General features: G+C 38.9%; 1 protein-coding gene across 1 annotated transcript; it reads right to left on the bottom strand.

Annotated features, from left to right (window-relative positions):
• Positions 1-21,057: 21,057 nt before the first annotated feature.
• On the bottom strand, positions 21,058-60,243 carry LRRN1 (leucine rich repeat neuronal 1). Its single transcript, XM_059161552.1, has 2 exons — positions 59,755-60,243; positions 21,058-26,032 (listed from the first exon to the last, which is right to left on the bottom strand). Exon 2 carries the CDS (start codon positions 25,757-25,759, stop codon positions 23,609-23,611), a length of 2,151 nt encoding a protein of 716 aa, XP_059017535.1. The 5' UTR covers positions 25,760-26,032; positions 59,755-60,243; the 3' UTR covers positions 21,058-23,608.
• Positions 60,244-72,089: the final 11,846 nt, after the last annotated feature.

The following is a 72,089-nucleotide window of genomic DNA, read 5'->3' as shown; positions in this document are numbered from 1 at the left end:
TCGTAGTTTTCAGGGGGATGAGTGGGTCAAGATTGCTTTGTTTTGTTGAGAGGAAAGAACTTATAGCAAGGATAATACAGTAGAGAAGGAAATTTTCATAATGCATGAAAGATGGAATAATTACAAGGACTATTATCCAAAAGTAGGCAAGAGGGGATCTCTACTATACGATTAGAGGGAATAAATTTAGGTAGGAGCAAGGAGAATAATTCCAGGAACTAAACGGGAGTAACATGAGGAAAAACAGAGCATATGGACACAGATGCAGATGGGTGTATAGATGTGGTGGTGAGAACATAATGGAGTTTCTCTTCTGATTGGGTCTGATTTCCCTGCAAAATAGGGAGGAAGGGCATTAGCTAAGAGTGAGGGAGTAGAGGAGTGTGGGAATGGGCGAAGAGAGAAAATAAAAAATACAGTAGGATTACAGGTGACCACCAAGATCCTTTTAAGGGCCTGTACTTTGAAAGGAAGGTTTAATATGCAAAACAATTTCCAAAGATCTCTAGGTCCATAAGACTGACAAAAAAGAGAGGAAGGAAACCAAGGAATTAAGATGTTGTATGATTGGAAGGGTTAACACATATGGATATTAAAGTCATCAGGAATTATGATAGGAGTTGTATTGGAGAAAGTGATAAGTGAGTCAGGACTTAAAATCTCCAAGAATAATAGAGAGTGACCTGAGTGTCTGTAGAAGCCAGTAACAAGAAGAAGTGGTAAGTGGTATAGCCAGATGTTGGGGTATTTTATAAAGGCAGGAAGGAAGGAGAATGGTCTTTAAGTAGAATGAAGCATCTACCACATCAGAGCCCTATTATTTTATGAATGCTTGTGTCTTCACCTAGTTCCCATAAATAAGAAGTTCCTTCTAGGTGAAGGAAAAAAGCTAGGTTCTGCTTCCCACCAGACAGAGTTGGCATTGTTCATGATTTTTGTCAGTTGAGAACAATAACTGTGTGTTATACATTCTTGGGTCCCAAGGTTAAATAAACACATGATTGTAGGAGACGTTGGAGGGAACACAGCCCATTGGTGAAAGGTTTCATTTCCAGAACTAGAGAATCTTGTATTCAAATTCCTCTTTCTCTACTTATTAACTATTTGACTTTGGGCAAATCACTTAACCTATTTTTGTCCTCCATGTTCTCATCTGTGTAACAAGAGTTAATAGTAGTATCTGCTTTATCAGATTGTGATGAGGATTAGAGGATCAAGTATTAAATCTAAGTTAAGGGCTTTGAATGTACTTTGTATTGGATGAGTTTTACTATTATTAATATTCAGATTATAATGTTTATTTTTACTCAGCAAGATTTATTTTACAAAATGCATTCCTAAATTGGGAATTGGTTCACTCCTTTCAAAAACTGTACTTGTAATTCAGGTAGGTGCGATCAGAGGAAGTGAGGGCCTATTAGATTTCCCAGATACACCTCCCCAGGCTGGCCTAGCTAATTATATGTCCTCTATTGAAGATTCAAGAATTCACTTCTGACTTTGAGCAAACCATTTAATCTACTGCACTTTAGTTTCTATGTCTGTAAATTGAGGTAATGACACTTCTTTTACCAAATACAGAATTATATGAAGAATCAAATAACAAGTGTTTATTACAAGGTAAACCATATTGTTCATGTAGATATGAGCTTTATACTGTTATTATAACACTAGTCCTTCACTCATTTTTAATGAGTTTTCCCTCAAAAATCTAACAAAACTAATGTTTTTATAACTTGGGTTGATCAAATTTTGCCCTTATCCTCATGTGAAAGCATTATGTAGATCTCAAAGAGACAAAAACTCTGATGGCAACCTTGTAGCTAACAGTTCACTAGAAGACAAGTGCCATGAGGACAGAGACAATGTCTGTCTTGTTCCTCATTTTATTTTTAGTGCTTGGCATAATATCTAACACATAGTAGGGGCTTAATAAATACTTGTTAAATCAGTCAATCAGTCACTAAACTGATCAGTCAGTTGCTCAGTACTTGGAGGAAACCTACCTTTTCAGCTTGCCTCCTTTCGCACTGCTCCCCATCTGGAAATCCATGCTCTTGTCATACCCGGACTATTTGCATTTCTAAGAACATACCATTTACTTTAATCCTTTTGTACTTTGCTTCCATTGCTCTATCAACTGGCATTTTACCCCAGCTTTTCCAAATGGCAAAATTCTACTTTGCTTTAAGGACCAATCATAAAATAACCTTTTTAATGTATTATGTGACTAGATGGATTTATTCAGACACTTTAAGACTTAACAATGACAACAAAAACAAAAGCTAAGTATAGTTTCCATTGTACCCAAGAGCTACAGAGGGAAATGGGGTGTAAAATAATATCTCTATGTGGTTGGCAGTTCCGCCTTTCAGGATTATTGATTGTTCCACTAAGTGGGTAATTAAAATGAAAACCTAAGAGCAGATACAAACAGATGCTTATTTGAAATTTCATAAAACAAAAACATTAAAACACCTATTCTTCAGCATTTCTTTGAAGGAAAAATGGGATTCTGAAACTTGGTACATTCCGCTCGTCAAATTTACAGACAAATACACGCTGCTCCTGGAGAGGAAAGTAACAGGGGCAGGAAGAAAAAAAGACAAATATGATCAGATCAAAATTGTGGGGCCTGATCATTTCTCAGAATTTTTAAGAGATTGGCTTGTTATTTTTGTTGCAACTATCATAGTTAAAGAATTTGTGTTGAAATTGTACAGTCCCTAAGCAATGAAAAAATTAAAGAATTTCCTGATTAACCAATGGGATGGAGGTGGGGACTATGACATTTAGAACAAGAAATGGTAGCCATAGGATTAATCTCCTTTTTGAAATATTCTCCATTGTCTTTATTAAAAGTTGTTCACTCCCTGCTTTCTCTCTCCAAGGTATTCTAAACATGCAGTTATGCTTGTATTAACCATATGTCATATTATAGTGGGGGAGTGAGGGAATAAGCATTTTCATTGTTCTTTATGAGCAAGATGAGTCTCATTATGACTGTATTCTCAGTGGTTAGTCCAGTCTAAAAAATACCTCAAAAGCAGTACACGCCTGAGAAATATTGGCTAGGTATACAGGTTGCAAGTAGGCTCTGTGTGGATTATTTTATATATACTATATTTCACATTTTTACAGTAGTATCCTATGGGGGTAATTACTATTATTATCTTCACTCTTAAAATGAATGAAAAGACGCAAAAAAAGTTAAGTTCTTGTCCAAGGTCTCAGTTAGTAAGTGGCAGAGCCTATATTCGACTCTAGATAGTTTGACTCTGGAGCCTCTACTTCTGAGAACTTTGCAATTAAAATGAACGTTTTAAATACAGCACTCTTGTCTTGAGTGTCTCAAGTTCATGTTTCAACTGCCAACTTTGCAGATCACTTTTGTGAAAAATAGGATTTGCTGAAACTGTGCAGTGCAGAAGTCTGCTGTCTTCTCTTATATGGCACAGTTACTGCTGCCTCTCAACTTTATTTCTATAGGCAAAATTGAGTCACTTCTTTTAATCTCTTCTTGAAAAGTTAATTTTCAACTCCCAGAAGTACTGTGTTTCTGAAGAGTCAGGGGAAAAAGAGCAAAGCATGAAGGAAAAATTAGAAGAATAGGGTAATTAGCATATCATGTAGCTGAGCCTGTTTCTATGTGTACAGTTTAGTATGAAGCAGATTCTAGACGGTCATAGAAGAAACTTGCTTGATGTTTTCTTTGCTGTTTTGAGGAATTTTCCCATCCATTCTCTCTGTCTTTGAATTATGATGTCGGAATCTAGATTACACAATGTAGTGTTTGACTTTGTATTTTCTAGATATTTCTTACCTGTAAAATTTTCTAAAATTCTAAAATTTTCAAGAGGGAGACTATAAGTGACTTGCCTAAGTTCATGTAGCAGGCAAGTGACAGAGCTAGAATTGGAAGACAAGTCTGCTTGTTGTTAGATGAGGAATTGGACCACTAGATCAAACTACCTCTTGCTTCCTCAATTCGATTTTTAAAAACCTCTTAAAATATTTGTTCTTGCATTTAGCTAACATTTATAGAATGTCTCCTATGTGCCATGAGTGCAGTAGATACTGAGGTACAAAGAATAAACAGTGGTGCCCCCTCAAAGAGTTCAGGTGCATCTTCACAGGTGGTGAGCATTAACAGAGATGTATACAGAATTCTCCCAGGGCCTCTGTGTGTGCCCAGACAATGACCTGAGCAGCAGTTTCCCAGACACACTGGGAGGTAAAGAACACTCTGGCAGAGGGATGGGCTGGCAGTGGTGTGCTGCATGAGAGGTTGGTGTGAGGATGTGGTGGGTCATCTAGAGGGGGGCAGCTGCTTGGGGAGTGGTAGACAAAGAGGCTAAAGACTGTGGTCAAGGGTCAGAATGTGAAGGGTGTAATATGGTTTACCTAGAAGGACAGACTTTATCTTTAGTTACTGCAGGGTTTTAAGCAGGAAAATAATATGATCAGATAATGTTCCCTTTATAAAAACATGAAGCTAATTGACTTAAAAACAGAAACTAGATCCAGTGATAAGTTACCAATGATGTATGTATATTTTCTTTCAGGAACTTCTGGAAAATCAGATACTTTATTAAAATTAGCATTGTTTTTAGACAACTACAATGCATTACACATGTGGTATATAAAAGCCACAGACTTGAAAGTAAAGGCATAGTTCACTTATTCTCTCTCATTTTTTTATGTTTTTATTGAGATATAATTCATGTACCATAAAACTGACCCTTTTAAACTGTCTACTTCATTGGTTTTTATTTGGGTATATCCATAAAGCTGTGCCTCCATCACCACTAATTGTAGAATATTTTTATCAACCCAAAAGAAACGCTATACCATGAGCAGTCACACCCTATTCTCTGCTCCCTCTTCTAGCTCCTAACAACCACTAATCTACTTTTTGTAGATTTTTTCCCTAGAAATTAGCCTATTCTGGACCTTCATATAAATAGATTCATACAATATGTAGTCTTGGTGAATGGCTTCTTTCACTTAGGTCCAGCCATGCAGGAGCCTGTGTCAGTACTTCATTCCTTTTTATGGCAGAATATTATTCCATGGTGCATGTGTGTGTATGTTTGTGTATACAGTTGGCCCTTAACACAGGTTTGAACTGTGTGAGTGCACTTATACATGGATTTTTCATAATACAGTACTGTAAGTATAATTTTTCTTAAGTTTTTTTAAAATTAAAAAAAAAATTTTTTAAGTAGGCTCCACATCTAGCATGGAGCCCAATGCAGGGCTTGAACTCATGACCCTGAGATCAAGATCTGAACTGAGATCAAGAGTTGGACTATTAACTGACTGCCCCAAGATCTTCTTAATAACATTTTCTTTTCTCTATCTTACTTTTTTTGGGAAGAATACAGTATGTAATACATGTTACCTACAAAATATGTGTTAATTGCTTATCTTGTTGGTAACACTTCCAGTCAACATTAAGCAATTAATAGTTCAGTTTTGGGGTTGTCAAAAGTTATACATGAATTTCTTTTTGTGTCGGGGGTCAGCACCCTAATGCTGCATTGTTCAAAGGCCATCTGTGTGTGTATGTATGTACACACACACACACACGCCATATTTGTTTTATCCACTCATCAATTAATGGACATTTGGGTTGTTTCTACTTTTTGTCTGTTATGAATAACATCACATCTCTATATAAGTTTTTGTGTGGACTTATGTTTTCAATTTCCTTGAATGTGTGCCTAGGAGAGAACTGCTAGATCATATGCTGACTCTGTGTTTAACTTTCTGAGGAAATGCCCAACAATATTCCCCAACATCTGTATCATCTTACATTTCCACCAGCGACATACAAAACTTTGACTTCATTGTATCCTGGCTAACACTTTTTATTATTTTTCCTTCCTTCATATGCAGTGGTCTCCACATGGCACAAACAACAGAATCTTATTATAATACTGACCTACGTGCATGCACATAGATGAAGTAGAAAAAGACAGCAGGGATTGATTAGTGGAAAATGCTCACAAGGAACTTCAGGGATACATACTGAGCACTTAATAATCAGAGGATGACAGTGGATATTTCAAACTCACCTTGGCCTTCATTTCCCTTTGTGTTATTTCCTTATGTACTGCTTATGCTTATATCCTACATTTCCTTTTATAGATAGTGCCGTAGAGTAATATTCTCCAATTTTTTTAATTCTCCAATTTTTTTAGAATATTTTTCTAGAGTTCTTTTGTGATTATAGTATAAATTAAGATCCTTTATTTTTCTGGGGCTTGTTCTGTAGATGTTTTTCGTCTTATCTGTGATACTTGGATATTAAACATCACAGGGGATGTTCCAAAGCTAGGTTTTATAAACAACATCAATGTATTATAAGCCCCTGTCCTTATCTGGGGCCTTTTGCAGATAACAGATAAGGCCATTTATCTCAAATTGCCAAGAATCCATAGCAAGAAAGTAACAGTCTAAGATGAGGTTCACAGAGAGACATCAAAGTGTGATTTTGCCTCTTCCAATAATAGTCTTCGTTGCTTACTTAATGATTGAATTGCTGTGGCAAAGAAGAGGGTGTTTGCTGCTCTGGGAGGAAATTAGGAAATAAGCTGCAGTTTGGTGATATAATAGAGGCCATTAGTGTTCCTCCTTCTGTGTTGGATGCACACCAGCCTGAGGTATAGATACCTATACCTATATCTCTTTGCCCGAAGGCTTTTCTCACCTTAGTTCACTTACCCGCCACCAGGCCAGAAATACTGGAGAATTAACACTCCAGGAATAGTCCCTAACCAGTGAGTTGGTATTATGTGTTAGTTTCCTCTTCCTGCTATAACCAATTACTACAAACTCAATGGCTTAAAACAATACAGATTTATTATCTTACAGTTTGGGACATCAGAAGTCCAACCGTGGTCCCATGGGGCTTAAGTCAAGGTATCAGCAAGGCAGTGTTTTTTCTAGAGGATCTAAGGGAAAAATCTATGTCCTTACTTTTTCCATCTTCTGGAATTATTTGCCTTGCAGCACCATTTCATTTTGACCTCTGCTCCCATGGCCATATTTTCTTCTCTAACTCTGATCCTCCTGCTTTCTGTTTATCATGACCCTTCTAATTACTTTGGGTCTGCCTGGATAATCCAGGATCATCTTCCTACACCACTATCCTTAACCTAATCCCGTCAGTGAAATCCCATTTGCCTTTTAAGGTATACAGGCTATGGGAATTAGGATGTGGATATCTTTGGGCGTCATCATTTACCTCACTGTATAAACATCCTAGTTTCCTCACTCATTGAGTGCGAGAACTCTAAGCATATGTTCTACACAGTGCCCAGAGTTTCCCAGTGGGATTGAACTCTAGCTATCCACGTTGGTTACTAGTTCAATGATAACCTCTTTTTTAGTTTTCTTCCATTTCGTGTTTCACTGCTCCCCTATTTCCTGGAATATTCTCTCAGATTCAGATACTTGCATTCAAGTCTCCTTCTTGTAGCTCAGTTCTTTAGCTTCTGTAAAACCTTAGGAGAATGAGTATCTTTGAATTCTCCAAGAATGATGGGAACAAATTAAAAGGATACAAGAAGAAGCTTGAAGGAACTCCCACTGATCAAATTGGGGACAAATGGAGCATTAAAATAAATATTGATCATAAAGGATTGCAACCTATTGATAAAATATGAATCCATGAATCCATTGACAAATAAAAGTAACAACAACAAACAAAAAGTGGAAACTCTTCATTATGGTCAAATGTAATAAATGTGAAGGGAGGATAGAATTATAAATCATTATTTGGCAAACGCAGTAATGACTGATTCAAGCAAGATTATTCAATAGATGCTAAAACCAGGGAGTGAAAGTGGGAATAACAGAAGTTAACATAAACTCACAGTATTTTCCTACAAGATCACTATAAAGGGTAAATGAGTAACTATATGGTGAAAGAACCTGTTAGAAATTACCTTAACCAAATGATCTGATTGTTTAAGGCGGTATATTCATAGCATGTGCCTTCTGATATAGTGAGAAGAGCTCAACATCTCTTCTATGGTATTCCAGCCCAAAGTGTGTAGCTTGGATCTAATCATGAAGAGAGGGATGTTTTATAAAACGTTCTATTCAAAATTGTGCGTGTCATGAAATGTAAGGAAAGATTAAAGAACTATTCCAGATTAAAGATGTGAAAAACTAAATGAAGCATGTGATCTTGGATTTTTTGTTTCGCTCTAAATAATATTATTAGGGCAACTGGAAAAATCTGAGTAAGGGCTATAGATTTATAGTATTTTATCAACATTAAATTGTCTTGATTTTGTAAATTGGGCTAAGATCATGTACTAGAATATTCTTATGTTTCTATGTTTAGACTACCTAAAAGAATATTCTGATTTTTAGGACATGCATACTGAATTATGTAAGGATAGAAGGACATCACATCTGAAACTTAGCCACTAAAACGGTTCAGTAAAGGAGGGTTGGGATATAAAACATATATAATAAAATGTTCTCATTTGGAGAATCTGGATAGAAGTATCCGGTAATTCTTTGTATTATTCTTGCAACTTTCATATATGACTTAGTCATGAGAAAATTTTAAGATGGAAAAAAAGTATAAGGGCTTTAAATCATTGAGTCATTGCCCTGCTTACCTGCAGGCTGCTATTTTGTCATTATAAATAAAATGTCCTCAGCATTCCTTTTTTAAAAAAAATATTTTAGTTTAGTTTAGTTTTTAAAGATGTATTTATTTATTTTAGAGAAAAAGAGAAAGAGAGAGTTTGAGCAGGGGGAAGAGCAGAGAGGGAGGGAGAAGAGAAAGTAAATCTCCAGCAGACTCCCCACTGAGCATGGAGCCTAATGCAGGGCAGGCCCCATCCCATGACTTGGAGATTATGATCCTGAGATCATGACCTGAGCTGAAATCAAGAGGTGGATGCTCAGTTGACTGAGCCACCCAGGTACTCCTAAAATGTCCTCAGCATTCTTAAGTCACAATGTTTCTTTCTTCCCTGTGTCCCAAGGATATGTTCACTGTTGAGTAGAGTTTCTGATACCTTTAACAGAGCACTGGATTTAGAATAAAAAACCTGTAATTTGAGTTCTGGCTCAATAGTTGTGAGACCTTAGAAAAGTCATTTTAATTTCCTTGGCTTCAAACCATGTCTGGAATTTTAAAGGTTTGAATTATGTGATTTCTTCTTCATCCCTTCCAGAACACTCTATGAGTCTCTCATGTCCTTTGAATATATAAGTAGCTGAATCTATTCTTCGGGATGTGGTTCATGATGACTCTGCCTTATAATAAATTCCACTCAATGTGGCTACTATGAATTTCCATCACAGGAATTTCCAATGTAAGGTTATTTGTTTGTCTGTTGTTGTAAGGAGGATAAAGCAAACTGAAACATTCAACAAAATTATTCAGTTTGTGATTCCATTTTACTAGATTTCTCACATAGGAAATTTTGTAAGTTTAGGTAAACAAACTTCATATTAATGACTATTGGGAACAATTTTCTTGGTGTAACAGATAAGCCCTTTTGCTGAGTTGGGATTAAGCTGGTTTGCTTCCAGAACCTCCAGGCATGCGTGAGTTGCCAACTTATGCTGAAGGATAGAATGAATATTCTAGCGGAAAAAGCTAGGAACAGGGGCCCTGAGCTCAGCTACAGCATCAGCCCTGGAGCTGCTTTGTTCCTTGATATTTGGCTGGTCATTGCCCTTCCTCTTTCTTAAATAGATGTAATGAGGCTTGAACCTCTCTCTTGCCTCTCAGGAGTGCTGCGGTGATGAATGAGCATGCCATCTGCAAACTGCTGTGAGTCCTTTGCTAGGGAGATATTTAAGTAACAAAGCATCCTCATCAGAGTACAGTTAGCTCTCACTACAAAGCCAACACCAAGGGATTTTTCATATTAGCGTGATCTAGATTGTACTATAGCTAGCCATGCAGGAAGAAAGGAATGGACTGCTCTCTGCTATACCAGTTATTCTTATCTCAGTCTTTTTTTTCTTCATAACACATATCATATGTGTAATTAATTAACATATTCTTTAACTTAGTTATTCAACTCAGCTTTGTTCTTGTGTCCCCAGTGCCCAGCAGGGTGCCTGACAAATAGTAAGTGTTCCATAAAGACTTATTTAGTGGTCAGTGAAAGAATTATGTAATACATGATACAATCTTGCTATTCCTTTACGACAGGATTTGAGCTTTCACATTCCAATAACCAAATAGGCAATTTCCCATTTCTGTGGTTTTAAATATACTAGTTATGAACAAGAAATAGTTGACACATGATACCTAATAAGTGGGCCTCTCATACAGCTGTGGGAACCTCTTGAAGAGCTTTAGCATGTATAGTTGGTAGCAGTAAAATGGATAATACAGATCGTGGGTTCTTTTTGGTTTGGAACGTAATTTGCATTATCTCTATTTTTCGGTGAAGAGGCTCTCAAATTTTATTTTGTTAAGTTGCTATAAAAAGTGCATCAATTTTATGTAAGTTTTGATAAGCTAAAACACTACGGAAGGCAGAAAGGTGGTGAGGAAGCAGTAGGGATACAACTTGGGATTAATCACTTGCCCTGGATAATTCCCAACCAGTACGCTTCTTCTATGGGTGATTGACTTTTGCTTCTATACAGCTTTAAAAGATGAGACAGTCTGTGTGTTTAACCTTTTAACAACCACCTGTGAGGATTTGAGTCATCTGTCCCTATAGCTTTCATTGTTGTGGTGCCCAAAGCCTGATGACCTGAAGCCATGCATGAAATGGGGGTGAGGAAAGATGGGGGACTCTTTTAGTGACTGCATCAATTCCTTAATGGTAGCTGAGACTGGGAAATAGCCGTTGTTCTCGAAAGCTGTACCCTCTGTATAAATTCTAGGGAGATCTTTTTGTATTTATTTTGGACACACGATATATGGTCACAGATCCCTTTGTCTTCCTGAAGAATGATGTTAATTATGACATTTTCATTGTTCAGAACCTTTCACAGCTCTCCCACACTTGCAGAATAAAGTCTCAGGCTTTAACTCTGGCACTCAGTTTTTCTCCTAATCAAATTTTAGGATAGTGCTGTGGTTATGAGCATAGATTCTGGAATTAAATATCTGATTCTGCCTCTTGGGCGACCTTGGGTACATTGCTTAACCTATTATCTCATGAGAAAATAATGGAACCCAGCTCATGGGGTTGTTTTGAAGATTAAATTAAATTATGCATATAGAATGCTCACTATTGTGCCTAGAACACTACAGAGGCTCAATAAAAGCTCATTTTTACCACCTCTCTCTCCTGATCCAGCAACTGAACTAATTACTGTGGCAAGCACTATTGCAAGTACCCCATAATTTACATTTTCTTTAAATGTCTTTGCCTCATGCTTTTCTTTTCTCCTTCCCCATTTTCCCAGTTCAAGTGTTCTTCATTCTCTGATGCCCTGTCACAGTGCTGCCTTCTCTCTAAATGCATCCACGCATGTAATTCCTACTTTTTGCTCTCCACAGTTTTAAGTGATCTCTCCTTTCTCTAAATTCCCTTGACATTTTTTTCTGAGTTTGAAAGTGGGTATCCACTTGAATCAAGGATGCTCTTCTGGATTCTCACTTAAGTAGTTGAAATCTGGAGCAAATTTCTTCCTTTCTCATGCATCTCAAGGGTGAAGTAATGTCAGTCCTTCCTAGCATGCTACTTGACCCTAACTATAAACACACCCTTCCTGTGATCATGTCCAGCATATAGTACATGCTCAATATGTATTCAGGGAAAGGATCTTATGGAATGAAAGGAACTTTTTGTGGCTATTACCTGTACCACTCCAACAGAAGATCTCACTTCAGCCTAAATTGAAATTCCTCAGGAAGTGTGTATAGTGAGATTCTGAGAGCCTTTGAGCTTTGAGCCTGGGAGGATTTGGTGACACGTCAGATACAATTTATGATTCATGAATTTAAGTTGGTTTTGGGGATTCAGTATGAGAGAGCTGAATCTTTTTGGATTAATAGTTCTTTTCTCTGTGACAGCTATCATTTACAGTCATGGCCCGGGTAAAAACCACTGCATGGGAAGCAGAGGGCTTTGGTATGTGAAAAGATTATGATGGATTATTTCTGTCTTGCCATCTTTTTCCTTCCCAAGATGGCAGAACAAAATTAAGTCCCCCTGTATTTTGAATAAATGTCTCTTTTTAAGAAGAATAGAAATGGCCTTAGGGAGGTGCTGCCTATGGTTATGCTTAGCACACTGATTTGCACAAGATGTTGAGGTAAAAACAGAAAGGAACTTTCCACATATAGTATAGGAACCAAAAGTAAGATTTTCATAACAAGGACTATATATCACTGCAGATTATTCATCCTTGACAGACTAAATTAAATAAACCTGAGGCAATTATCCTGATAATGCAAGGTAGGAAGATCTGGGGGCAAATCTTGGTTTTCCTATTTCTGAAATTCAGTTTCAGTTTTTCCACTTACTGGTTGGGAGATCTTGGCCAGGTTGATATCTTTTTCAGTTTCTCCAACTATAAGAGAAGGGTGTTAAAGCTAAATTGTCTCTGTTCCTTGAACATTCATTTCTCACTAAGCCTCCATGAGATGCCATCAGGTCAGAGGCACCCATTTGAAGAAAGAGGAAAGCAAAACTCCCTTTATATGTCATTGGGAAGAAAGAGTTCATAGTGACAGCTGGCTAATTGTATGTACCCATCTAAGCAAGCCTCCCATCCATGCAGGACTGTTGGGAGCTAAATTGTATACCCCCCAAAATCATATAGTGGAACCTAACCCCCCCAGTATACTTCAGAATGAGTCTGGATTTGGAGACGGGGTCTCTAAAGAGGAAATTAAGTTCAAGTGAGGTCCTTTGGGTAAGCCCTAATCAATTCTGACTGCTGTCCATATAAAAAGACAAAATTGGGACACGGACACACAGAGAAAGAAGACCACGTGCCTAAGTGCTCAGTCCTCGACACAGAAGTTGGACATATATTTACTCATTATTTGCTTGGGGAGGAGAGGAGAAAACAGCCATGAAGATGCTGGAGGTTCACTAGTGAGTAAGGGCAATGTGATCGCTCCCCTGTATTTATCTTCTGGTGGTACGTGAGGCCAGCAGCCTTCATGATTGCTGAGAAGGGAAAACAGACCAATGAGAGAAGGCATAGCAGGCTGAACTAATTTATCCCGAGGGTTTGGGGAAGGCTTGTCTAAAGAAGCTGCAAGGAGAGAGGGAAGAATAAGTAAGGAAAGAGGAGGAGGTATTTAAGGCAGGGAGAGGCTATCCTATGTGAAGGTGGGAAGGTTTGACCAAGGATCTGAAAAGCAGTATAGTGTGGCGCAGTGCTGAGAGCAAGAAGCAGGAATGTGAAAGTTGAAGCTAGTGAGTTAGAAAGATCAGCAGCTTAATGCTTTTTATAAGAGGAAGAATCCCAGACTGCGGGCTCTTCTAGACCCTATCATTCATTCTCTAATCTCTGAGAGGAATAGCCAAGGGATGCTCACGCCAACCACGTGCATTTTTATAGAATTCATGGGGAGAACTTTTGCTCTGGATTTTCCTTTTCATATTTCCTGGGGAACTGGCTGGTGCAACTTAAATGAAATGTAAAAATTAGGAAACTTCCTCCACTCTTCCAGGTCTGACTTGAAGTTCTCCCCACTCCCCAGAGTACACTTTGCCTGTGAAGGATGGTATCCAAATGAGAGAAGGGTTAGAAGTAATTGCAGGAGCAGTAGACAGTTTTGTTTTGAGAAAATGAGAAATGGAGAGGGAAAAGATCAGTTTAAAAGGCTCTTCTTTCAGGCAACTTTAAATTGTCCTTTCTCCAGTCCTGCCATGGTTGCATGGTACAGAGTTTTTAGGGAGGGAGGAGGAAGGGAGGTGTCTGTCTGCACTCTGCCTCTACAAAGCTTTCTGTTCCTAGTGTCTATCATTTCTGCAGTGGCTACAGGGTCTTTTCCCCAATTCCTCCCTTAGTATCATTACTCTTCCCAAAACTCCTCCCCAACGGGGTCATTGGCAGTTATGGAATGTGTGAGAGATTGGGTATGAATCCCTGCTAGTCTTTAAAGTGCAAAGTTTTTCTGGGGGAAAACAAAGTGCTGTTGTGAATAAAGCTTTCAGAGTTTGGGGATTGGGAAAGTGTATTTCACTAAATTATAAAAATATGCATTCATCTGCATAGGGAGTATTTGAGGCTACCATACCTACTGAAAAATTGTTAGATGTCCAGAAAATGTGAACTGTTGTGTCGTGTGTTCAGAATAGCACCTTGGGGGCCAAACACAAATCCCAACACAACATTTGTGGATCATCAGGAGTGGCTCAGCCCCACCAGATGTCCTGGGTTACACGATTTCCATAAACTTGGACTGAAGTTAGGGGAAAATTTCCCAGGCCTCAATACAGAAGGAAAAATAAAAAGGAAAGATGCTGTTTCTCAAATCAACCCAATGCCAGCTTGCTCTCTGCAGCAGTCTAAAAATCTATTACTAGACAAAACAAAATCTAACTAGAAAGATGAATCTGCTTCTAGCAAAAACTTGTTATTCACTCCAAAGTCAAAGTTATGAATGACTTCATTCATTCAATAAAGCTCTATTGACTTTTGGATGGTCCAGTGTTTTTCATTGTCTACAAAACGGCTTGTCTCAATTTATGTTCCTAGTGGGAAGCTAACTGTAATTTACATTGTCTGTCTGGGGAAATGGAATAGAATGCAGATATCTGTAGAGTGGTTATTTGAATCTTTGTACAGAGAGAGACCAATACTTCACAGGGTGGACTGATGGATTCTGAAAACAGGCTTGGACAAATCTCCCAAAGGTAAAAATGGCACCAATATATTCTTGTATGTTAAAAGCAGAATTAGGGAAAGAGACTTTTGTACTAGTTTCTTCTTGCTACCATGGATTTCTATTCTCAGGAATTAATCAAATTGAGAATCCAAAAGAAATCCTGTAGGAATAGATTCTACACTGAGAAGCACTTTGTATTAGGTTACACTACCATGTCTTTGACCTATTTTACTTTTGGGGACAAAGAGGGCGCAGTGTGTGAGTTTGGGAGTAGATGCATCAAAGTATGGCTCTTCCTTTATTGCTGTTCCCAATGTAAGATCTTGTTATACTACTAAAAAAGTCAGATTTTTTTTTTCCAAGTAAGTGAACCAGAAATATTTGTATTTAGTAAGCAAGGAGCAAGTGAAACAGAGGATTAATTTGTGCTTTAAAACTTCACATTATCATCAGTTTCCATTTTCTAACCATGCACTTCTTATTTTTTGGACACTACAGATACCAAAGGAAACCTATACTGACTGCAGCCCCCTGCCTGGGGTAGATGTAAGCAATTTGGGCAATCTCTCTTCTGTTTACAACTCAAGTTTTACATATTACCACAGCTGAGATTCCACACAGAGGCCCCAGGGCTTGGGAGGTTTATCAAATGGCTCTCATAAGCTTGCAAGCTTCGTTTTTCTCACCAGGGTGGTACTTCCCCAGAGATTACATTGAAAGGCTAGTAAATAAATAAATAAATAAATAAATAAATAAATACAATTGGGAGCAAAGTGTTCTGGGACCCCTAGCCTCCTTGAATTACTCAGCCTCTCCCTCCTGTCTTTGCACAAAACCATGCTCTATCTTCTCTTCTGTGTCAGCTTCCTATGTAGTTACTCTGTATTTTTGGTAGTCTCTTCCCTGTCACAGGAATGTCTCCAGAGTCTCCAGTTTCTCTGGGAATATTTCTTCCATGTCCTCCAAAGCTCTGTGATCAGGGGTATTTGCCCCCTCTGCTCAAGATGCCTCCCTCTGGATGTTCACTTGGTAAACACTCACTTCATCTTTTAATCCTGAGCTTAAATTGTGAGATTTGAAGTTTGAGTTCTCAGCCTGACCCCATTCTTCTTCCTTGTGGTTTCGTGCCACCATTTCAACCTTTTGGTGATGCTTCACATCCTGGGTGGTCGTTTACGGAGTTGTCTGTCTTCCTCTGTGCTCTGGAGAGCATAAGCACAGTAGGCTCATTTTCATGCCCCTAGTTTTTGACATAGAAAAGGTAAAATGTCCCTGAAAAGAAAGAATTGTTCAATACTGGATATCTACGTAAGTAGATGACATTGTGCTTTCCAAGAATTTTTAATAATATGGAAAAATGGTTATTTTTTGTGCGTGACAGAAAAAAAACCCCACTATATAAAACTATATATATCAGGATTCTAATTCTGTATACATAAATACATCTATTTTTATAACTACATGTATATATACATATATAATAACTATATGCACAGAGAGATAAAAGACTAGAAGAAGATATACCAAAATCTCACTTGTTTTTTTTTGGAATTGTGGAATTATGTGCTATTTTTCTTAATACATATTTTTCTCCAGATTCTCTATAGTAAATATGTATTGCTGTTATAATCAGAAAGAAAAAAATAGCATTTCAAAATGAATGGCAGATAGGAACTGTCTTCTGATGTTGGCGGGGGAGCCACACTTAAACCAGTTAGAATAACATTAGGTGAAATCAAGCATTCTTTTAAGTGTGTAATGTTCTAACAAGAAAGAAAATTATATGGAATCATACACTTTAGTTAAAAGTCATAGTCTCCTTCTTTTCAGTTTCTTCAGTAGAATGGAAGATACTTAAACCAGTTTGCCTCTTAGAAAATAGAGAAGAATATATTTTTTAATTAAGGGCTATTGAGATCACAAAGATGCGAGATTAGGTATAAAACTTTCCGCTTTAACAGTTCTCTGGGGATTGTATCCTCCCTGTACCCCATACTCTGGAATGATTGACAGGAAAATTAAGATTAGATTAGATAAGAAATCAGAACAAATCTTTGCCTTGAATAATGTGGAATAGCTTTAAAATATAGATCAGAGATGTTATTAAAACGTGTGACTAAGGATTACAAAAGAAAAACACCAAGGCAGCATTTTTCCTCTTACTTACGCCTATTGCATTAATTCCATGTTAACAAACGTTTTGTGGAAAGGCCCATGAAAGATCCTAGACAGGTCAGGAAACCTACTCTTTTCCATGCTTCCCACTCTCGGGAAAGAACTAAACGATCAACCAAATGAGAAGGCCAGCCCGGCCCTCTGAGAGCCTCTTCCGCTAAAAGAGTTTAGGGGTTGATTAATCTTGGGTCTTAGAATCCGACAGCCAGGGTTTCATCCGTAATGACCGGTGAACTGAAACTCAGCTTCTCCATGTGAAAAACGAAGATCTACCTGTTGTGCCCAAGGTACAACAGAGAGACCACCCAGGAGCCAAGCACCAATGCAATCACTCTAGGGTTTATTTGACAAGCTTAAGCTTGGGCCCAAGTATACCTGACGCAGCAGAGTTGGGACTTGGACCCTGAACCAGACTACAGTCAGAGCTTTTAAAGGCAGAGTAGGGGTGGGCTCTGCAGTGGGTGAGAACAAAGGGGGATATTCACAAGGACTATCAGGGTAAAGAAGACTGTCAGGATATTGAAGGCCTGGTTACTATCAGGCCAAGGCCGTTTTTCCCTCTAATGAGGCACTAGCATGAAGACAGTTGGGAGTTTCCTGGTGGAATGTCACATTCCTCCTATCAAGCATCCTTGTTAGTGAGATTTAGCACTGGGACAGTTGTAAACGGAGAGAGACTCCTGTCTTGCAGGATTGTGATTTTTTACAAGGTAACTATTTGTTCACATATACTACCGAGAGGAGGGGAGCAGGTGGAGAAGGGGTACAAGGTGCCAGCTTTTGCTTTGTCGAGATGGCTGTACTTATGTCAGGGCTAGACTCAAGGTGGGTACAGCCTTGTTTTTCTTGGCCTCCACACTACCTACTCATAAAGTTATTAAAGTTTACATGAAATAATACAGGTCAAGTGCTTAGGACATCTGGAATATGCCTCGTGTTTCATGTGGAGCAATACATGATCTACTCAGACTCCCTCCCCCCCCCACCCCACCATTTTTAAACAATTTTTTCTTCTGCAGCTTCACTGTCTTCCATTGGTTTGTATGCAGATGTTGTCACAAACTTTGAAAAATTGTCCTCTGTTTTTCCCTCTCTTTGGCTTGCTGTTATTTCCATGTATTAATCTCAGGTTTAGGCCTTACATTAGACCCCTGTAACTCAGATGCCTCACTGCAGGCATCCCTCTCTGTGCTTCTTTTTCTCCCTTCTGTCTCAAGGGACAAACTGACTTTTGGGGTATGTGTTCTACATGCCTGATCCAGATTTTGCCTGCAGACCATTTTATAAGTGAACAACTCTAAATTTTAGTCATGTAGACATCAGGTTAAAATTCTGCCACATACTAGCTGGTTTCAGGTAAGTTACTTCCATCTCTGAGGCTGAGTACCCGTTTTTATCATTCTCTAATGTAGGGACAATAAGATTCACCTCCTGGGGGCAATCAAGAGGATTAAATGTAAATGATCTATGTGAGGCTCCTAGGGGGGAGCTATATACAGTGCTTTTCCCTCCGTATTCCTTCAGAAGTCATTATGGTAAATGGTTTGTTTTCCTTCCCCCATGACTACCCCGTTTTCTGTTTATTATATTAGTGAGACAGGCTAATAAGAAGACTGATGCAATAAAATACCGCTTAATTCAGGACAGCCCCCTTATTAGGAATTCACAACCATTCTGTCAGGGCCCAGGCTAAAATTTACCGTGTCATTTAATCCCATGGACAAAGAGGGAGGCCAAGGAGGGAAGGAGAAAAGTGGCGATGTCTGAGCCACATTGTGCCTGGAGCTACTTCGGTGAGATGCGGGAGACTGGTTTTGCTGCATAAAAAGTAGCATGTAACTGACAATGGGATATGTTGGGGAGGCTATTGCATTTATTAGGAAAGAAAAAAAGACAACTTTTTAATGTCCTATGGCTTCCAGATGGACTTATTGGAGGTAACATTTTCCTGAGTATAAATGTTCCACAAACTCCACAAGCTTGGTGACTGTACCAAAGCCTTTTGTTTCCAGGTATGTCACATACCACCCTTACAACTACCCTATTACATGAACTTCACATTTCCTCACATTAGCTTTTGAGCTAAACACGGAGTTTGTTAGTAGATTTTACATTCGCCTTCTCTGTTTTATTGCTGAGGAAAGAATGAGATTGGAATCTCCTCCACAGAATCTTTAAAACTTCCATTTTCTGAGCAGGTAACAGTAAGGAGAGTATAGAGGGAATTGAAGATTAGAATTAAAGTTTAGCCTGATGTGAACAGTTTTGATGTGTAGCCCACAGATCTCCAGCAAAGAAAGCTTCTTAACAGGGAGGAGAGAAGTGCATTTTAAGACATAAAGAAAGCTTCCAATGTCATCGCCCATTAGCTCTCCTTGGCGTTACTTATTCTGCCTTATCCACATGCCCTGTGACCTCCAGCCTCTGCCCTCACTGTTCCTCTCTCCACTTTAGGAGGATCCTGGACAGAGGAAGAGGAAGCTAAAAGTGAAGGCCCCTTAATGGTCACCCAGTTACAGAGCTTTATGGTGTCAGGCAAATGACTATTCCTAGGGACTTTAGTTATCTTATCTGTAAATTGTAAAGAATAATACCCAGTTCACCAGAATTGTTTTGGGGATCAAATTAAATCCTCAACTTCTCAGGATCTGTAGGATGTAATAGTACTGAGACACACCAATGGTGAATGGCTTTGGGCAATGCTGTTGACTTTATGTGAGTGCCATCAAGTCTCTGAGGAATTCTACAATACAAACAAAACAAAACAAAACAAAACAACCATTTGGTTCTGTTAACATGTGCTGGACAATGCCAAACCAAGTACAGAAACAACGAGTTCCATTGTCATCTCCTTATTTTTATCCTAGGCCCCAAGTTTCTGACTTAAGAGTTCAGAAAGAAGGAGCCGATCTCAGTGCATGTGGGGGCAGGTGGGGAAGGCAGAGAAAGCATGCCCACGGAGTCCTACAGAGGTTTTAGGTCAAGAGAATTCTATAGCTCTAGAGGGTGATTCTAAAACTCCTCTTTTTTCTTTCTTTCTTTTTTTTTTTAAGATTTTATTTATTTGACAGACAGAGATCACAAGTAGGTGGAGAGGCAGGCAGAGAGAGAGGAGGAAGCAGGCTCCCTGCTGAGCAGAGAGCCCAATGCGGCGCTCGATTCCAGGACCCTGGGATCATGACCTGAGCCGAAGGCAGAGGCTTTAACCCACTGAGCCACCCAGGCGCCCCTAAAACTCATCTTTAAAGAAATGTTTTCCCTCCAGTTAACCCCTTATGAATAATAAAGTCTATCTGCAACCAGGTTATGAGTGAAAGGATGGAGGTGAAGAGAGCGCTTCCAGCTGTAGTTAGAATGCATCAGAAGTAGCTAGATTCCCCTTTTCAATGACTCGTGAAGCAGAAAGTATGGTTTTGCTGGCAAAGTGCTAGAGATACAAAGTATTTTTCTTCCCCCATTATAAAAACAGGAATGAAGAAAAGAAAATGCTTGGGAAGATGAAAGCAGAGGTGGAAAGCAAACAACAGGTAGAGTTGCTTGCGGTGTTTTCAGCAAACGAATGAATGAACACATGAATGAATGAGTAGAAAACCACAGGAGAGAAAATAATGGACCTTGGTAGGGTTTGTTTGCTAAAGAATGGAGATGATTCCTTTTTGCTAAACTAAACCCACAGCCAAATTAGAAAAATTGATATTCAAACATTGCATGTTTTTATATTCATGGCATCAGTTCAATTTATCATTAATTAAAGAGGCCAATTTGAGAATGCCCGTTTTAAGTAGTATCTCAAAAAATGACCTTGTAAAATCAGGTTGAGATACATTATATGTCCTGAGGGCAGCAGGAAGCAAAAGGGAAAATATGAAATTAGAAAATGTCCTGTAATTGTCACTTCACTGGTAAAGGTGATATAACCTCCATTATCAGTCAGGAACTACTTTGATGCCTAATTTCACTGACTGTCTGACTTATCAAATTGAATTAAGCACAAATGAAGAAATACTTGTCTAGGGAAAAAAGTACCATGCCATTTTGCTTTCTGTCAACTGAAAACCAACCCAATTAGCACAGACAAGGAAAAATAAGCTCAAAATATTTTATTGGAGGAGTAAAAGTTTAAAGGGATTGTTTCTCCCGAACTGGCCTAGCAAAAGTTCATTGACAAAAACACTGGAGTCTGTATCCAGAATTGAGAAGTGGTTGTGTTCCTTCACTTATTCCAGTAATATTTGAGTGACGATAATGTGCCAGGTCCAGATCATTGCTTTATAGGATAAACAATGCCTCCTCTTTCCTCCCTGCTCTAAGCCTGATGTTTCAGTGTCAATCTCCTTTCATTGTTTGCATAATTACCAAAAGTTTGCTAGATGGTGTCCTACTCTGTAGATATTTGAAGACAAGAATCACCCAACAGGAAACTTCTCCAAGGTTGTATCCAAAGCAACATCAATTCTGTTTCCTACATGTACTTGGTAATAACAATGTAGAAGCTTTTCTGACCCTCCGGTTCTGCCCTGGTGCTGAATTTTGTCCTGAGTAAATGAGAACTTGAAGATACAGAGCGTTTTTGAAGCAAGAGTGCTAGCAGTTGCTGAGGACTGTGAGCGATGAGCTCTGTATGGGAGTCCAGAAGACTCAGGACCCAGAGCTATAGATGGGAGTGCAGAGCTCTCAATGGGCAGGAGAGTCTAACCAGGGCAAGTTACCATTCTTCTCTGGGTACAGGTTTTTCTCAAGAAATGAGGGATGTGGGAAGAGATGCTTCTAGCTCAAATACTTGTTTTTCTGCTGCGGCTCATTTGCTTCAGCATATGAAAAAAAAAATCCCCTTTAGAAATGGGAAAAACTAAATGATTCATGAAACAAGGAATTTTACAAAGAAAGAAATCCTTTCTGCTTGCCTCACCTGCGTGTTCTTTCTGCTCCCTTCTTCCTTTTGCTCAGCTGCCACCTGCTTGTGCAGTCCCTTTTTACAATCTTATCTTTCCTGGTATGCCTGCGTATCCCTGGTGGCAGGTGCCATCTGGAGCAGCTTTTCTTTATTTCTCTGTATTATTAACCTGCATTTTCAAATGCTTCCTTTTTCCTCTAAGTATATCTTCATCTCCCTCCACCTCCCCCAATACACATAACTTTGTGGAACTGACCTTCTACCCAAATCTTTTTTTTCCTGTCCAAAATTTCACACATGCATTTTCCAGTAAGCACTTAGTTCTGCCAAACTGGGTCTCTATATTTTTTGGCTGAAAATGCCAAATGTACAGAAGTTGTCCTGTTTTCTATTAACCATTTACTTGTCTCAGCAGATATCTTCACATGGATATATGGGCTAATAAGAGTCTAAGCAAATAGAATGCCATTTAAAAAGGAATAACATAATATATTGTGGAATACTGCCTAACTGTATGTTTTAGACTTTGATGGAGAGTGGGGATACAATAAAAAAAATCAGAATTTTAAGAAAACCCTTACAGAAAAGGAATGTGACATATCTATCTCTTTATCAATGTGTCTGTTTCAATTTTTTAACCACATTTAGTGATGCTTGGGATACAGTAATAGGCCTTTTTGTTCATAAGGATGTTTCCCTCCATTAGATCTCATCAGTAATATTTAAAATATAGAAATCCTTTTCATTAAAATATGTTCATGAAAATAGATATTTCTTCCCTTAGAAAAGAATTCAAAAGTTTTGGGGGCCTAGTTTTAAAAGCATCAAGCTATACTTGATTTATTTTGGTGGTTGTTTAAGGGATGTGAAATATATCACCACTGCAACTAGCAAGAACTATAAATGATACATTATTGCAAGTGTTCTAAAAAATCAGAACAAAACTAATTTATTATAGTTCTGTCTTCATTATACACCACATGTTGGTGAGTTAAACACAACAAAATTGTCTTTTCTTTTAAAAGTGTCTACTAAAGATAAAAAGAATAAGGTAACAATTAACATGTAGTTTGTTACATTAAAAAATCTGATATACATATTTCTATTGCCTGTTAGCTTATTCTAAGCCTCTTTAACTATTACAAAAAAAGAAATCATTGTTCAAAGGCAAACATTCAATTCAGTTGATACAACATTACAGTACAGTCAACTAACATCATTCAACGAAGGTAACAAGTCTAGCCTTGGCTTCTTGAGTTAAAAGTCTGTAGACCAGATTGCTACAAAAGGTTCAATGCTGCTTCACACTGTGTGTTAGCTTTTTGGAGGACATGGTACTTTCTACTGATGGCTTCAGAAGAAGGGGTCATGCTATTGGTAAAAGCACAGGGGAACCCCAACCTGTCATTAATCATTTTATTGAGCATTGTAGTTAGACAGCATTATTGAGTTTAGCACAACAACTAAAACAAAATAATAATAATAATATTATAATAATAATCATAATCATAATAATGATAAGAATAAAAACCAAACACAAACTGGAAGCCTAGAGGTGCCGCCAGCCGTGTCAAATCCTTGCGATACGCTATACTAAAAAAATTTGAAATATCCACCCGTCCTCTCCACTCTGCCACAAACTAGCAAAGTCAAAATACAAAAGTCTTCAACTTGTTACTTTTGCAGAATAAAGCAAAAACGTCTTTGTGCTCCTTACTACCAGAAGCAAAATGTCCACTGAGTTACCACATGTAATAGCTTCTGGATGTGTCAACCTGGGTTGGCTTGGTGTCTGCAGAACCATCTTTGTCTTTCTCACTGTCACCTTCCCAGAGGTTAATGAGTGGTGGGTACAGCTCATTTAGTGGGATTGAAGAAGTTTTTTGCATATACTTTTTTAATGAATGGTGGTAGTTTTTCCTCTTAAACCTTTTGGCAATGTACACAGCAATGGACGCAAGGCTAATGACGGCAAACATGGACCCCATTACTGCAGCAAGGGCCGTACTGGTTTCTTGGTCAGAAATGTCCAGTGCAAAGGCGGCATTTTTAGTTGTGACATTGACACACGACTTTTGAGTCTGCTGATGAATATTGGACACTGTGAGACATACTTCATAATCTGTGGAAGGCTGCAGATGTGTTAGGTTGTACTCATGAACATCTACTGGGACCCTGGCGGTGTATGTTATGTGAGGATTGTCAATCTTCATGGTGGCAGAAGACCATTTTAAGTTTGATGTCATGACATTAGAATTAACTTTCCAGGACACTAAAATGGAATGAGATTCTGTCTGCTTGACATATATTTTCAGCACCTGGGTACCATCCAGAAGGGTTCCATTAACCTTAATTGTTACCACACGTGTGTCGGCCCCTTCCACATTCTGGGCAACACAAGTGTATCTTCCTGAGTCTTCAATTTGTATGTTAGATATTTCTAACGTACCTTCACTACTTAGCTTGTATTTATCTGAAAGTGTATCCGCAGTTATCTTATTTCCAAGAGGAGTGACCCAGTAAATTTCAGGTTCTGGCTCAGCCATGGCCCGACAGTCTAGGAAAACTGTTGTGCCAATATCCATGTTTAAATGATTTGGGAATGTGTCGTGAGATATCATTGGGAGGCACTGTTCACTTGAATCCTGGATTAAAACTTCCTTTACCTGCTGCCCTCTGTATTCAGGTGGCATGGCACAGAACATGGACAACGGCTCCATGAATCGGATGTTGGTCTTGTTGGAATTAATCCAGTGGATGACACAATCACACCTCAGAGGATTGCTGTGGATACTAATCTCACGAAGATTGGGAAGGGATTCTACTGTCTTTTGGTAAACAGCATTCAAGGCATTGTTGTTCAACATCAAGCTTTCTAGGGCAGGAACACTTCGAAAAGCCAAGCGGTGGATATAAGATAATTTGGGGTTATTGGTAGCTTCTAACTTTGTGAGTTCAGGCAAGTTATCAAGGGCATAGCGATCCACAGAAACAAGTTCCCCCATGTTGTTGATGCCCAGTTCTTTCAGTCGAAGCATATTTTTGAAATCCCCTTCTTGGATTTTGTGAATGGGGTTTTTGTTGAGGTCTAAGAATTTTAAATTTGGAACTTTTTGCAGAGCAAGCTGAGGAACCTTGACCAGTTTGTTATCATAAAAAGACAGGCTTTCAAGGCTATCCAAGCCCACCAAGGCATTTCCAGGAATATCAGTGAGATACATTCCTGCCAAAACCAGGCTTCTCAAATTTGAGAGGGGTTTAAAGTTCATATCTAGAATTCCAATCACGGGGTTTTCCCCAATCATGAGTATTTCCAGGTTGGGTGTTGAATCAAACCAGCGGCTATCGATAACTTTCAATTTATTAGAGTTCAAGTGAAGCCTTAAAAGATTTTTTAAGCCTGAAAAAGCATTAGCAGAAATAGTGCTAATCTGGTTATGGTTGATATAGAGTTCTTGAAGGTTGCTGAGGTCTTGCAGACAGTAATCAGTCATTTCTGTAATCTGATTTTCCTCCAGATGTAGAGTAGTGAGCTGGGTTAGGTTTGTCAGCCCTACCTCCTTAATATTTGTAAAGTTGTTTTGGGAGAAATCTAGCTCAGTCAAGTTGAAAAGCTGCTGGAGCTCATCCACGGTCTTTGCGATGTTATTGCTCTGTAAGAGAAGCACTTGGGTATCACTAGAAAGGTTGCTGGGAATCCTTGTTAAGCGGAGATCATTACAATCAACAGTAGTAGCTTCTCTATATGTTGACTGCGGGGTGAACCAGGGCCTAATTTCACAAACACAAAGTTGTGGACACTCATTATTTTGTAGGGAAGACCCAGTTAATGAAGTCATTAGCAAGCCCAGCACCAACTGGCAAGCTGCTAAAACAAAGCTCATCCTAGCCATGCTGGCTTGCCAAGTAAGCTCCCGACACCCCTATGTTTTAACAAAAGGTGAACACTAGATAGTGTGGTATGTAGGACAGCAAGCAGAAAATGTAAACATTCAAGCAAAGTCCTAGTAGAGATGTGTAAAATTCCAGAGTCCGAAGAGATGATTTTCAGGAGTTTTCAAAAGGCAGGAAGCAATTGGGAGTCTTTTAACTGCTTCTCTCAATTCCAGGCATGCCCACAGCTCTGTGGTATGTTACTTCAGCCAAATCAAAGACTGGAGATGTGCCTGAAAATTAGATTAGGACAGATGTTATGTTTTTTTCATATACTTTCTATATTATAGACTTCCTTTTGTCTACTAAAACGGCATAATCACAAATCTATTAACAGAATGTTCAAAGTAACTACACAAACTTTTAAATTACAGTATATTTTCTATATTCCACTTACTACACTAAAAATAGTTACCACTCTTGCTATTTAATTGGGTAAAATCATCAAATGCACACACATAATAGGGACACTCAGAAAAACAGATGTCATTTCTTTAAAAACAAGGTTGACTTTAAAAAAATGGAAGGCTCCAAGAAGTCAAAAGATCAAAAGCAAAACATGAAACACAGTTTATAAGAGACTCAAAGTTAATTCTTAGTTATTTATATTTTTATTTTTTTTAAAAAAGATATTATTTATTTATTTGAGAGAGAGAGAGAGAGAAAGGGAGAGAGAGCACGAGAGAGCACAAGCAGTGAAAAGGGAGAAGCAGGCTGCCCATGGAGAAGGGAGCCCGAGGCAGGACTCAATCCCAGGCGTCTGGGATCATGATCTGAGCTGAAGGCAGATGCTTAACCAACTGAGCCACACAGGCACCCCTAGTTATTTATATTTAAAGAATAACTTTTTATTTCTTTTCAGCAGTTCTTTTTCCAGATTCCAAAATACAGGATTATATATTCTGTAGACATATTCAGCCAGTGCTTTTCTAGCTCAGTTATTCTTATGCAAAAAATTAGTTTAATACAACTACAGAGAGAAAATATGAGTTTTTCTTATATTCCAACAATCATAGCTAATCTTGACTGAATAAAACAGTCAAAGGATTTTATCCTCCAATTATCACTGATTTTGATTTTAATGAAAAACACAAACATACTTACACATGTTTAATTTCAACAATCTTATGGGAGTCTCAATGGCCACTTAGTAGCTAGAAAGCATGGATATATTGGATATGTTCTTTTTTGGGGATATGTTCTTTTGGGTTCTTTATTATCTTAAAGCTTCAGCTTCTTCAACTATATAAGATAGGGTTGATCCTTAAGAGAATTAAAGGAATCTATATAAGGCTCACAAAAGTTAATTATTTGTATTGTCATCCTCCCCTCCCTCCCCCCAACTCCCGACTGAGGGGCAGAGGGAGAGGGACAGAGAGAAAATCTTAAGCAGGCTCCATGCCCAGTGTGAGAACCTGACGTGAGGCTCATGACCTGAGCTGAAATAAAGAGTCAGACGCTCATTCAACTGACTAAACCACCCAGGCATCTCTATTCTCCTCTTATTATATCTCTCATCCATATTAGTTTTAGCTGAATAGTGGTTATTAGAGAACAAGTAAATGAAGGAAAACTGGGGCATTTATAGTCATTGTCTGTTGGTTTTAATAAGGTCTTTTGAGGTCAAATATGTATTGCTCATCTGTTTATAAAGACAGTATTAGCAGTTAAGGTTCTAGTTCCCTGGATTCCAATCATGTTTAAAAAGGCACTCTTGGGGGCGGCGGGGCGGGGGGGTGGTGCGCAGAGAAGCTACCGTGGATTCATGGTCTATCTTGGTTTCTCAAAACTAGGCCTGTCGCTTGCTAAACTGTGAAAAGTAGAGCTATATGTTTCTTTTCATTTCTCTTTCTGGAATGAACTTTAGCTTTGAGTAATAAAGGATCTTCAGTAACTAGTGTTTTCTTCACCCTCATAAAATTACTGTAAGGGTTCAATAAAACAGAGCATATAATGCACCTGAAATCTAGTATCCAACACATAGCAAGCTTTCAATTCATATTTGCTGCTATTACTTTGTACTATGCAAAACATAGTCATCCTTGTGATTGACCAAGAAGCAAACTAATACAACTAGCCAGACCTAAAAGTTCTATATTTATTATATTTTAGTAGAAAGAAAGAAAAGTCCTACATTTCTGTTGTTGTTATATAAAACATGCAAGCCTGTTTCACTGTTTACTGTTTACTGGACGAACAAGATGGTATTAAAAAAAAAAAAAATCACCCATCTAGATTTGGCAGTTGGAGGAAGAAGGAAATGAATATGTTGCATGCTGATGCTGGATACTTGCTATTCTTTGTGGGGAAGAAACACACTGGCATTCTCCTCCACCTAATCTGGTTACTTTACTGTATATGGTAAATATACCTAATTATAGGTAAAAATACCTAATATATATAATAAATATTAAAATATAAATATATAATAAATATTAAAATATAAGGTAAATATACCTAATCTGGTTACTTTACCATACCATATATGTATGCATAAAACTTTTCAAAATTATAAAACTACTCGACTCTGACTTTTATCAGGAAATTCCATAAAATAAGTACATAATTTTCCAACTATTACTGCCTCCACAAATTTATTCCACTCTTTTTGTTTCCATTTATAATCCTAAAACACATACAATGACCACAGTAAATTTCCCATTAAGAAGATTTCTGCCACATGTTATTGCTTAATTTTAATTAAAAATAAAACACTAAAAAAATAAATCTACTTCTCATAACTCTGAGATGGAATTTCAACTAATATTTATGTTTTGACTGAATTAAGGAAACATAGCAAAAAGTAAGTATGCATTGAAGTTGTGTGAGACTCCTAAAACTAATGCTGTGAGACTCCTAAAACTAATGCTGTTGCCATTGAAAAATATCTTTTGTGGAGCTATACTTCGGATATTTTCATGAGTGATGCTTCCATTTTGGTTTAAAATATATGATGAGGTAATTAGATTGCAATACTCAAATTTCAGTTTGACATACACACTCCTCTTTTAACAAACAAACCACACAAACTGAGAATGTTACTCAGAAGACATTTTCCTTTCCCAAACCTGCATTTGGCTTCTTTGGGAGTGGAGAATGAACCTTTCTTGACACAAAAGGAGATGTTTTAAGATGTTTCTAGTTGTATGCCATTCTGAATTCTCATTAGCATATTTTCCAGCCTACTTTTTGAATATGACATTATACACAGAACAAAGCTTCAGAGTGCTTAAACCATTTTGTATGTTTAAAACATAAGGCATGCCTCTGAAGTTATTCACTAACAGTTTTAAAAGTAAATCCAATGTCCCTTATGAATACTGATGCAAAACTCCTCCACAAAATACTAGCAGATTGAATTCAACAGTTTATTAAAAGGTTTATATACCATGACTAACAATGGATTTATACCTGGAATGCAAGCATGGTTCAATATATGAAAATAATTCAAAGTAGTACACCATATTAATAGAATGAATGAAAAAACCCACATCATCATCTCAGTTGATGAAGAAAATAAACTTGACAAAATTCAACACACTTTCATGATAAAAACACTCAATTGACTAGGCATAAAAGAAACACACACACACACACACACACACACACAAAGCCCACAGCTAAAATCATAATCAGTGATGAAGGAGTAAAAGCTTTTCCCTGATGATCAGGACCAATGTAAGGATCCCCATTCTAGTTACTTCTATTCAACTTAGAACTAGAAGTCCTAGACAGAACAATTAGATAAGAAATAAAGCATCCAAATTGGAAATGAAGAAGCAAAATTCTGTTTGCAGATGGTATGATCTCACATGTAGAAAACCTTAAAATGTCACAAAAAACCCTTAACTGGGATCAAGAAGATGTGGTATATATACACAATGGAATACTATGCAGCCATCAAAAGAAATGAAATCTTGCCATTTGCGACAACATGGATGGAACTAGAGTGTATCATGCATGCTTAGTGAAATAAGTCAAGCAGAGAAAGACAACTATCATATGATCTCCCTGATATGAGGAAGTGGTGATGCAACATGGGGGCTTAAGTGGGTAGGAGAAGAATCAAAGAAACAAGATGGGATTGGGAGGGAGACAAACCATAAGTGACTCTTAATCTCACAAAACAAACTGAGGGTTGCTGGGGGGAGGGGGTTTGGGAGAAGGGGGTGGGATTATGGACATTGGGGAGGGTATGTGCTTTGGTGAGTGCTGTGAAGTGTGTAAACCTGGTGATTCACAGACCTGTACCCCTGGGGATAAAAATATATGTTTATAAAAAATAAAAAATTAAAAAAAAAACCCTTAACTGTTAAAACTAATAAACAATTTTAACAAAATTGTGAGACTCAAAATAAATACATAAAATCAATTGTGTTTTTGTACACTAACAGTGACTAATCCAAAAAGGCAATTAATAATCCCAACTTACAATAGCATCGAAAGACAAAAGTACTTGAGAAATTTAACCAAGCAGGTAAAAGACTTGTGCACTGAAAACTACAAAACACTGCTAAAAGAAATAAAACATACAAATATATAGAAATGTATCCCATGCTCATGAATTGTATTGTTAAAATGCCCATACTATCCAAAGTGATTTACAGATTCATTGCCATCTTTTATCAAAAGCTCAATCACAGTTTTTGCAAAAATAGAAAAAAAAAATCTTGGATGCCTGGGTGGTTCAGTTGGTTAAGTGTCTGCCTTTGGCTCGGGTCATGATCCTAGAGTCTAGGGATGGAGTTCCTCATCAGGCTCCCTGCTCAGAGGGGAGTCTGCTTCTCCCTCTCCCTCTGCTGCTTTCTCTGTCAAATAATAAAAATCTTAAAAAATGTATTGAAATTCATATGGAATCTCAACAGACCCTAAATAGCCAAAACAGTCCTGAAACAGAACAAAGTTGGAGGCCTCACACTTCATGAGTTCAAAACATACAATAAAGCAACAGTAATTAAGATGGTGGGTTACTGGCATAAAGACAGGAATATAGACAAATGGAAGAGAGAACACAGAAATAAACTCTCCCATATATGATGAAGGGATCTTTGATGGAAGTGCCAAGACAAAACGATGAGGAAAGAACAGTCTCTTCAACAAATAGTGTTGGATATCCACATGCAAGGGAATGAAGTTGGACCCTTTACCCTCTAACATATACAAAATTTAACTCAAGAAGAATTAAAGACCTTAAACTGGAAAACTCCTAGGAGAAAACATAGGGGAAAAGCTTCAGAACATTGGATTTGACAATGATTTCTTGGAATATAACACCACAAGCACAGGAATAAAGCAAAAATAGCAAATGTGATTAAAGCACACTTATAAACTTCTGCACATCCAGAATCAACAGGCTGAAAAGACAATCTATAAAATAGGAGAAAATATCTGCAAATCTTTATTATTTGATAAGGGACTAATGTCCAAAATGCATAAGGAACTCCCATAACTCTATATAACAGCTACAACAACAAAAAAACAAAAATAGTATGATTAAAAATTATGCAAAGGATTTAGATAGACAATTCTCCAAAGATATGTGAGAGAACAGTAAGCATATGAAAAGATGCTTCACATCACCAATCACAAGGAAATACAAATCGAAACCAGAATGGAATCTGACCTCACATCCATAAGGATAACTACCATCGAAAGAAAAGAAAGTAACAAGTAGTGGGAATATAAAAATGATGCCTCCGCTCTGGTATAGAGTATGGGAGTTCTGAAACAAATTTAAAAATAGAATTACTGTATGATCCAGCAGTCCCACTTCTGGGTGTACATCCAGAAAAATTCAAAGCACAATCTTGAAGAGATGTTTGCAAACCAGTGTTCAATGTAGCACTATTCACCATAGCCAAGTGGTGGGAACAATCTATATGTGTATAGGTGGATGAATGGAAAAAGAAATCGCGGCATATACACAAAATGGAATATCATGCAACTTTAAAAAAGGGAAAACTTGTTATATCTACAATGTGGATGAACTTCCAGGACATCATCCTAGATGAAATAGGCCTGTCACAAAAGGACAAATACTGTATGATTCCACTTACATGAAGTATCTAAAGTAGTCAAAACTACAGCAACAGAAAGAAGAATGGTGGTTGCCAAGGGTTGTAGGAAGGGGAGAGGGAATTTGTGTTTAATGGGTATTTAAGTTTTACAAGCTGAAAAAACCTGGGAACTCTATTGTACAACACTACTGAATTTTACACTTAAAAATGGGAGCTGGTAAGTTTAATGTTATTTTTTATCATTAAAAAAAACACAAATCCATTATAATTCAGTCCAACTTTTATCACTTACATACCAATTGATTAACTTAAATTCTGCAACTAATAAAAAATGGCTAGCAGATTTTTTTCTGAAAAGTGGAATTGCTTTGTTCTAGGACTTACTTGACTAAGTTGGTCAAATGTGAGAAGAAAATGTCCTAACTATGCGAATGATGTTCCATAAACGGGTCTGGCTGTTTAAAGAAACAATCCCTTAAATAAAAACCCATAGCTTTAAAGGCTCAGGGTTGGCAAGGGATGCATTTGAAAGAGGCCTACAAACAATTATATAATTACATTTGATGCTGCTTCTTCCAATAAGATATGTTTAGGACACTCTGCTCTGAATATGAAATCCCAAAGGAAATAGACTGCATGGTCATCACCATCAGTGAATTTGGCACTGATCCCCATTTTCCCCATAGAATCATAGGAGATGGGATGTTATTTTAACAACATCACAGTATTTAGTATGACTTGGAGTTGGATCCTTCCACATTATAAGTTCTTATGAAGTTGGGCGAAAGAAATAAGCAATCACAATAACAGGATGATTAAGTTAATACTAGTTACATTAAAACCCAGATAGCTCTCAGTTTGTAGAAAGAATTCTGTCTTTCTATGAGGGGAATCAAAGGATCTGTATTCAGATTCTGACTTCTTCACTTATTACCTTATATAAACTATGGAAATTCTGTCTCAGTTTCTGTGTCTAAATTAAGTCTAATTATACATACTTCATATATGAAAATTATGATAACTAAAGAGCCTGGGAAAGAGTCCAGCACAAAGTGAGCCCTCAGATACTTATTTGAATCTCTGGATTAAAATAAGTTTGCTATTAAATTTCATTTTCACCCTGCAGGAGTATTGGGAGGTAATGAATAAGCAAATCTCTTTAAGAGCTTTGGGCATGACATGTGTTTGGAAAAAAATCATGGTTATTTTTTTACCATTTCCATTTTATTTTCAACCGGTACTATTGGAATTAAGTGTTAGAAATCCAGAGACCAAATATGGCACTGTGCTAAATTAAAATCCTATGCAGGCAAGCAAACTATGGAATACAGTTACTAGTTATAGGAATGTAGGAAAACCTCCTAACCTGGAATTAGCATCCTTCCATAAACCTAGTAGTCATAGCAGTGAAGAACTAAATGAAGAAAAATGCCTTCTTAGCACATGTGCTTTTATGCATACTGTCTTTGGTGGCCAAATTCACACTATGTACATGTTTAGGAAACTCCGTTTTTTAGCTTTACTGGTCCCCAGATAGATCCAGAGCTAATGCAGCATTCAAATTTGCTTATCTTCTTTTAGGGGGCTTAGTAATGCGGACAATGGGATTTTTGTTCAGTGAAGCTTTCCTTCTGGTTAAAAAATGCAATGTCTCGGGGCACCTGGGTGGCTCAGTGGGTTAAGCCGCTGCCTTCGGCTCAGGTCATGATCTCAGGGTCCTGGGATCGAGTCCCGCATCGGGCTCTCTGCTCAGCGGGGAGTCTGCTTCCCTCTCTCACTCTCTGCCTGCCTCTCTGCCTACTTGTGTTCTCTCTCTGTCAAATAAATAAATAAAATCTTTAAAAAAAAAAATGCAATGTCTCAATGCTAATTTTCCCTGTAGCTGCTCTGTTGTGGGGGATGGGAGCATGGTGGGGCCAGGCTGCTTTCATTGGATTGACCTCACAGATGGAATTTCCTGGGCTGAAGGCCACCTTGACTTCTGCTGCAGGAACAAGTGGCTGATTGTTAGGCTCAAACGGCTATACATTTCATTGCTATTATTTTTTTTTAATTTTTAAAAAATATTTTACTTATTTATTTGAGAGACAGAGTGAAAGAGAACATTAGTGGGGAGAAGTTCAGAGGGAGAAGCTAGACTGCCATGGAGCTGGGAGCCTGATGCAGGACTCCATCCCAGGTGAACTGAAGGCAGTTGCTTAACCAACTGAGCCACCCAGGCACTCCTTGTTTTGTATTTAAAGATTTAATGTATTTGAGAGAGAGGGAACACAAGAGCAGGGGTGGGGGACAGAAAAGGGCAGAGGGAGACAGAATCTCAAGTAGATTCCCCTCTGAGCACAAAGCCCAAGGCCGGCTTCAGTGCCGGGCTCGATGCAGAGCTTGTTCTCATGGTCTCATGACTCTGAGACCATGAACCTAGCCAAAACTAAGAGTTGGTGAGATTGTGACCTAAGCCAAAAGCAAGAGTCAGTGCTCAACAGACTGATCCACCCAGGCACCTGGCTGTAAGCTTTTGTAAATAGGAGTTTAGCGTGTGATTTCTAGAAAGACAAACCTGGTTTCAAGTTCAGTTCTGTGACCTTGGCCAAGTTACTGAAGCTTTCTTTCTGAGTTTCAGTTAAAAATTTTTTCTTTAAAAAATGGAGATCAGGAGTGCCTGGGTGGTTCAGGGGGTTAAGCCTCTGCCTTCAGTTCAGGTCATGATCTCACCGTCCTGGGATTGAGCCCTGCATCGGCTCTCAGCTCAGCGGGGAGCCTGCTCACTTCTCTTTCTCTCTGCTTGCCTCTCTGCCTATTTGGGAACTCTGTCTGTCAAATAAAGAAAGAAAGAAATCTTAATAAAGAAAGAAAGAAAATGGAGATCATAAAACCTACTTTGCAAAGGTGGTGAGAGAATTAGTTTAAGATGTTAAATGTAAAGGTTTTTACAGAGGGCCTGGCACATAGCAAGTCCCCAGTAGATGTTAGGTATTATTATTTACAAGTTTGTTGTCTCATTGGACCTAGTCTTTTCAATGGGTATTGATTATGAAAGGAAGAAGTAGGAGTTTGAAATCCGCTAGAGGGTACCTTCTGAGGTATTAACAACTATAAATTCTGAAAAAAGCCTGGCCAGAGGCCTTCTAACAATGCAGATGGCTAGTGTAGGTAGAACCAGAAAGAGACAGATCACAGCAAAGTCTTTCTGGAGGGTATATTTTATTTTCCTTGGGAAGGAAGTAAGATCTTGCAAGTACATTGCGAAACTGAATTTGCATGGGCTATTTCTATTTTTTTTTATTATTATTTTTAAAAAATAATCTTCACCCAGCATGCGGCTCAAACTCTTGACCCCGAGATCAAGAGTCACATGCTCTACTGACTGAGCCAGCCAGGCGCCCCTGCAGGGATTATTTTTAAGGACATTAGTTTCTTGGACTTTCGTCTGGTCCCCAGCCCTTTCTGAATCTTAGATTCCTTTCTTCAACCATTTCCCCAAATTATGTTCCTTGTTCACACATTATCTAAAGCAAAACACCCTGTAGTGTGTGTTAGTGATCACAGATGGAGGGTTGGTATGGGAGGAAGAGCTATAATAGTCTCCATAACGCATTAAGGAAACAATAAAGTCTATCCCCTTGCAAGGACATAATAGAGCTTGCCGAGGCTCTTTTGCATAAGGAACTGTTCCTGAGAGCCCACATTATTCATCAGCAAGCCGTGTAGCAGCATGTCTGAGTGGGCTGAGCAACAGAATGAGGACACCAGGGAAGGGATTCTTAATTTTGGCTTCACCAAAAACTTCCTAAGTGACCTTGAGCATGTCTAGTAACTTTGTGTCCTATTTTATCTATCTTATAGTAAGTAGGTTGAGGGGAAATGTAGTCACAGCTTTCCAGGCTAAGAGGAACCTCAGGAAGTCATCTATCAACCCATTCTCCTGGTGTCATGCAAAACTACTTCTTAGCCATTTTCTGAGAGGCAATCCTTCTCTTCTTCCCTTCCTTTTTAAAATAAAATTGCTATGGAGGCAACAAGCTTGATGATGCCAAGATCTCAAATTCCAGGGCTTTCAGGGGCTAGATAGGTGAAGTCAGCTGCATCTAACACAGTCATGTAAAAAGCTGGAATGTGCATGGACTCCAGAAGTGTCCAAAAGTGTTAACTGTGTAGGCCAGACAAAAAACCATATGCTTTCCAAGGCCTTTTATGGCCCGTGGCCAGTTTGCAACCTCTGAATGGTATATAAATATAATAATAATCATGTCATCTATAATGCTGAGTTAATGTTTGATAAGTAGATGATTAAATATCAATTTTAAACTATTATTGGCAAATACTCCATATGTGAAAGCCTATAATTAGAGGCTCAGTATATTACAGTGTGAATCTTTGCTCTGAAGAAAACTTTAGTGGTTTAAAAAGAAGTTTTGCATTTACAAAAAATTCATCTTATACTCTTTTCTTTTGGAAGACCTATTTTTAAAGGCAGGCAGAACCTTATAGATCCCCTAGGTGATCCAAGATGACCCAGTTAATTAGCAGAGAAACAAAATAAAACCCAAATGCCTTGATCCCTAATTCAGCATTTCCTAATCTGATCACTTTAAATGTTTATGGTTTTCCTGGTTCCCAGAGAAAAATGTGTGCATTCTCTAGTTTTATTTTAGTTTCTTCTTGTATTTATTATTATTATTATTAATTAATAAAGTCTCAAAAATCCTCTGGTATACTTGGGTGGTATAAATGCACTACTGTGCAAAGAAAAGGGTAAACACAAGTGATCTTTTGATTCCCCCTCATTTTCCTTCCCCTTTCAGTCCAGGGCAAATCCATCACACTGCAGGTGCAGTGTCGGCCAGCATTTCTGGGAAGAACCCAAAGGTGCAGCTGGTCTCCAAACTGAGCATAGAAGCTGGGGGTCACAATTCATTCAGCTTCTAAGAGGAATGGGGCATGGACAGCACATTAGTTCTTGCAGGAGGGTTGGCCAGGCATGGTAAACGGCAAGACCAGCCCAGATGGACTAAGAATTACAAAAGAAACCATAAAAAAAAAAAAAAAAAAGAAAGAAAGAAAAAGAAAAATGAAGAGCAAAAAAGCCCAGACACAACCAGCTGGCATCAATCCAAATTCAAGAGGTGGCTTGGCATGGTGGGGAAGGGTGCTTATGGAAGAGCCCTTGGGAAGAACTTCTACTTCAGTTTCTCATTTGGCTTCAACGGATCAAAGGCAAAGAAAGCTGATTTCCCTGCGAATTATGAGACACACACAAATTGCTTAAGTTGGAAAAGGCCTCAGAGATCACCTAGCACATCTTAAACAACTTCTCATTTTATAGAGGATACCTCAGAGAGGTGATGTTACATATTTGAAAGCCAAACTTGACTCCATCCTACTCTCCAAACACATGAACCCCACAATGCTTCACTTAGTGTAGGGTTAGTTGAAATTTATATTCTTGATCACTGGGCAGGAACTAAAACTCTTTGAAGAATGTTAGTCTCTAATGCTCTATTAATCAGTTACCTTTATTAGAAGCATAAGAAAACATCATTCAATTTAGGGAGTGAAATGGCTTGTTTAATAACCACCATCTTGACCTTTGATTAGGTTAAGTCAGGGATACGGTAGACAGCTCAACTGATCATCCTGATGGCCAACTTATTCCAAAAAATTAAGTCAGGTGAGCTTAACCATGTTCATTGATTTTTTTTTTTTTTTAATGTGGCAGTGAATTGATCATAGTTGATCTATTCTACATAAGCATGGCCAAATCACAAATTTAATTTTTAGAATGTATAAATTAAACTTCTCTTAATTTGACACTGGATAATGTGTCGCAAACTCTGTGAGGGCATAGAAATTCAAATGTAGGAAATATAAAGTGGATTTGAATAATTAGTAGGAGTTGGGAATAGGCATTCAAGATAGAAGAGGACTTATGAATAATATACTACTAGGAATATAGCTAATTTTAATAACAGCTTTAATTTAATAAAATACTTACTATGTATTAACTGCTATGGTGAATGACTACAAGTGTATGGTGGGTGCAAAGTATAGCATCCCTGTTTTTCACAGAGAAGTTGTCACTTGTTCAAGATCTCAAATAAGATAGCAAGTCAAGAGCATATGGCCCATGCCCTAAAGTGGTCTAACTTAGAATCCCTATCTGCTTTTGAGGTAGTTTGAGAGGTATAGCAGTACAGAGACCGAAGCACTGGACCAACAGTGAGGGGATCCTTACCTCTCTAGTTTTGCCTCCAACTCAGATCTTACAGGCTATCTGCCCTATCTCTAAGTGTTGAGGTTAGGCTAAATCCAGATGATGTCTTAGTGCTTCTCCAGCTCCAGGATTTTAGGCATTTGATTATTCTTTTCTGGGTTTCTACTTTTAAAGGCACCCATGTAAGCAGCAGTTCTTATGGCTGGGAGCAAAACACTTGTTCCTGGCTTTTAAAAAGACTAAAAACACTGTTTAGCTGCTGTTGTTGTTTTAAAGAAAAAGCATGATCTCAAGAAGCAGACAGAGCTAAGTAAGTCCATATCCTGGCACTACCAATGGTGCTTTGGATAAATTGTTTACCTCCCTAGGTCTTGGTTGCCTTATCTGTTAGGAGATGGCTCTAGATTTTCCTCATGAGAGAACAAGGCTTGAGCAGTGCTGGCACAGAGTAGAATCTCAACAATCATAAATCTCCTTTGGAGTTCTCAACTTAGAAAATTAGGGTCCTGCTAAAAACCCAAGTTATTATGTGTTCTTCCAACAAGGAAATTAATGGTTTTCTTGAAAAGTATCTGTAACAAATATCCTTCCCTTCCTTCTGTTCTTTCTCCCCTTCCCATCTATCCCTCCCTCCCCATCATCCTACCTTCTTCCTTCCTTTTAAACCCAACACGCATCTGGTGCCATTTTTTTTTTTTTAAAGATTTTATTTATTTATTTGAGAGAGAGAGAGATCACAAGTAGGCAGAGAGGCAGAGAGAGAGAGGAGGAAGAACATTCCCTGCCAAGCAGGGAGCCCAATGCGGGGCTTGATCCCAGGACCCTGAGATCGTGACCTGGCTCGAAGGCAGAGGCTTAACCCACTGAGCCATCCAGGCGCCCTGGTGCTTTTTTCCCTCATAACATCCTTGGCAGGAAAGCAATAGAACTGTCCCTTTTCACATTAAGGAATTATGCATAGAGATAATAAGTAACCTGCTTAAGACACGTAGCTAGACAGTGATAGAGCAGGATTCAGATAGCCTGGCTCCAAAGCCCGTGCCCTAAACACTATCTCCCAAATGTCATACGGTCATCCCAAAGAACTCTCAATTTTGAAATGGATGAATGAGACTGTCAACAAACTATCAGAAGTAGAGATCAAGTGGTTGGGAGCTTTTTTAACTCTTGAAAGCAATGCAGAGTCTTTGACTGGAGTTCAACAAATCACAATGAAGGCCTAGGGATGGTTCATCACTGCCAAATAGCTTGGTTACTAGCGAGAAATCCTCTGTCCCTCAAGTAATGATAAAATAGATTTCTAGAATATGAGATTTCTAGAATATGAGAAAGGTTTTACAGCAAAGACACGGGAATATTTCTGCAGTTTGGTTTGCCATGAACTTTATAGGAGAATCTGGTAGGTCCAAGATTTTTATTTTAATATGATATTCAGGTACATAAGCAGTTGTCCTCCATCAGACAAACAATGCTCAGGGCTCAAAAAAATCTCATACTGCAAATGCAAGTATCACATGCCTTCAAAGTTCAATCCCCCTCCTTTCCAACTCATTTCCAAGATATTTTTTCAAAGGCAATGTCATTTTTGCAAGAAAAAAGTCACACATTTATATGAATGAGATGATGTTAATTAAATCTTTGCATGCTAGTTACTTAGGATTTCAATTTTGCAGGCTGATGGTAAGCCTCTTTAAAGGATTCTCCTTTGCAACTATGTTAAAAAGCACATACTTCTCTAAGAAAGGTTGGATGACACCCAAAGCATTTCTGTTTCTAATTGTCTTGGAAAGAAGTGACCCAAATGAATAAAAACCTACACCAAAGAAACATAAAGTAAAACACGGATGGACATCTTGTAACACTTTTCAATCTTAGTTACTCTGGGTGGAAGATATAAACAGTAAGCAAAGGGAATTACATTGTTTGGCCAAAAAAGATAGGAAACATCCTTTTCAAATAATGAGGAATTTTCTAGCCATATGAACACTTCCCATTATTTACATCTAATGTTGACTGCAGGGTCGTCCTGGCTGAGTAGTAGTCTTAAGAATAGCAGGTAGTACTGACTAATAGCACTTAGTTCTTACTGTGTAGCACACATAGCACTGAGCACTTCATACAAATTTTTTTACTTAATGCTTACAACTGCATGAGGTGGGAAATATTATCCCCCACTCTTTTTACCGAAGATGAAATGCAGACTCAGATATAATGAAACAATCTGGTTAGGGTCTTGGAGCCAGGAGAGTGGTGGAGGTTCTATGTGAATGCAGGCATCTAGGGCCAGAGTCCAAATCATGCTCCTCCCGCCCCAGCCTGTCGGGGCAGGGGGAATCCTTGCCAATACTTTCATCTGCCAGAACTAGAATGAGTATCACAGGGCAGGGACCCTATCTCTGTTTTGTTCACACTGAGTCATCCAGGGCCAGGCACTAGCCTGCCATCTACCTCGTGGGCACTCAAGAAATAAATAACCAAATCAGTTAAAATGTGCTTTCCAGGTACCCAAATAGAACAATAATTTTAAGCACAAATAAAAACCCTTGCCATTTAAGCACATCTGCTTAAACCTATCTGCTCCCCATACATCCTAATCCTTGTGGTTTAGGAAAAACCTGGTCTCTGGTTCATTCTTTTCTCCAGACTCCAGTGAAATCTAGACTCCGACTAAATGCAAAAGAGGTCCAATAAACTGCTGTCTAATTTCATTAGAGTAATTGAATGCTGATTGGGTGTTTACTGTGTTACCAGAAAGAACAGGACCAGAAAGAACAGACCCTACCCTTAAAGAGTTTATAATCCTTTGGGGAGAGAAGACAAATAAACAAGTGACTCTGTAAAAGAAAATAACATGTCAAAAGAGAGGAATGAATGAGTAGGTATATAGATCCTTGGGAAGGAGAGCAGAGTTGCCAACCTGTGCTGGCTCCATTGGCACTAGCCAGTGCAGCTCTCTGCGGTGACAGCAATGTTCTGTGTTGACACTCCCTGACTGCGTAGCTCCTAAGGACTGAGTACTTGAAATGTGGCTGGTGTGAATGAGACATGGAGTTTAAAATTTCTGAACTGTGAGATGATAACTATCTGCTAAGCCAACCAATTTTTGGTATTTTGTTGCAGCAGTTTTAGGAAATCAATACAGTGCTCCACGTGCATCAGCTACTCTCCTAATTATTTTTATATGAATACTTATTAAATACTTAATGGGCTGACTCTCCTCACCCCCCTTCTCCCCACTGCATACCTACTACACATGAGAACTGATCATGAAAGGAGATGTTTTCTACTGTTGCCTGTAATCTTACGGAGGGTTGGACACCCATTTCTTATTTATTTATTTATTTATTTATTTATTTATTTATTTATTTGACAGAGAGAAAGAGAGAGAGAGAGAGCAAGAGAGAGAGAGAGAGAGAGAGCAAGAACGCACAGCAGGGGGAGTGGGAGAGGGAGAAGCAGGCTTCCTGCTGAGCAGGGAGCCCGATGCGGGGCTCTGTTCCCAGGACCCTGGGATCATGACCTGAGCTGAAGGCAGACACTTAATGACTGAGCCACCCAGGCGCCCCCCATTTCTTAATTTTAAAAGCAATGGTAAACTTAATGATCTTTGCAGCTTCTTCTTCTAGGACCTAAAAAGCAAGACTAATACTTTTTATGAACTATCTCAGAGCTAGCCAAAATAATTTTTCCTTCAATATTTTAAAAGTCATATACCAGATATACTTTGAAGAATTCTTGAACTTGTGGTCTTTCAAATCCTTTTTAAAACCCTGAGATTCTGTGACATGCAAAGTAGGACCAAGAAAGACAATCCTTTTTTTTTAATCTGCTAATAATCTTTATTAACTGACATTCAAACATTTTTCTTAAAAATATTAAACATCCAGTGTTTTTTCTGTTTAAATCACTTATAGGATCAAGAAAACTTTATTTTTTTCTTTATAAGAAATTAGCTATTTGCATTGCTGGAATCATAAAGTAGCAATTTAACATTACTGAACTGAGAAACTGACAGAAGGCTAAACAGAACAAAGCATGAACCAACAATTGGGCTACTTTTATTGCTCCCTTTTAGTACCAGCAAGTGTAGTGATATAAAAACTACTATGAAATCAATTACTTTTATTCTTTTTACAAATTATTTTAATTTTCCTCCCATAATGTCTATATGAAATAATTGCTTTGCAATTACAGACATGATTAAACGTTAAATAAATGTAAAATCTTCAGTTTGGCAGCCTTAGATGCCTAGAAGGCTCAGTTTCATTACTTCTTTTTAAATACTTCACATTATATTGCTTGGTATTTTCACTGCAGACATAGATTTTACCATACCACATTAATAAATGTTGCATAAGGAGCCAGTTGCTACAATGGCTCCTGATTATACATTCAAAACTACAGATAGACCAATGAAATAGCAGACTTATCATAGTTGGTACTGAAAGTGCCCAAATGTAAGCTGCTAATACCAGTACAGTAGATTTTTGGATGCTAACCAAGTAAAGAAGTTCCATGAGACTAGTATCAGACTTGCTTTTGCTCCCAGACCAAATTAAAGTTTAGTTCATAATAGTGAAAATAACTTCTCATCCAGAAAATGGCAAACATTTTCACATCCTTCACACCCATTCATTTATTTTTTGCATCTTTCTTTGCTCAAAAATAGTTCTATACCATCTTTTGTTATTTTTTAATCTGCTAATAATCTTTATTAACTGACATTCAAACATTTTTCTTAAAAATATTAAACATCCAGTGTCCTTAAGATGAGAGCCTATATACTTTTAGCTCAGATCTGATGATATTTCTCTAAAGAGTCTGATTGCTTAGAATTTGCCAATTAGAAGCCTAAGTGGCTGTTTAAACTTTAGACAGAGAAAATGTCAAAAACATATCCCTTTTACATTGAAATGTTCCTTTAACATGAGGAGACTGATATCTGGAAGTGTACATATATTTAGCATTAAAGCTCCAGCTGCTCAAGGTTAAAGACAGCCCCGTTCGGGTAAATGACAGTACTTGCCCTTCAACTAATAGACCTCAAGCACATTGTATTTCTAAAGACTGCCACCTCTTTTTTAAAATAAAGCCATCTGCCCCTCACCTCTTAAAATAAACTTGGCTTCCAGTTCTTTTTCTCAAAATTTTTTTGGTGACTGTTCTAATAAAGGAGTTCAAGATCTTGATTTACTTCAACACTGGGAGAATAAATATAATGAAGGCCCTCTGAAGGCTTGGGGCCACTTTGGCTCTCTAAGGAAGTGTCACATGGCCAAAGGACAGGAATAGAGAGGATATAGAACAAAAGAGGTAAGCACCATGGAAAGTGCTTTCCGTTCTCACAGCACCCAGTGGAGGCAGATGGGTTTATTCTCGTTTTATAAAGGACTTCAGGGCTCAGAGATTAAGTGACCTGTCAGAATTCCCACAGCTAATTGGTCAAAGAGCAGAGATTAAGTTCAAGTTTGTTGTGTTCTGAAGTCAAAGCCTTTTCTGCGATACCACCTGCTTCAATCGTCCTATTGGAACTCCAGAAAGATTCTGAGTGCATACAGCATTCTCTTATGTACACACAAGAAAACTAACTTTTAGATTAAAACCGGGGTTAGCCAGAAGATTAAGAAAATTTGCAAATTTAATTTTCTGGATAGCTGGAAGGTTTCATAGAAAGCTTTTGTTTCAATCTTTAATATCCACTTTCTTGCTTTTGGTAAGGGTAGAGTTATGCTTTAGGTTTTTTTTTTTTTTTTTTTTAAAGGACATTTTTCTTCAAGCCCTGATAATGAATGCACATGGGAAATCTTTTTTTCCCAAATGTAAAGTCTTGGTTATTAACTTATTTTCTTCCAATTTTCCCTTTTCTCCTAAAAGTGCACTCCAGAGGAAAAAAATCCTAGTTAATTAGAATTTTTGGTAATCGGGTTTTAAAGCTGTTTTGGTAAATGAAGATCAGGTGAGAGCTACCTCCTTGAATTCGAAATTGTTTCTTATTATAGGTTCTTTTTGATGCCAGTGCATTCCCCTATGTTAGTATGCATTTGAAACTAATGGTCCAATACTCAAAGTGCTCAGATCCTTGATGACCTGGACACCATAAATCCAACAGAGCACATTAGTGGGATGGTCCTTAATTATACAGTTTAGGCTTTGTGTAATCAAATGGTGCAAAGGAACAGCTGAGAACATTAAAATGCCAGCAGGCGTTATAAATCATAGTGCTTTCTATAGTCTTTCTTTAACTCATGTGTTTTGTTAAATTGAAAGTAAAAAGAATATTTTTAGTTGAATATCCGTATGTCATTTAGAGCCCTTAAAAACATAACATAATGCAACACTATTAGATCATCTTTATTATTTACCTCTTAGTTGTCTAATAGAAATTGTAGTTATCTTTAAACTTTAAGTATAGGAATCATTTTTGTGAGTGAAACAAAACTGAAGTTATCTCTTAGAAAGGTAGACGACTAAGTAAAAAGGCTATTTCTAAATATAATTTAGATAAATTGAAGTGGAATCTTACCTATGTAAGACTAATAACATGCACCTTAAAAGTTTTCTGTAGAGTTTTAGGTTTAAGGGGGCATAATTTAAACTGTAGAATCTTCAAATTGTTATAATGGACAGGAAATATATTTTAATGGTGGCTTATTACTTCAAATGATATCTAAATGAGGATAATGAAGACCATATTTGAAAACAAGCCCAGCAAATGAGATTCATATTCTTGGAGAATTAAGCAACTTGAAGTAGTAAGCTTCGGCAACTTAGCATAAAATGCGTAGCTTATATTTGCTTCAGGGCTTTGAAATCTCAAAAATCTAACTAGCATCCATGTTAGCACTCAAGAGAAAATTCTAGGTTAAGCAGTATTACCATCAGCATGTGGCTGGTAATTCAGTATCATTCTAAATGCCCACAGGAGTAATAGAAATCAATCAGAATGGCTTACTGAGCAGGAATTCTGTGTAAGGTCCTGGGAGTCATGGGGCAGGAAACAGGGCATTCTTGGTGAAGGGGAAGGTTTATGTGAAGCAGTGGTGTCCTGAGTCTACGGTCAGTATTTCTTTCCAAATCCAAGTTCAGATACATCATGTCAGTAGCTTAAAATTGGTCCTGGTGGGTGCATTTATGCCCCGGAAATTGGTGAACATTACAAATGAGGGCTTCATGTTTTTGGAGAGCACAGCACAGATGTAAAGATACCAAAGCAGCAGAGCTTGAATAGGTACATGGAGCAGGAACGATTTCATTTTGAATGGAAGTTAAGATCTGCCAAGCTAGGAATGGAAATCAAGACAGAAAGGTTGGATGGGGGATGCCTGCCATGCCTGCCTTCAGCTTGGGTCATGATCCCAGGGTACTGGGATCAAGTCCCACATCAGGCTCCTTGCTCAGCAGGGAGCCAGCTTCTCCCTCTGCCTGCTGCTCCCCCTGCTTGTGTTCTCTCTCTCTCCCTGAAAAATAAATAAAATCTTAAAACAAAACAAAACAAAAATAAATAAAAATAAAAAGAAAGGTTGGATGGTACTTAGATATGGAGGGGCTTCAAGGCTTCACTGAGGAGTTTTTGTTTATTTATTATCCTTGTTTAAGTCCTAGCATAAAACAGATGCTACATTGAAAAAGGAGTGACTAAAGCAAGTTTTAAAAAGGGACCATTTATGAGGCATGGACAAGGTTAAGGAAGGCTCACAAAGGATGGCCACACAGCTCTGAGCTAGCTGCTGCAAGAAGCAAAAGCCAACAAGAAGCCAGGTGGCAAAGGACCCATTGATAAAGTCCATTTGATCTGATGCCCAAGTACAAAGAAGAGTGGAGAAGGGTAGGATGGGTCTGGAAAGGAATCCCACAGCAAGTGGGGACCACTAAATGTCTTGTAGTGGAAATTAAGGGCTCATTTGTATAATTTACAAAAATTTATCCATCAGCTATGTTTAAGACAGACTGGAAAGGGAACATGATGGATACAGGGAAGCCCATTAAGAAGCACTCCCATAAGCTAAGTAAGAGGTAATGGAACTGGGATTGTGGTGACAAGAAAAGAGAAGGACCATATTCAGGAAACAGTGGAGGCTTCCAAGTAGAGAGGTAACTGTTAGATATTACACTTGACTAGATGTAGAAGTGGGGAGGGAAGAGTTAAAAATAATATCAAGGTATTCAGCCTGTTTGACTTTGAGGATAGTGGTTGCCAAAACAAGTCAGGGGCATGTAAGAGCAAGAGTTTACTTTGAAAGTGGGCGGGTTTCCATTTTTGTGATTAGGGGGTTGGAAGAGAAAGGTTAGAGTACACTTTCCTCCAGTCTTCTCCCTGCTGGGCCAGTTTATGGTGGCTTTGTTCCTCTGCAGAAGGCTATGGTATACTCTTACGTACCCATAGCTCATTCTGGATCCTAGAAACCACTGCATCCATTTAACCCTTTGGTGATGTGATTTTAGGGTGAAAATAACCAGCAGGCATTTGGAGTTTGGGAGTGAATTTACAGAAGTTGGATGTCCTTCTCATGAAGGGCTAGTATAGAAGACTAAAGATCTCAAGAGGCATAGAGAGAAAATGAAAGGGCTCAGGTGAACCAGAGATGTACTACCATAAAACACAGTATAAGGTGAAGGTTAACTCTGCACCTTACTGAAAAGTAAGTGATAATCTCCACCATTTCCTTTGATAACTACTTGGTGATAGTGTGTGAATTTAGTTATATGTCAATACAAAGATGGAGCTAAAACAAACTGTTACAGGGACATGCATTAGCAACTCGGTGTTGAAATGATCTCTGCATTATGAACCCAGATAATTGAGATGAGGTAGAAAAGTAGATCTCTCCATGGAGGACAAATCAATAACAACTAGGTTTTATGGTCATTAGTGCCCCAATAAAATTACTTACCATCTAAATCTCTTGGAGGATCTTGAACATTCAACATCCATTACCTCTTTCATGTTAACACCAGCCAGATGTGGCTAAGTGCAATTTACGTAACAGAGATCATGAACAAAAATAATATATCCTACATGAAGCATTTGGATGCCAAACAAGTGGGATTTTTAAAGATATCCCCAAACTAGTATTTTTAAAAACTACATCTGTGGGCAACACAGGTGATATTCTATATCGTGTAGCCAGGACCTTAATCAGTGGTTCATCTACAATAAAGGAAAAATGTACTACAAGGGGGTTAATAAGCAATAGAGAGCAAATAATGAAAGAAGGTAAACTAAATTAGTAGACATTATGTGCCACTTTCACATACATTCTATCTTTAACTAAGGGTCACACAGAAAATGAAGGAGAGCTTTTCTTCCTAGTGTGCCCTTTAGCTCCAGGAGGCTGGCATCTGCCAGTCCAAACATACCAGGCACTAGCATGATACTCACCCAGCCAAGGCCCCTGAAACCTTGCTTGTGTGATTCGTTTCTCCAGACATTCAAGCTTTCTGTCATCTTCCCCCTTCCATGACTAGATTCAGTACATCTCCTCACTTCCAGGCATAATGCACACTCACCTTTTGTGGAACTTCATACTAATTAGCAATTCTGTTTTCTCTGAACTCCAAGTACACTTCGGAGGAAGGGGCAAAGGAAGGTTTGAGATGAACAGATCTCCCTTTTTTTTCTATTCTAAGCCACACTGGTCTCTCTGTTCCTCAAACCCATCAAACTCCTTCCAGCGTCCAGGGCTTGGGTTGCAAAGCTCTTCTGCACTCCCTATGCTTTAAGTAACTCACTCATTCTTGAGATTTTGACTGAAATGTCATTTCTGTAGGAAGGATTTCTCTTAGTATACTCCATGTAATATTCTCTTCTCTTCTGGCCTTGTGTACTTTTCTTTCACTGGACTTAACATGACTGTACTTCCACATTTACTTGTGTGGTAATTGGATTAATGCTCTTACCCCCAACAGATGGTACTCCCCACATGGGAATGGACCACATTTCATCTGTTTTGCTCGCTACTGTATCACCAGCTCACAGAAAAAGATCTGTTGCTATTTGCCAAATGGCTGAAGTGAACAACTGTCATGTTCTAATAAGCACTGTCTCAAGTGCTTTCCCACATATTCACACAGCAACCCATTCATATTATTCCTCCATTCTATAGATGAGAGAGCTTGGGGGGGATCAAATAAATTGAGGCTTTTAGCCAAGATCACACAGCTGGTATGTAATAGAGGTGAGATTCATACCCAGGCCCATCTCGTCTGAGCTCTGTTTTCTTTCTTTTTTGTTGTGGAATTTCCATAGATGATCACTTAATTATTTTCTGTCTTGTTTCTATTCATTCTCTCTCCCCAATGAGTCTCAAAACTCATTGGGAAGGGAAGTAACACCATGTACATTTTTTTTTCATCCCCTACATCACCCTTCTAATAGCACTTGATATTCTACATGCATTTAATGAATACTTTTTGATTAATAACACTTCCTTGGCATTAATATCATAAAAGCATCCCCAAATGAGTTCAACTTTCTGTAATAACCTTTCTAAAACAGTAATGCAGTACATCTCTGATATAATACAGATTTATAATCAACTCATTTCTACCAAACTATATAGGAAATAATTTTGTAAAATTTTTTTAGAAAAAGTAGTATGACAAAATGAAATAGATAGGATATGAAAACTCCTTCCTCTTTCATTCACTGACTATTTATTAAGTGCACTTTTTATGTGCCAAGTGTTCTTCTAAGGTGCCAGGGCCCAAGTCTAAGTAAGTCATAGTCTTCCCTTACAGAGCCGCTGTTGGTGGTATTAAGGACATGAAAATAAATAATCCTAAATTAAAATGACACATGCTATACTTGAAATGAGAACAAGGACATGTGGGAAAATCAAAGACATTGTGACTAACTCAGCCTGGAGGAAACCAAAATACCTTGTCCTATATATTTATTAACTCTAAATATTAGACCAATTCCTTATCTCAGGTGTTTTTCATCTTTAAAGTGGTGATAATACCTCCCAGAGTTGCGTACTTCTCTCAGCATACTTAGAAAATGCTATTTACTGCCCTACCGAGTTGCCAGAGGTGACTAGCTTGGTTGTGGTATCAGCTGTCCCCAAGAGCTAAGAGTATAGGTATAGGTATCTCCAGTTACCTATAAATGCAGTCACCTATCAATGGGGGAACTTTGACTAGGAAGATTAAACAAGACAATGCAAATGAAGTGCTTTATACATAACTATCATTTCCAGCTCCAAAAAAATTCATAGAATAATGAGGCAGTTAATGCTTTATCTCAATGTTCTCCTTCATGTGTACATGAAAATCTGCTAGCTATAACAGGGTAGAGGCTAAGACTCCTTAAGCTTACCCAATTTAGCTTGCCTGGTGACCTTCTCTTGCTTCGTAATTGACCCTGATGCCAAAAGGACTTTTGGTTACACTGCACTGGGTTCTAATCTGGTCCCAACTGGGAGCCTTGCAATTTGGTCCAGAAGCAAAATAATGATGTTATGAAAATGACGATACAAAAAAACCAATAACAATCTTAGCAGCATGATTTACTGAGGCACTGTAGAACATTACCATTGTTCTAGGCGCTTACAGGCCCCAACAACTTTATTACATAACCCTGGATCCCTCAGAGTTGAAGCTTTTGGGTCTGCTAGTTTTGACAATGTCTTGAATTCAGTTCCTGTTTGAGGAATGGTAGCTCTGAACCAAATCAGAGAAAATGTGATTATATGAATTATATACATATATGAATGATATATGTATCATATATAATTCATTTAATCACATTTTCTCTGATTTGGTTCAGAGCTATATATATATATATAATGACTATATGAATTACAACTTCGGGGCATTATAATACTTCCAGAGTGAGAAAAGAAAGTAGATACAGAACATAATGTAGAAACAAACAAAAATGGCTGTAATGTATTTATCTGTCTGCCTTTTAAAACACATCAGCTGACTTAAGATTTCTTGAATGAGTCAACAGAAATCTCTCTTGGGGTCCACCACAAAGGTGAAAACCATGTGAACTACGGACTTCACAAATATCTAGTCTGAATCTTGTCTCTTAAAATCTCTCCACTCTCCTTTGGGTGAGCATCCTTGAAATCAAACACTGTATATTCAGAAAGGTCAGATTTCAAAATCTACTAAATGCTCCTATTTACAAAGTACTTCCCTTGGTCCAGGAACTGTGCAAAGGGCTGTAAATTCATGATCTCATTGAACGAGTCTAATGATTCTGTAAGGCAAGTTCTACCATTAACTCTCTTTTACAGATGAGGATACTGAGGTTTAATGAAATCACTCTCGACCAGACAGCAAATATGTAGTTTTGGAACCAATTCCTCCCAACTCTGAGTCCTATCTAGTTATTCACTTTCAGCCCTGCCCTGGGCTATGCATCGAGTAGCACCATGGTAATGACTCACATCGTTCCAATGTATGACTTGCATGTCAGAAAGATCCCTTACAGCAAAACAATCTTTAGAAGCAAACTCAAGTCGTTTTTAATATTGCTAGCAGTTTTAAGCTCTTGTAAAAAATCACTCAATACTTTTCATTGTGAGTCAGCAAAGTAAATTCTGCAAATATCAAAGATACTAATTTTTCTCAAAATTAATCATTTTACTCCTGTCTTTTTTCTGTGTAACAGAAAGATGGTTTTCAGTTTTTAGAAACCTTCTAAATTTAGACAATGATGATATAACAATATGCAGTGTGATGGTAATGGTTAGAAGAATGCCATCTTTATGCATTTTTATTCATTAAAATTTTTTTCATTAAATTTTTAAAAATCTTAAATATGATTTAAAACTATGCTGTTAATGAGACACCTGGGTGGCCTAGCTCACTGAGCATCTGACTCTTGATATGGGCTCAGGTCATGATCTTGGGGTTAGTGGTATCAAGCCCTGCATCGTGCTCTGTACTCAGCCAGGAGTCCACTTGCAACTCTCTCCCTCTCCCTCTGCCCCTCCCTCTGTGTGCACACTCACTCCCTCTAAAATAAATAGATCTTTAAAAAATATTCTGCTAATAATGCCAATATAAATTGTTTAAAGAACAATTCAATGACGACTGATTAAATAAAAATCTCAGGTAGATTTCAAAATTCAAATAATAAAATACATCACGTTTTATTCTATATAAACCTCACTTTAATAATGGAATAACAGAATTTTTAGGGCCAGATGGGCTAGGAGAGCTAGTCTAGTCCAATTCTTTTGTTTTATAGCTGCAATTAAAGATGAAGAAACAAAGACCCGGTATGTTAACAGCACAAGTTCAGAGTCAGCCAGACCCAAGTTCACATCCTTGCATTACCAGTCACCAGCTCGGAAACTGTCATCTACACTCCCAGAGCCAGTTCTTACAAGTGCCCTGCCTAGAAAGCAGGACTGCTCTAAACTGGGAAATAAAAGACTCTTTCCTCTAAAACAGATATATACTCATTCATTTCTTTGACAAATATTGAGTACACACTACTAGTTGTATAACCTTGGGCAGGTTACTTATTTTGTGCCTTAGTTTCCTGCACTGTAAAGTGGGTATCCATATTAGAGTTTTTGCAAGGATTAACTGAGTTGATGCATATAAGATGGATGGTATGGTTCCTGACACAGTAGAAAGGCACATAATTTTGGGTATCATTACCTTTCCCCTACCGCTACTATATTCAGTAATATAGTGGGGATATAATTCAGGAGCCCTATGTAATATTTTCCTCCCAATTACTAATTGCGTTAGTAATCTCTCACTCCATTGTCTCTCCTGAAGGTATAACCATTTGTAAGCTTCTTTACTAGGGTTCTACTTTGACAGTGCTATTCTTCATGCATGAAGAGAAAAAATCACCAGCATCTGCCTACATACTTTGTGTTTTTCTCTGAGATGACTTTGAAGACACTCGGGGGTTTTTTTTTGTTTTTTTTTTTTTTTAACCAGGTTTCCCAGGTGAGAAATGACGACTTTGTGAGTATGTGAGGAGGTTGGCTGGGATTCCAGAGATAGATTGTTCCCAAAGGACATAGCAGAACTAACTAGTCCTTTGGGGGGTTTTAAACCTTACATGTAGTCCTCACTGCACAAAACCATAATGAGCTGGAAGAACAAGCAGAGAAATCCAGTTAATTGCCACCCCAGTGTCTTTGGTGCATCTATCATGGTTGGATGAGTTACTGTGGATTCCATTGGTGTTCGGGAAACTCTCAGGACGTATACCGAAGTCCTACGTAACTATCACTCATGAACTTGGAAATCTGAGAATTGTGGTCATGGAGCTTCTCGGTTTTGCTTCTCACAAGGAAACTTTACGCTATCCCAGAGAAGTGAGAAGTTAGATCTTTAAGACCTTGAGAGAAGGCTCTTTACAAAGCTCATTTTGATAAATAAGTCTTATTACTGAAAACAAAAACATGAACTTGTTTTTGGTATGGAATCTGCCTCCCGTTTGTATATATGTGTGTGCACGTATGTGTGTACATACATACAAAGTTAAAATATCCCTGCCAAACAGAACCAAAAAACCATGCCACTATTGCTTCTCTTTTGTAAGCAGAGGACCCTCAAGTTCTTGCCAGTGTTCTGGGATAAATCATTTTCTTTCCTCGCCAACACTCTCCTATGAACCCTTCCCAGCTTGTTACAAGTATTTTTTTTAAACTTCTAAGATCAGGTTGAGGTAAGATATTAAAGAGAGAGAGTCTGATTGGTCTTTTGGTGTCTGGGAAACCCAGCTTAAATTTCCCTGCATCATACATTTTAATTGATACATCCCAGATCCTCACTCTCCTTAGTAACCCAAATGCTAGAGTGCTGAGTCACTGTCATATTACCTGTTCTGTCACCACAGTCCAGGAAGCAGGCTTGGCGCACACCAGGAGCCTCAGGTCTCATCCCAGATCCAGTCTTATGCTAGATGTATGACCTTACATAAATTCAACTTACACTAGAAAAGTGAGAGTTGCAACCCTTCTTCTTTTACAGTGGAACCTTAGAAAGGTATTAAGTGACTTGCCCAAGGTCACACCAAACCTGTCCGAGGCTCTGGTCCCTTAGTTATTGAAAAAAGAGAGAAAGAATGATACTTGGTGTCTCAGAATGTTACACGTCAAATGAAATACATATTTAAGAACTCTGCAAAAAGTGAAGTTCTAAAACATGAGGCACTATTCCCTTTCTTTGTCAATGAAGCCCATCTTCTCCTTATGCAGCATGTGCTATTAAAGGTTCTTTACAACTGACCTTCATTCTCTTTCTAGCTTCCTCTACGGCTTGCTGGAGACACTGAATTTTAACCAGTTTAGAGGGGTCTACCCTCTCATAAGCAACCATCTCACTCATTTGTGTTCAATATGACTAGATTTAAAATTGTCCCCTGCCAACCACTTGTGCTCCTGGTGAAAGCCTGTTCTGTGAATTAACCCTAAGGTTTTTAAAAGCTTTTGCTGATGTCCAAAATCTGAATTAAGGCTCCTGCTTCTGTTCTTTCGTAGCTCACACTTTCACCACCACAGCACACTTTATTGCACTCATCACCCCTTTCTGTAACCCCTAATGGACTTTAAGTCAGTTGAGGGCAGAGCCAGTGTCTTTTAGAGCAGGGTTTCTCAAAACCTTGATACTATTAACATTGGACCAAGTAATTGTTGTGGGCAAACTGTCCTATGCATTTTAGGATGTTTATCAGCATCTCAGGTTTATATCCACTGGATGCCAGTAGCATCCTCCACCTTCAGTTGTGATGACTACCAGCAATGTCTCCAAATACTGCCAAGTTTCTCCTGGGGGGTGGGGGGGGGACAAAATTACCCCCCAGTTGAAAAATCCCTATTCTTGATCCAGCAGACTGCCTTTTACACTACATAAATATTTGTAGAAGAATACATGACTGATGGAAACAAAATGCTTCTGATGGATTTAATGTACAAGCTGCAGAAAAATCAAGCTAATTTCTTTTGGTTTTAGTACCTCCTATAACGCCTCGCACACAGCTGGAGCTCAGTATATATTCATTGGGTGAACAAGTGTTCCAAGATCATAAACAGCTTCCTGTATCCCAGGTAAAATTATCTCACTCAAGAAGACCCAGGTGAAATGATAGGGAACTGTCACATTAGGGGGAGAAAATTTTTAAAGGAACAAAAAATTTTCTTAGCTGTGGGATTAGGAGCCAGAAAAAAATACCTTGCAGAAAAGAGCATCATGGCTATGTTCCCCCAGACCTTTGGCTCTCCATCTAATCATGGCATTTAGGGCAGAAATAAAATTCCTTGCAGTGGTATTGCTAGAAACATCTAGCATTCCTGCATCCTTTACAACAACTCAGGGACATGAAGCATCAGGAGGGTTGCAGGACATCTAGAAGGTCACACATTCAGTCATTAGTGTCAGAGCTGGGAAATGAGCCTATGCCTTCCTGACTCCCTGTACAGTACTTGATTACAGTGATTATTATGGATGCAAATTAAGACTTATTACTATTGTGAAATAACAATGCAGGTTAATGATATTCTTTATTGCCATACTAACATTTTTTCTAGAGGGGAAAATTATAGGCATGAAACCAATTAAGCAACCTTTCTTTCTTTGCAAAGCTTTTTAGTGTTCCTAAATGAAGATTCTCTCTTTGTGCTTACTGCTTAATAGTGCAAACTGATTTTTTTTTTTTTTTTTTGGTCTCCTAGGTCTTACGGAGATGGATGCTAATATTGGTACTGTCTTTTTTTCCTGTATGAATTGAAAATGGCTATCCTAATACATTATCTCTACAAAGGGCAGTCATAAATAGGAAGAGCAAATATTTTCAAATGAATATTTAATGGGCATTCTCCTATAGAGGTGATGCATTGTTGGAAATGCCTCCCTTGGAAATCTTTGTGAGCCAAAGTCTTGCAATTGCCCTGTCCTGGATACCAGTGAGGGACAGCTCTCATGATTGAAATGGTGGCTCCAGAAAACAATGGCAGATTAATTTACGTATCCCCCAAACTTTACAGTTGTCCTTCATTCCCAGTTCTACAAAATACAAAAAACCTTTCGCGCAGAAGGATGTCATGTCACATGTATATTGTTATTGTAACTATGGGAACCAAAAAATGCCACCAATGTGTCTGTTTCATACACAAATGAGGGGACAGCTGTGGAGTCCACACGTCTGCCAGGGGTATAATAGATGTGAGGTAGGATGGCCTGGCTCAGAAAATTACAACTCATTTATATTAATCAGAGCTTTCAAATAGCATTCCAAACCCTTGGCCATAAGGAGCATAAATGGAAGGCAATAAGCCACTGTAAAAGCAGTTTCATTCCATAACTTTCAAATCCAAGTGTGGTTAAGTCAAAGCAACTCGTCTCAAGTCCAAGTTGACAGAATTTGGTTGTGTAGCACTGAAAGCTGAAGCTTAGTTTCTTTGCATGTCAGGTATAATTTTCAGTCCAGTAAGTGTAATAGTTCCATCCAGGTTAAATGTTTGTTCGTTATATTATGGAAGCACAGCTGCCACAAACCCTTTAGCAGTTTCAGTGGGAGAGTCAGTCCTCTCAGCTCTATCCACACAACACTATCCTGTTACAAAAGAGAAAACTTCGGGCTGGCGGGGTTATGAAACATCTAAGATAAGCCAGCTAGCACTAGATAGTAGCTTCCTTATCAAAACCAAATAATGAGTAAAATTGCTAATAATATCCTACCTTTGCTAGACTTTTTGAAAATATCCAAAAAGTAAAAAATTAAATAATATGTAACCCAAATGTTTCTCTTTAAAAAGTGTAACATAAAATAGCATATATTTTAATTGTTGAATAATATGCATAACAGTTCTATGGGTGCCATTGGTCCAGAAATACATATTATATTTTTTCTTACATATTGTAAATGCAATGTCAACTATTTATTATGCATCTGTCTATGTTTTAAGACTTAGAGGTCAAACCCTGTAATATATCTATAAAGTAGGCAGATGGTAATATGCTAAAATAAAAAATTTAGAAAGCAAACGTCGGTTAAGATTTCTAGAGCGAATGATTCCCTTGGATAGTAACTTTTGCATTGTATAGATAGGGTTTAATTTTTGTCTCCATTCTATAGTTTAAGGCAAAAATAAGAGAGGACACATGTTTTCCTGACTTCATCTATATAATTATATTCTCACCCTGAATAAAATATTAATCAAAGCTCTATTCATGAGTCAAAGAAACTTCCATTGTTCCCAGAAGCCAAAATATGATCCTAAAATGGAATTTGCTTTATCTCCGGACTGGCTTAACCCCAAATTGATATTCAGCATAATAATTTTGAGAAATTAAATATAATATTTAAGTAACCTTACATTAGTGTTCAAGTGAATCATTCAAAGAACTATTATTTTGTAGCTGAAAATACATTTTAAGAAAACATTATGAAAGTTTAGTAAAAATTGACATGCAGATCCTATAATTTACTATATTTATTTATGGTACATGGCTTGTTTATGGTGGCATAAAAAGCCCACCATTCTATGTATTTATAGTCATACCCAACTAACTTGGAAAGTAGCAATAGAACGCTACATAGACAGATTTTCTTTGCGTACTACCAGTTTTTTCCCAGGAGTGTCCCTGCTTTAGGATATGTGGTAATTGCTCCAGCAGTTCAGGTCAAGAAACTAGCCTTTAGCAGGGCCTAACTGGAGAGAGATCAATGGCCGAGTTCTCCCTTGCTTTTTTTGAATCCCAGATACTATGCAGAGCTACGTGTATTATGGTTCAGGGCCACAGTCTGCCATTAGATCTGGTCTAGGATTTTATTTAGCACAGTGATCTCTCAAAACAATAAGTACTTTATTACTTTTATTTACCAAGGAATGCGCTCTAATCTTCCGTTGTGAGAACTGCAGAATAAAGATTTCACATAGGCAGGATAATAACCAGAGTTTTCACAGAGGTGAGGCTGTGGTCATTTGAAAGTTAGCTGGTTTGTTGCAACAATACCTAGATACAGGACAGTAAAATGGTTTATAGCCTGGTTTAGAAAAGTCAATTATTTTATAGTTAACCCTCAAGTCCATAATGAGGACAGAATCTCAGGTTTCCATCATGTTAGTGTTTATTATAATGATTTGTTACTTTCTGACTTCTTGATAGCTTTAAGACACAAAATGTAATTTTGGCTATCATATTTTCTTACTTAAACTTGACTCAATTCATGTCTCTCCTCCTGGGAAAATACTGCCTTATGTGTAAAAGTCACTGAACCGCAAAAATAACTTAAAGGAAACACGTAAAATAACAGACTAACATCTGTTGTGCACCCCTCCCCTGCAAACACTAAGCCCAGAAAACAATGTTGTCTTTTGAGGGGGGGACCGTATTTTAATGTCCCTTTCAGTATAGATATAGAAGACAGGGGCAAGCACTGTTTAGTCAATAGGTTCTTTTTCCCTTCAACAGTATTTCAGACTGACAAAAGAAGAGGCTAAAGGGGCTGGCTTGTCAGTAGGTATAATCCCAGGGCTCACGTGCAGCCCACACCACCGGCCTTTTGTTTGGTGGTCACACTTCTCCAGGAGGTAAGCTGTGCAGTGGTCTATTAGCTAATGTTAGACAAAGCAAAATTTCCCTAGTTTGGGGTCCAGTGCATGACTGCCTCCCATTCACTGTTTGGTCTTCTGACCCGAAAACTTCTCAGGTGACTAGGAACATGATGGTTTCATTACCATCTGCAAGTCTGATGATGCCTTAACAACTAAAATCATTTTGATTGAACAGTAAATATTCTTCACATCAGTCCACTGCAGCTCTTTTTCCCATTTGTCTATCTCTGAGGATGGAGAGCAAATGTGAGCAGGGGGTAAAATTACAAAAAGAAAAAGAAAAACTCTTAAAGTTAAAAGGTCAATTCAGTAATCACCTCAAACCACCAGAAATGGATTAAAGTTACTGCCTGTTTCATATAAACATTTTCCTCACTATCCAGCTCAGAACATCCAGCTTGAATGTCGCACAAAAATACTCAACCAGGTAAAGAGCAAGTAGTACTTTGAGCTTTCAACACAATAGCACTCAGAGAATTTGGCTCTAGAATAAAGGTGTCAGCAAGCCATGGAATTCCTAAACAGAAAAACTCACACTGCGCCTTTATTCCATTTTCTTAAGGTCTATTGTTAACTAAAGACTCCTCGTCTTTTCAAATTCCTTCCATGTGAATGGATGAGGCCAGACATCTGCCAGGATTCGCTCACATTTGCATGCAAATCAGAGACTTTGGGACACACATGGCCAAGGAACCAACAACACCACTTTTACTCTAGACTTAGACTGATCAAAGTGCCTTCCTGAACTTTCAACATCTCTAGTCCCAGCTCTTAAAAAAAGGAAGTAATGAGCACTTATTATATTATTTAGACCGTGGCAGCAAAGCATACTGCAAAACAGAACAACATATTGTCTTTCAGAAAATTCTACAAGCAAAAGCCCAAATCAGCAATACCTGTTCCCTCACTTAACCCGGCTTTTCCTTTATTATGTAGGTCTGGAAATGAAAATGCTAACGGTGATATAAGATTTAGGGAAGGATCCATTTTCTTGGACTCTTGGTCTTTGCCTGTGTAGTTCAAGTGTGTAGTTCAAAAGCCTCAAAACTATTCACACCCTGCCATTCATTCGTTCATTCATTCACTCATTCCCAGGCACTGTACTTGGCCCTGGGTCTACAGCGGTGAACCCAACAGACAAGAATCCCCTCTCCCAGCTCAGCTACCACCGCGGAGTATCCCACTCCGCGTAGGTACCTCGACTCCTTCAGAAGGGTCCCGGGACGGGTTTTCCACCAGTCCTGGGTGCGTGGCTCCGCTCCCGTGGTGAGATCTTTCTACACCGCCCCAGCCTGCCAAGGCAGGGAAGCTGCCGCGGGAGGCTGTCGCGATGGGTCCCGGGGAACGCCGAGTCGGGGGCTGCCCACACCCCTCTCCACACAGCACAAAGGACACTCGCTGGCAAACTTTCCTTGTTCCGACCCCGGCCGAGCGGGGAACTCAGCACCGGCTCGGTTCCCGGAGCAGACGGAGGCTTCCCTGACATTTCAGCATCCCTGGCAAGCTTCCTGAGGCTGCTACTCCTGGACTCAAAACGTGTAGGGTGAGGTCTTTTCCCCCATTTACACTGCCCGGCAACTGAGTTTTCTTCTTAATGCTCTTTCATTACTCTCAACGCTTTGTGAATTGCATTCCTTGACCCTTTCTTTATCGCCGAGACCACCGCCAAGAAATCCCTCCTCTAACCTCTTCCCACTACCTGCCACCTTCCCTTCCCATCTCTTGGCTCTCTTTCCAACTCCCCAGGCCCCCTTTACGCGCTCCTCTCCGGCCCCGGCTGCCTCACGGGTTCACATCCCAGCAGCCAGCCCCTCCTTCCTTTGGATCCCCGGGCATCACCCTCCCTCGCCTCGGTCCCTGAAATTCAGCGGGCTTCTCTCCTGTCACTGCCTTTCGCCCATTTCTGTCTGGCCTTCATTCCTAACTACCGCTGTACCCCACCACTGTGGGGTTTTTTGGGAGGGTGTGGTGAGGGGGTAGGGAGAGGATTACTAGATTCCCGTTACCCCGACTTGGTCATTTCCCCCAGCTCCATGAGCCGCGCCCCCTCGTTCCCCGTAGGCCCGCGATCTTATCCCAACGTTCCCCAGACCGTCTCGGGCCCGCCACGCTGCCAAGTTTGCCTCGACTTCCCCCAGCTGCAGCCCAAACCGCACGCCACCGCCCGGCTACGGGAGCGCACTTACCCCGAGGCCCGGCTGGCGGGGGTGTGGGGTGCGCACGGACCCGCCGCGGCAGCAGCAGGAGGACGACGGGCTGAGCGGCGCCTCCCTCCCAGCCCGCAGCGCGCACTGGCTCCTTGGGGGGTTCCCAGCAGATCACCAAGACAGGAGGAGAGGCAACGACACGAGCAACAGCTGCTGCGCGGGCCTGGGCTCAATCCGACTCTCGGGGGTCGGGCAGAGGCAGTCAGGATTGGGAAGAAGGGTTGGAGAAGTAGGGTGCAGAGGGCGAGGCAGAGAGCCGCCAGGTCCCGAGGAAGGCACCCGGGGCAAGTAGGGATGCCACCGCGCGGATTCCGCCGCCTGGGTTAACGCCACCAGCCCCTCTCCCCAACCCGAGGGCGCTGCGGGCGCTGGCGCACGGGCCTCGCCTAGCTCCCCAGCTCGCTGCCGGCGCCCTCCGTGCGCCCCGCTTTGTGCTCCCCGCAGCCGGCGTGCACCTGGTGTAAGCAAAAGCGGTCAGCTGATGGGCTGCGCGCCGATTGGCTGCACGGCGGTCTCCTCCCCTCCCGCCCGACCCCTTTCCCGGCCTCCCCCTCCCGGCCTCCCGCCCCCGGCTCAGCCCCGTGCTGGGGCACCATCTGTAGCCCGCCCAACAAAGGCGCAGCACCACGGGTCTCGGGTGGCCTGGCCGCCCTGCGCCGCCGCGACCGCCGCAGGGAGCAGTGGGCCGCCGCTTTTTGTTTAGGGGACGACAGGCTGCGGCTGGGTTATAGAGGCAAAGCATACCGCCGTTTCCTAGTAAAATACATACCAAAAAAAAAAAAAAAAAAAAAAGGACCGACCTAGGTACAAAGGGGCCCAATCTCTGCATAATGTAGAACTTGGGCTCAGAGGCTAAAAATCACGCAAAAAATCAACCCAACAGAGAGCCAAGTTTCAGTATGAAATCTGACCTTTGTCTTAAAATGCATGGCGATTACTTGGAAAGCAGCTCTGCTCACCACTATACCACCAACGCAGCACTCAGGGTGATCACTTGGGTTGTGTGTTTGCATATCTAGGTGGCTGTGGAGCTGGCTCGTGCCCTTGTGGGAAGTAGTATTTGCGGACATTTAAATGAATGATGAAGCCACTTCTGATTTAGGAAGGCTTCAGAAAAAAACGATTGCGAAACTTTGTAATTACAGCTTTCCCGTTTGTTAGGTGTGAAAGTGTGTTCAGACAACCGGAAGATTGGGAATGCAGTCTATTCAAAGTGGGGGGTGTCTGAGAGCAAAAGGTGGAAATGGGTTTTTGGAAACCGCCCATGAACCTGAATCTTAACTTCCAGTGACCAGTTTAGAAGCAAGCTGGAGAGAAGCCTTTGGTACTTTTCACTGGGGAATCTGCTAGACAATTATTAACCCCTCATTACTGAACAGCTTCAGGCAAGAGTGTGGTGACATTTCCTCATGATGTCCAAGCTTAGAATTTTTGGAGAATTTGGAAGGATATATTATTGCAGAATCATCTTTGGAATTCCTTGAAGACATAGTGTAAATTTAATAACAATAATCTTCTATCTTGGTCTCTGTAGTGTTTCTTGATGTCCTTCATAGATGTCTGATAAATACTGATGCTACTAATGTTCATCTCCTTTATGTTATCGTGGAACTATTGTGGAGATACCAGGGGGTCACAGCTCCAGGGAAAGGAGATGTTAGGGTTTAGAGTAGAAGGTTGAAGAGTAGAACAGCTATGTAAAAAGGCCCCTTGCAACTGGGGTGTGAGGGTACTGCCTATAAATGAATAAGATTTAAGAACTTTCTAAGGAAGTGAAGTCTAGAAAATTGCCCAAGATTCGTATTTTTGTCTCTTTTCTGCTTTCTCATACTGATTATATGTAAGTTAGAGTTTATTTGAAAGAAGGCAAGCCTCTGGTAAAAATACACAACTTGGATGATCAGGGAACAATAGAACACAGTCTTCTTAGGGAGTCTCCTTTAGGTTTTCCAGCCTGTGTTTCTGGGAATGGAGGGGAGTTGATGCTAGACACTGCATAGTGGTGTTTTACAGAGGTATGCCATCAGGGGCAGTTGAAGCAATTAATGGGGGGGATTATCTTTCTAGGAGGCAAGATTGATAATAGATAGCCTCCAGGTTTTGGAAGCGACTTTATGAGAATGGTATGAAGCCCAGCTAAGGAGAAACCAAATCAGGCACCAGCGGATGAGGTCAACACTGCTTTAAATCTCAGCACTGCTATTTATGAAAGGTGTCCCTCTGGGGGAGGGTTAGGTTCCTTGGCTGTAAAGTGGGGTTAATAACAGTACCTATCCCAAAGGGTTATGCTGATTGAGAAATATGCTTAGTGCAGTTCTTGGTATATAGTAAATAATAAATATAAGCAGTAGGTATTATTAGTTCAGATAGTGAAGACTAAAGCCAAACCTCAGGTCAGACAGATGGAATAATTAATGCACAAAACTGACACAGGTGACAGAATATTTTAAAGGCATTAGCACCACAAATGAGAGAAAAAAGACTTGTCTCACAACTCTTCAATTCATTTCTTTTAAAGTCAGCATCTCATTTACTCGGACTTATTTCCTTCTTCCCCAAGGCAAGAGTAAGAATGGAAGCTCTGCCTATTTCTACTCGACCAGTGCATTTATTTGGCTCCAGAGTATTATCATTATGAAGAAATGCATGTGTCAGAGATGAAGAGGGGTCTTGGGCAGAAGGATGGGGAATGTTTTGTGTTGGAAAGATTGCTGTGGGACAGAAGAGGACAAATGTACGCATAGCAATTACAAAGGAATCTGAAATTTAGTCTAGTGGTTGGAAATTTAATAAATTGTCTGAATGGTAACTGGTCCAAGTTTTAGAAACTGCTGTTTAGTGAATCTGTAAAAGGGTTTCAGGATTATTTTACCTATAGACACTTAGAAGCCCTTCATCATTGGGGAAATGACGAGGAAATGCCCAGTCAATGGACCAGGATAACTAAACCAAACTCACTTGTTTCTCTTTTAGAAGACTATCTGAGGGGCGCCTGGGTGGTTCAGTGGGTTAAGCCTCTGCGTTCAGCTCAGGTCATGATCTCAGGGTCCTGGGATCGAGCCCCACGTCGGGCTCTCTGCTCAGCGGGGAGCCTGCTTCCCGCCCCCCTCTCTCTGCCTGCCTCTCTGCCTACTTATTAAAAAAAAAGAAGAAGAAGAAGAAGAAGACTATCTGAGGGGCGCCTGAGTGGTTCAGTGGGTTAAAGCCTCTGCCTTCGGCTCAGGGGGTGGTCCCGGGGTCCTACTGCCTCCCCCCAACAACCTCCCCCCACCCCACCTGCCTCTCTGCCTATTTATGATCTCTGTCAAGTAAATAAATAAAATATTTAAAAACAATTAAAAAAGAAGTCTATCTGAATTACTCTTAGTGAACTCACCCAGTCCTGGGGTCCTAAATCTATTAGTGGAAAAAGACTTTATCCTAATATTTATTTGGGGCATTGTAGAAGATCTTGGAAGTTTGGGAGGACAGAGGAAATACACAGCAGGACCTATGAATTCCCAAGAAAGCCGGATCTTACTACTGATGTAAGGAGGAGTTCTTGCCCCGTTGAGACACTACAGATTCCTCTGGGTTCCCCCAACATCCGCTTGAGGTCCTTTAGCTTTGGTTTGAAGAAACATTATAATTGGTATTAGCCTAACTGTACTGATCTCTGTGGTAACTGAGGGGGAATAAAAGAAAAATGAAACTGTAGATGGTTGATCATATTAGAATAATCTTTAAAAGAACATCTGTATTTTGAGAATGAAATTATAATATGCCATTTAAAACGACAGTTTTTAAAAGTTGAAAATATGTCTCTCTCTAATTGAAATATTAATAGAGTGCTGGTAGTCAGTGTTCTTTACAGCCTCTGAATTAATATAGTAGTTTTAAAACAAACACCACCAAGCTCTTAGAGGATAATGACTTTACAGCTCATAATTATGTGACTGATGTGATTATTGTTAAATTTCATACCAAAAGTGTTGTTTCTCTAAAAAATTTTTTTTAAGATTTTTTTTTTAATTTGAGGGGGGGGCATGAGTGAGCAGGAGGAGGGGCAGAGGGAGAGACAGAATCCCAAGGAGACTCCTCACTGAGCTCAGAACCTGACTTGGGGCTTGATCCCAGGACCATGAGATCATGACCTGAGCTGAAATCAGGAGCTGGATGCTTGACTGAGTCACCCAGGTGCCCCTGTTTCTCTAAAAATTTTTGACAATTGAGTGGGTTTACAACTCATATGTAATTCTCATTCTTCCAGTTTTGTTCTGCATATCAAGTCATTCCAACACAAAATCATTCCAACAAAACACAAACTTGAGGTTTCTGTAATGTATGTTAAGTCTTATAGTTTGGCATGGAACTAAGGTGACCAACTGTCTCAGTTTGGCTGGGACTGTCCAGGATTTAGTCCCAAAAGTCTCACATCTCAGGAAACCCCTCAGTCCAGGCAGACCAAGATGGTTCTTTGTCCTAAATGAAACTCACATTAGTAAGTGTATGGCCCTGTTATCGTTTTAGTTGAATTATAACCTTGCAGATACAAGAACTAGGACGCCTGATGGGATCAAGTATCCTATTTTCACTTGCAGAACTTAATTGTTGCAGAGCATCTAATTTAACTTCCTTATTTTATAGATAAGACAACTAAGCCCTAGATAGAGCCTACACTAAAAAGCTAGACTGTATATACTGTTTGAAGGCAGAGCTCAGAGCCGGGATGGCTAACTCCTAATCCAGCATTCAGCATGTATTAAGTACTCATTAAACATTTTTGTATCACTGAATTGAGTAAATTAAATAAATGAATGTCTTTATGTAACTGGAGCACACATTATATCATAAGCATTTTCTTCATATCATTAAAAAAAAGTCTTTGGAACTATAATGCTTAATGACTGTATAATTCCAGTCTTCTGTTGATGAGCAATAAGGGCTTTATCAGTTATTTGCTATGACATATTATAATAAGATACATGTTACAAATGCCCATTTTGGTTATTGAGTTATAAAAACATATACAATAGTTTGGATTAGCAATTTAACATTGACTTTTTTTTCTATTTTTATTACTAGTTACCTTTAGGCAATCAGACCTTACTGAAAAATAAAAGGTCGTATAAGTTTTTTGCTTTTATATTGTAAATATTTTATTGATAACAGGATTTTAGAATCAAGTTTCTTTGTTTTCAGTTACTCGCCCTCCATTTTGATTTCTCTTTTCCCCTGTATAATAAGAGAGAGCTAACATAAATTAAGTACTTTGTGCCAGGTACTACACTTAGTAATGTTTCCTCTATTGAGATAGGGGGTATCATACAATGGTTACGAGCTAGGGCTCCTGGTTTGTGTGTCTGAGGTTTATACGCCAGCTTGACACAGCTGTGTGAATTTGAACACGTTAAGCGCTGCGTTTATAACAGTACCTATATCATGGGGTTTGTGAGAATTAAAGAGGTGTGTATGTGCCTAACATATAGCAAGCGTTCACCAAATATTAACAAATTAGGTAATAGAATGCTGGCTGCTAGAACAAATCAACCAAAGAACTCTGGAGGTTTAAAGAAGGCAAGTCTTTTTGTCCTCATGTAGGGGAGCATGTTCCTGGCCGAGTGGACTCCTCAGGGTCATTCAGGACCTAGGCTGTTTCCATCAGTCGGTTCTTCCTCTTCTATTTCCAGTCTTCTTCCCCTTCACATAGAGGCTGGGGAAAGAGAGAAAGAAGAAAGGAATGCATGGACAAATTTTACGGAACAGGCTAGGAAATGGCTTACATCACCTCCACCCACTTTCTGTGAGCAAGAGCTCCCGAGGAAAGACTGCAGAGAAGCCAGAGAACATGGGGAATGTAGACCAGGTATGTGCCCGAAAGGGCATGGAAGAAATCTTGCAACATATCAAATCTTGCAACATATTAAAAATTTATATAGATTTATATCTGTAGATCCATATTAAAATATAGCTACATATGTTAGCAATATAGCATTCTCTCCTACTGAGGACTCTCCTCTTACTTTGTCCGAATCACAAGTCTGATAAAATAGGAGGGAGGAAATGACTCTATCGACTCTATCAGCATCATATGGCACGTAAGAGGCAATCATTATAGGAAACAAAATATACTTGAAACAACTCCTAGGCAGGGCTTTCCAAGGATCGTTTTCCTTTTAAAACTGGTCTTGGGTGATTGCCAGTTTGAATATCGTCACACATTACTTTTCTGAAGTTCCTAGAGACCTCCAGCAGGGAGAGGAAGACCATCCAGCTGCCTCATCAGCGGCTTATACTCCTTTTTCTTTCAGTAACACCCTTTTTCTTTCAGCAATCATAAAACTTTAAGGGACTTCACAATCGTTCCTCTTAAGAAAATGCTTAGAGACGACTGCACTGGAATTCAGTGCCCCTATTATCATAAATTTAATATCCACATTTACTTTTGGCCCTAGGGGGCCTACCAGGCTATAAAAGAGAGATTGGCAGGTAGAGTAAGTACAGCCGGTTTATATACATTCCGCAGAAACACGGAAGCTCACAGAATTTTCCCTACATTTCATCGAACACCTTTCTCTGTCAGGTTTGTCTGCATTTTGCCTTCATTTCATTTTATTTTTATTATAGAGATGCTCACACTTTTTATCTTTGAGCATGCTAACAGTCTCTTCTGAGTGAGGCATTGCCCAAATTCCATTTTCATGGATAACTAAGTACCCATCTACCAGACTGATCATCTGTTGGAATACCTTATTCTCTTAAATCTGATTCACATTGTGCCCTTGACGTTTTATCCTTGCCCAAAACCTTGCACTGAACGCATGCTGTCTTTTGGAAAAGGGACTTTGTTTTTGAGTTCCGTGACTTTGGGAGAAAGAAAACCTGCAGAAAGACATGTGATGTATAAACTTATGCTAGTCATGAGAAGCAAGACCATACTGCAGTTCAATTTAGCAAGTACTATCGGAGTTGATGACTGAAAAGAACTTAGAGATAATCTGGCTCAACCCTTTCATTTTACAGGTGAGCAAATCCAAGTCTCAACAACACTAATGTACTTGAGAGCATGAACTTGAGAACATCTGGAAAATCTGGGTAGATTTAAACCCTTACACAAGGTCATAGTGCTGGTTAATAGGAGCACCAAGCCTAAAATCTAGTTCTCTACATTTTCACATCAGGAATCTTTCTCTAATATAGTGTAACCTTCCCTGGAATCCTCAGACCTTCCAGAAGTGTGTGGATATACTCTCAAGAGTCTGCTAGGATGCTATCAGAAATCTGAATTTGTTCTAATTATAATAATAATGTGAAAAATAAATATAAGTGTATTCTGAATACCTGAGTGACTTTCTTATAATTGAATGCAGAGAAGTGATATCTAGTGCCAGTGTCCTACATTTGTGTTTATGAACATGTGGATGCCAAGCAGTGCCACTTAAAATACTTGGAGTTGATGAGAAAAAACAGAGTGGATTTGATGTATAAATGATGTCTTCTCACCAGTGAAGGCCAGATGATGTCTCAGCACATTTTAAGAAAGAAAGGTCCACAGAAATTTCACAAGTTAAAAGTGATGGGGGAAACAAAGGATAGAAAATTGAGTCACCCTATAATATAGAGTAGTCGAAGCATGTAAAAATGTAAAAAAAATGAAAGAGAAAGAAAGAGAGATTGGGCATCAGTACCATATTCACATTTTGAGAGATGACTTATTTTTAAATTAATTAATTTTTTATTACATAAAATTGACAGTTGCATTTGGGTTTAATTGGTTTGGCAGTTTTTTTTCATAAAACGCTTTATTTAAGTGTAATTGCTGGTATGTGTCGAATTGTGTCTCCCACAAATTCATAGGCTGAAGTCCTAACCTCTCTACTTCAGAATGTGACTTTATTTGGAAATAAGGTCATTGCAGCTATAATTGTTAAGATCAGCCCTACTGGAGTTGGGTGGGCCCCTATCTATTATGACTGGTATCTATATTAAACAGGGGAAATTTGGACACAGACACACGCAGAGAGAACACCATGTGAGAACAAAAGCAGAGATCAGGGTGACACTGTCCAAACCAAGGAATAAACAAAAGACTGCTGGAAAACTGCCAGAAGCTAGCAGCAAGGCACGGAGCAGATTCTTTCTCATAGCCCTCAAAAGGAACCAACCTGCTGACACCTTGATCTCCAACTTAGTGTTCAAAGCAATAAGAGAATAAATCTCTGTTGTTGAAGCTTCTCAGTTTGTAGTACTTATACTAGTTGCCCTACAAACTTTCACAATTGCCATGGAATAAACTACACATATCATACAATTTTGACCATACACACTTGAGGAAACTTCATCTCAATCAAGATAACAAACACATCCCTCAGCCTCAAAGGGTTCTTTGTGCCTTTTTGTACTTAATTCCGTCCTTTTCTTTGCTGCCCATCCCTCGACTCAGTAAACTCATGTGCTTTTTGTCACTAATAATGAAAAAATATTTTCTAGAATTTCTTTCTCTCAGAAGAATTATTTTGAGATTCATCCTGTTGTTGTATTAATTGTTTTTTTTTATTGCTGAATAAAACTCCATTGTATAAATATACCACTGTATATTTATAAATTCACCATTGATGGGCATTAGAGTTGCTCCAGTTTTTGCCTGTTACATATAAGCCTGCTTTGGGTATTTGTGTTCAAGTCTTTGGCTTGATATATGCTTTTGTTTCTCTTAGGTAGATATGCAAGCATGAAATGACTGGATCATACGGTACATATTTATATAAATATTTATATATATATTTTACTTCTTGAGAAACTGCCAAACTGCTTTCCAAGGTGGTGGTACCATTTTTCATTCCTACAAGTAGTGTATGACTGTCCCACTTGGTCTTCACATTTACATAAAAATCTCTTGAAGGCAAATCCCTTTAGGGAGGTACGAACTTTTAGATGATTCAGTCACACTATGCCTATTGCCTTATACCCAGCTTGATTCACACACTTATGTTACTCACCTGTACGGTTTTAAGTGTGTAACCTCTCATTTATAAGTTGATTCAGAATTGGCTATTCAGATATGTTATTCATACATTATGTGTGTACAAATCTCTACAGAGCCCTGGACCAACGTCAGAAGATGTGAGTGTGCCACTGACCAATCGTATTCCTCTCAGTGTGCCCTAACTGCCTCTTAGCTTGAATGTGTTCCCTGGAAAGTCAGAGTAAAGACATTTGTCCAGCTTGCCTCCTCATAGAGTTGTTTTTTAGATCAAATCAACTGTTCAAGAAAGCTTTGCACACTATGGGATACGTAGACTATTTTTTCATGATGCCATGATAGTGGAATGCTCTTTGAGAAGTAGGTTTCCGCAGATTGTGACAGCCTTCATGATGTGGGTGGTGTCTAACATAGAGTGCACTGACCAACTATTCCTGCTCTCTTCCCCCTTATTTCTGGGTGGAACAGGTAACAGAAGACCTTGGGACAATCGTTTAGTGTCCTATAGCATAGTTTCTCTCAAAGTCTCTTAAGAGTCTAGGATTGAAAGTCAGGAGACAGTAATAATAAACATAGCAGCTAATTCTTAGTAAGCATGTATTATAAGCATGTATTATATGCTAGACTGGCACAAGTATAGTTGACACATTATGTTACATTAGTTTCAGCTGTATGACATAGTAGCTCAATAACTCTGTATATTATGCTATGCTCACCACAAATATAGCTACATGGTGCAATCTTTACATGAATTCCATGTAATTCTTACAACAATACCATGAAATAGATAGGTATGATTATCATTCTTTTTTATTTTTTTTTAAGATAAGGTAAAATTGAGATTTTAACAAAGATCCTAGATAATTTGCCCCAGGTATGAGCGCCCTTGCTCTTAGCTATGGTAGTTATGGTATAATCTAGTGTCCAATCGTATCTATGCTATAATAATATAATATGAAAGGCATATATCATTTTACTATGTTGACATAGAAACACCTGTTGGGAAAACATTTTTAAAATTAAAATATAAAACAGACTGAAGTAGTGTCCAAGAAACTGTCCCCAAATATCTCAATACTTTCAGAAAGGAAGAATATGAGGAACACTGTTCAGGTTTTATTAGAATAACAGTCACATTCACAAAATAATAAGATTTGAAAGTAAATAGCTAGGGATTTGAAAATTGGTGAAGTGTAAAAAGCAATGAAACTTCAGTTTGTAACAGTAGAGCTTTTGGACAGGTGTGCATGAAGGGCCAGCCATGGGCCACCTAGTTGATTCTTAAGGGCTGAACAATCATATGGGATATAGTTTGCCAAGGACCAGTAATGGTCACTCCTGGAACATTACTTGGTGAGCCTACAGAAAGAATTAGATTCTAGACTAAGATTTACCCTTAATAGTTTCACTTCTCTGAACCTCTATTTCTTTATGTGAAAAATGCGGTTGCTGATAAAATGTGTGAATTCCCCCCAGAATTCTTTAGTTAAATTAAATCATAAGGAAACACCAGGTGAGTACATAAAAACAAATTTGTCCAGATTCTTGGTAATGTCAATCAAATCTACTTTAGATAGTTTAGGTAGAAAGAGATTTACAAAGAAGTACCAGTTAGTCTTTGGGTCTTTGGAGAGCTGGGCATGGATGCTTACATCCAAGAACAAAGCTGCCAGAGAACATTCCCTACCATCAGGCACCTAGTCTAGTAAAAGCACCATTGTCACTGCTATCCATCTCTCGATCCCTACTACACTGTGGTTTGGAATCTAGAAACTCTACACAGCCCTCCCTAAGATGTTGCTATGGTCCTTTCCATGTTTGAACCCCCAGCCTGTGGCTGCCTTTTCATGTAGCTCACTTGTACCTATATGTTGCTTGACTCAACACAGGCCTTGTTTAAGACAGGAAGCCATATTTAGAAGAGGGTTGGACTGGGTGCTGGGTGGGCCAACTCACAGTCTCTGCCATCAGTGCTCCTTTAGAATAACCTGAGCCCCTACTCAACCTTCACCAATCACAGTTCCTTGATGATGATGATGGGGTCTTGTTGGCTGGTCATTTACTAAATAGGCCCCAAGGCCCCTGTAGACCAAAGTTAGAAAACCACCAAACTAGATTTTTCTAGGATTCTCTCTTGAGCTGAAATTCCTTGATTCTATGCATTTCCAAGATTAAATTAAAGTAGAGGTGTTGAAAGAGGTTTTTTTGTTTTTTGTTTTTTTTCCTGTCGTGCTTGGCTAATTCCAATATATTCTCTGCAATTATCAGTAGTTAAGAATATTATACCCAGGGACTATGCCTTCATGTACATTTGCATTTTAGTTGAATCCCTCAATTAGGCATATTAGTACAAGAACATCCAATTCACACAAAAGGAGGGGAAATGGTAAGAGAAAAAGGGAACATTTGACAAAGGTGGATAGGATTTCTTTTCAGAAGGGTGTATTTTGAGACTTTCAAGGGAAACATTTTTATGTTGCGAGTATTTGCAGATGCCGTTATGGGGAAACTGCTTGCAGTGTTTGGCATAAGCTCAGCTTTACAAAATCCAAGCACAAAGGTTCAACCATCAGAGAAAGAACAAACGAACTTAAGCTACCTTAAATTGTACACATACCTGTTTACATATTCTTTTGGAATATAACATGCTTCAATGACCAGAAAATAATAACATTCTTGTTATCACCAAGGCACTCTGAAGACATCATAAATCAGTGAGATACCATATTACTAGACATGGTATGTCTGGCAACTGTCTGATAACTTAGGATATACTATGTCGTTGTGCCTAAGAGCTTGGGCTCTGGATTTAGCCCCTGTGGAGCTTTAACTAACTTACCTAGAAGATGGAAATAATGATAGTAACTGCACCATGTTGCAAGTATTAAATTGGGATAATATATGTTCAATTACTGGCATGTTCACTGGGATTTAAGAAATGTTGTTTAGTGTAGTCATTAGGACACCTACACTGGCCTTTGGTCCTGTGCAAGCTCAGCTGGTGTTGGCAGCCAAGAAGGGATTCGGGGAGGCTGCTGCCCGGGAGAGAAAAAGTGGCTCCACCAGTTGATTCTCCAGGGCAGAGAGATGTGATATTCATAAACGTGCAATCAACCCATTTTCCACCATCACCACCACGATGGATCATCTCTCTTCCCCCCAAGTCTTCTTTAACTCTTTAAGATCACTCTTGCAATTCATTAGGGACTGATTTCACTGGTATTTGGTTCAAATCTGTTCGTGCATTGACTGCATACATGCAAAGCACTGTAGCCGATGAATTGGGAGACTAGACAAATATGGACACTGATTTAGCAAATATTTGTTAGGTTTCTACTATACTCTAGGGGCC

This window comes from Mustela lutreola, chromosome 2 (genome assembly GCF_030435805.1).
Source record: "Mustela lutreola isolate mMusLut2 chromosome 2, mMusLut2.pri, whole genome shotgun sequence".
NCBI classification, from domain to species: Eukaryota; Metazoa; Chordata; class Mammalia; order Carnivora; family Mustelidae; genus Mustela; species Mustela lutreola.
This window is presented reverse-complemented; position numbering and strand designations above follow the sequence as displayed.

Excerpts from the sequence above, each read along its gene's own strand:
- LRRN1 (XM_059161552.1), bottom strand. The coding sequence starts at position 25,759 with ATGGCTAGGATGAGCTTTGTTTTAGCAGCTTGCCAGTTGGTGCTGGGC.